The following is a 64,965-nucleotide window of genomic DNA, read 5'->3' as shown; positions in this document are numbered from 1 at the left end:
AGACAGGCATGCAGAGTTGGCTGCAGACACTGCAGGTCTGGGGGTTCTTGTCTCAGTGCTGCTTCCCTGAGGGTGAGATCCTGGGCTCCTCATTGGGGAGCTGCTCACGCAGACATCAGTCCTGCGCATGCGGGCACTTGGTGGGCATGTTCTCCTCCACAGGGACTGCCCTGGTGGGCACTGGAGGCCTTGCCTGTGGCCCTGGTGCAGCCCCGGCTTTGTGTTCACAACCGCTCTGATACCTTCTTGTGCACTCAGTGTTGTCTCTCTCCCTTTCAGACAACTACGTTGACAGCCAGACGAGATACGCAAATCGAGGAGGCCTCTTCAGGACATGGCTGCTGTGAGCTGGCCCTGGCCAGCAGCACCTGGCTTCGCTCTGGACATCTGCAGTGACCCCATTTCATGCCGCCACATGCTGACGTGTTCTGATGCCTGAACAAGATACCACATAAATTCTCAGCACTGGCTGATTTCTCCCACTGTGTTTAGTGTGCCCATGATGCCATGTCATGACTTGAACCCCTCTAGGTCCCAATTGTGTCCCCTTATCCTAGATACCTGCACCCCTTCTGTTTAGCCACTGTGCCCTCTGAGTCAGGTCTGCTGTCCTACTGTCTGTGACAGCCACTATGTCCTCTCCCAGCTGTCTCCTGTCCACCAGCTTCATGGACAGCATTAGTCTTGCACATGCGTGCACATGGCGGGCGTGATCTCCTCAACAGGGACTACCCTGGTGGGGGTTGGATGCCTTGGCCGTGGCCCTGGTACGGCCCCAACTTTGTGCTCACAACCTCTCTGATATCTTCTTGTGCACTCAGTACAGTCTCTCCCTTTCAGATGACTACGCTGACAGCCGGAGGAGATACGTGACGTGAGGAGGCCTCTTCAGGACACAGCTGCCATGAGCTGGCACTTGGCTTCGCTCCGGACATCTGCTGCAGCGACCCCATTCCACACCACTGCCTGCGTGTTCTGATGCCTGAATAAGATGGTCCTACAAGTGCTCACGCCCAGCTGATTCCTCGCAGAGTGCTTGGTCTCCACCACATCTTGAATGACTTTGGACACTTACCTCACTCACCCGCTCCCCCCCCACTTTTTCTTTTGCTATGGGCCACCACCCCTATGCCCTCGATTCACCAGTTTGCTTCCCCACTGTCTGTGACAGCCTCATGTCCTCACCCAGCCATCTCCCCTTCTCTCCAGCTTCATGGAAGGCGGCCTCCTGTCCTTCTCCTGCACTGGGACTGCCCCAGTGCAGGGCAGGCTGCGGGGCCTCAGAACAAAATCCTGTCCCAGGGAGATGCAGCCCCAGGAGGCGAGGAACTGCCCAGTAGGATGGGTGCTGCCAACCACAGTGTGCAGAGTCTTCAGTGACAGTGGCACAAGAGGTGCAGGTTGTTTGTGTCTGTGCCTGGGATGCTGTCCTGGGCTCTGTGGTCTGGTGAGGTGACAGTGCCCTTGCCTCCAGGGCGGCAGGAAGGGCGGTGGGGAAAGATGTCCAAGAATCAGGGTCCAGTACAGCCAGCAACCTGGCACTTGGGCACCAAATCTGTACTCTCTGGGGTCATGGGTGGATAGAGGGGGAGGGGTGCCCCTCCTTTAAAGTAGGGCTTCTAAGAGACTCTCTTCTTCCCCTCCAGCCCCTGCTTTGTACCCCATATTCAAATGGTTCCATGTAGATGTAGAGGCTTCTCCTTCTTAAACTTCTAGAAAAAAGATTAAAATGTTTTCCAAACCTTTTCCAAAACTTTTGAAATTGATGCACGTCCTTGTATGTGTAGCATAAGTGAGGGACAGAGGAAGTTCAACACCATTGTACTTTTGAAAAGAATGTGTTTATTCATTCGAAAGACAGAGTTACAGTGAGAGCACGAAGGAGAGACAGAGCTTCCATCCACTGGCTCACTCTCCAAATGGCTGCAAGTGTGGGAACAGGCCAGCCCAGAGCCAGGAGCCAGAAGCTTCTTCCAGGTTTCTGTCATGGGTTCAGGGGTCCGAGGCCTTGAGCCATCTTCCTCTGCCTTCCCAGGCACATTAGCAGAGAGCTAGACTGGAAATGAATTAACTGGGCCTGGAACTGGAGCCCCTATGGAATGTCAGCCTCCCAGGTGGTGCTTCACCAGCTACAGCACACCACAAGAGCCTGCCAGGATGATTCTATAGGGGAGGAGTTCTAGTGGATGCCTTTCTCTGCCCTGCCCTCTCCTGCACTGACAACACAGCTGAGAGCCTGGTGCAGTGCCTAGAGATGCAGCACAGTGGCTTGCAAGCAGGAATCCTGGGTCAGGTGCCTGAGACTCACTCATCCAAAGTCTAACAGTGGGGCTGGGCAAGGGATTCTTGGCAGAAGCGGATACCAGGCCCTTCACTTCTCCGCCCTAACCCCCAAGCCCTCACTGGACCCCATTCTCCATGTGCTCCAATGCCCAAACCCAAGGGCCTGAGGCACCTGGCAGTAGCTCTCAGGACCCAAGCCCAAGAGAAGCAGATGGATGAGGAGCGAGGCATGGCCTCTCCACATCCGTGTCCAGGTTCCCAGAGGGTGCCTGGATGCAGTCCCCAGGAAAGGAAACCCCAGGCTTCTGGGATGTCTCCTCCACACAGTGGGACCAGTCCTCAGGGACACCCAGGCTGAAATCGAACATTCTCTGATGAGCCCAGTGCTTGAAGGAATAAAGCTGTTGGAAAGGGGCAGGCAATGGGCTTTCCTGGACTGAAGTGTGCAGGTCTCAGCTCGTGGTCGCCTAGTACTTGAGGCTGGGGTCTGTGGTGGCTGCATCAGGCCGGGCACTTGGGTGCATACATCAGCAGAGCTTGTTCTGTGCTCAGCCGCCAGTACCCCAAGGACCATAGCACAGGCACCATGTTCCATATGACACCCAAACCCTGAGAAACCCTGAGCCAGGAGCACCCTCTGTCCTCTTGTGTGCCAGGCACTTGTCTGCCCTGCAGACAGGTGAGCTTGTGTGTGGGCCTGCGTTCCAGGAAGAAGCCACCAAGGACACTGGGGCTGCAGGGGCCTGTGCAGCCAAGCTGCCTCCTGGGGTGGGCACACGGGGCAGTGGGCCTCACCCCACCCTATGCAGCCATTGGGGCCCTGAGACCTGGAGTGTGGCACCTGGTGGCCACTAGCAGTCATGTGGCTGAGAGGTCAGCACCCACGTGGGAGACCCAGAAGAGCCTGACTCCTGGCTGTGGATCAGCGTGAGGAGGACAGCCAGTTTCAGAAAGAGTCAAATCTTCCCGAATCATTGCACATTGCCTCAGCTGCTGCCTACTTCAGGGGTTGGGAGTGGATGGATGGGACAGAACAGGAGAGTCTTACGGGGGCAGGGCCAAGCCTGCAGGTTCTTGCTCTCTTGGAGCCATTCCTCCCAGCAGATGCCAAAGTTTCTTCTGAATGTGGCAAAGCACTGGCCACTTCTGGGTGCCATTGCCACAGGTCACAGGCAGAATCCCTGTTCTCATCTCCCAGGCAGGATCCTCAGCTTGGAGAGAAGAGGCCGTGACAGCCCTGCCTCACCTCCTCTGAAGGTGACACAAAAGGAGACTGGGTGGGCTCCAGGGGCAGAGTGCAGGTTAGAGCTTGCCCATCTTGGTGGCCACCCCAACCTCCTGGGACTCCAAAGGACACACGTGTCCACCTCTGAGCGATGGCTGTTAAACACAGGTGTGTGATGCCTGCCTGTGGCCTGGTGCTTGTGGGAGCCACAGGCAGGACACTTGGTCTTCAGTGTGGTGATAATGGAGGCATCTTTCAAGGCTGGTTGCTCTTGGGAGGTTGCTGCTGTTCCCTCCCCATCTCTCTCTCAGCTTCCTTCTCTGTAGGTAAACACTGGGGCTGTGATGCCACCTGCCAGGAGACCCTCCCCTTAGTCAGGTTGATGTCTGCAGCAGGCCCTTGCGCCTCCAGAATTGTGAACGGAATGTATTTCTTTTCTGAGTTTGACACTGTCCCAAAGCAGGTTAAGTTGATGCTGCCTATACTTGCATCCCATATGGGTGCCAGCTCCACTGCTGGCTTCCCCACATCCTTCCAGCTCCCTAAAGTGCCCAGGAGAACAGCCCAAGGTGGCCCAAGGACTTGGGCCCCTGCACCCACAGGAGACACCTGGCTGAAGCTCCTGGCTCCCAGCTTCAGCCTGACTCAGCCCTGGCCATTGTGACCCTCTTCCTTTCTCTAACTCTACCTTATAAAAACTAAAATCTAAAGAAACAAACAAAAAACCCCACCCATTTTCTTTATAATGTACACAGCCTCAAATATTTCAGTATAGCAATGGAAAAACAGACTAAAACAAGAGCACTTCAAAAGTGTTAACCTAGCATGTGTGAATACAGCCATGCATAATGCATACCCACATAAACAACACAACTTGTAAATGTGAAGTAGGAGAAAAGTACTGAAATAAAGCATTTCCTAAAAGAAGGAAAGAAAAAAACAAACAAAAAAAGTTTGTGGAAAATTGAAGTGCATATAAACTTGCTTTGGTGTAAAAAATTTCTGAAATTCCTGCACAGGTTTTTTATAATTGGTATCTTCCAGGGACTTTGTGAGGCCCCTTGTACACATCTGTTGGAGCGGCCACATGCCAGGGGGAGTTGCCCTGTGTGTGTGGGGGGGGGGTGCAGGAGATCACCAACCCACGCCAGGAGCCTTGGGCTGGAAAGGGAACCCCACCTTTCAAGTCTGGCCCTTCAGCACTCCCACACCCTCAGCCTCCCTAGGATGGAGACGGGCCATAAGTATGGGATGAGTGGACTCAGCAGGCCTGGGGGGCTCCCATCTGGCATAATCCCAGAAAGGGGCTGTTTTCAGGACTGCCCAAGGTGGTTCCCTGGCATGAAGGCTTTCTGCTTTTGCAGTTGTCCTGTGGTTTCAGCCAGCAAGACCATCCATGGTAAAGTTGTGATTCTCCTAGTGCAGACCTGGACTCCCAGGCTCTGCAGAGCAGCACTCCACAAGTGTTGCCACTTCAAGAATGCCACATTTCAGAAAGCTCACGGAAAGTGGAATTTAAAAGACAAGTTATTTGGCACCCTAAGATGTTGAAACCAGAGCATGTATTCTCATTATAGGCAGTTTTCATGTAAGATGAATAAAATCCCCCCTTTTGCACAGCATTCCACATTCCAGGAACTATTTGTGGTGGCCCTGTGTAAGTCCCTCCCTGTGGGAGGGAACACCTGCAAGCTGGGTCCACTTCCCACTCGCCTCACTCCACCTGCTTTTCCCTTTGCTGATCCATGGTCTTTCCGTATCAAACACCTGACTGGGAGGAGGATGCCAGAGAGTCCCAGTGGAGATCAAGGAGCCTGAGACTGGTCTTGGGGCCCCTGCACATCAGCTGTCAGCTTGGCCTATGCCTCCTGGAGCATCTCTGTAGTCCACCGCCACCTGCCCACCTTCATTACTCCCTTGCAGCACAAGGCCGTGCCCCTTTGCCTTCCATGCTCTGAGCTCTTTGCAGGCTTATCTTGTGTTCTGAAATGAGCTCAGGGCCTTCCTCATTCACAGTGGCCCTGCCCATCTGTTGCCCCCTCAACCTCCTGCAATTCCAGACCCCAATAGCGCTAACCAAGGAGGGGGTCTCTCTCAGGGCAGGGATCTCATACGTGCTACCATGTACACCTGTGTAGCACCAACTGTGCATGTGAATGGATGCTGCCCCATGGGTGACCAATGACTCCACGGGCCATGGCCAGGTGGGAACCCCCTGCCAGAGCCTGGGGCTGGGGACTTACCTGAAACCACGGGTCAGCACACCAGTGGCCAGGGCACAGTTCCCAGTTGCAGCCCCAACAGCTCTTGGGCTGGTTGTGGTTGTGGTTGTATTGCATTGTTGTTGTGTGGTGTTATAGAGAGGCTGGATGCAGTGCATGGGGAACACCTACATGTTTGTGCAGCTGCAGCTGTAGTTGCACAGCTCCCATTTGGCAGTAACCCACCTGCCTGTGCAAAGCAGCCCAGTTCAGCGCTCCTCTGCCCATGCTCCACCTGCCAGGGCACAGCAGCCCAGCTCAGCACCCCTCTTCTGCCTGTGACTCACCTGCCAGGGCAGAGCAGTATAGTTCAGACCCCCTTGGCCACAACAGGCTGGGGTGCCACACCCTGTAGCCTTGATGAACGTAGAACGAAGAGATGGAGCACACCCCACTGCCAAAGCACAGTTGTCTTCTTGCGGCAAGGTGCCAGGAGCCCAGACACTCCCGGGGGGGGGGGTGATTCCCGAGCACATCCATGACCAGAAGATGTGGACTGGGGCAGTGGCGAGGGGACATTTGGGGGCTGGGGAGGAGTCATAGTTCCACGTGCACCTGCTCCATGGATCTCTCCATCTGGGTTGGATACCAGCCCCGGCCCTTGTAGGCAGCTAGCCACCTGCTCAAACCTTGTTTAGGTAAGTCAGGCACGAGTCCCTCAACCTCACTTCTGCTTTCAGAAGTGCCTCCCTGTTCATGGGCATAACCGGTCCGGGTGGCAGGCACAGAGTCCCGACTATCCTTTGGTTCCCACTGCTGCCCATTCTAGCAGGGTACACCAAGCCACCTGACAACCTGCAAAACCAGACCTGATGTGATGTCCTGGCTTGCTACGGGACCGCTGGCCCCTTGTGGAGTTGAGATTATTTGGGGGGGTCTCCTATTTTTCTGGGGAAGGATTCAGGAAGGTGTGAGGGAGTCCCACTCCCTGGGGTGGGGCTTAGGGAGATCACGATGTGCACAGGGAGCTAAGGAAACCTTGAAGCCCCAGCTAATGCTGTTCCTGGGGCTCAGCAAGAAGGGGCAGAACAGGGGGAGGGGGTCATGGCGTTTTAAGGTATGGCCTGTGACATTAACATGCCAAATGGGCACCAATGCATGCCCTGGCTGTCCACTTCCAATTCAGCTTCCCGTTTATGGCCTGGGAAAGCAACAAGGGTGGGCCATGTGTTTGGGCTCCTGAGCCACATGAGCAAGCAGGAAGAAGTCTCTGACTCCTGGCCCAACCCGGGCTGTTACAGGCATCTGGGAAGTTAACCAGCACATGAAAGATTTCTCTAACTTTTTTTTCTTTTTAGATTTATTTATTTTTAATGAAAATGTGGATTTACGGAGAAAAGGAAAGACAGATACAGAGATCAAAGACAAGACGTTAAGACAGAGGCAAAGATGTTCCATCTGCTGGTTCACAATGGCTAGAGCTGAGCAAATCTCAAGTCAGAAGCCTGGCACCTCATCTACCAATTGGTGTGGGAGAAGGGGCAAAGGTGGTGCCACAGAGCAAGCTTATGGGGTGGGGCAATTGTGTCAGCCTGGTCAGGGCCACTTGAGTCGACTCCCTAGTTATGCAGTCAGGGGCTAGGCAGTCAGCAGACAGTGTGCGGAGGAGAGCAGGGCCAGGGGAAGAGCAGTGATGCAGATAATTAGTGAAGGTGGTGGGGGCACGGGTATGTCCATCACACACACACACACACACCATCCTCCCCTCCCCTCCACCCCCGTACCTTTACAGAGGCCCTTGGGGGACAGACTGGAGATGAACCATTACATCATGGTCCATAGTCCATGATCAAATGGCTTTCTGGACACTTCTCTGAATATCCTCACACATTTATAGACAACTTTAAAGTGCTTTTTTAAAAAAAATAAGATATCCACATATTTTTTTTTAATACACAAATTATCAGGATACAACAGTGAAACCTCACCAAAGGACCATGCTGGACAAGAATCAGCACCTCCTGCTCCAGGTCTAACAACTGCTGCCTTTCCTTTCCACTCTTCTTACCTCACACACTGTCCGCAGGCACCATGTGCACAGGCTTGGACCAGGGGGTGATGCTAAGGTGACCTGGGGGAGCCCTTAGAGGGTGGGGCCTAGTGGGAGGGCTGAAGGCCCTCTGTAGTGCTTGTTGCAGAGTGGGTTCCAGGCACTGGCTTGGCTGCCTGGCTCCCCCTGCAGTCTTCCCTGGGCCATCTACTACCCTTGTGGGAGGCCAAACCATGGGACTGCCTGATCTTGGACTTGAGTTCCCTACAGCCACAAGCCAAGTAAAGCTCTTACTGCACCTGTCAAGTTGCTGCTGGGGAATGTCAACATCTGGTCAGCTCCCCTCCTTGACTGCAGGTGTCAGGAAGCATTCCAGGTGCATGCAAAAGGCTACCGGACTTCTACTTAATGAGCCTTATTATATCTATTTCCTAGACACACTGTATATATATATTTATTCATCTGTTGTTTTCTTGCCCTGATCGTGCAGCCCATTTGACAGCATGCAGAAATTTCCTTTGATGGAGTGTTTCCTCCTTTGTAGTAAACTAGAGCTGCTCACTTACACAAGGGCCCACGCCCCCTGGCTCCTTTGGAAACTCACTTGGAGCTGTCGGCACCTGTGCCGCCTGATATGAAACTCCCCAGATCCCAGAATGCAGCTCTTCTACTTTATCACCTCAGAGTACCAAGTGATCGACAGATTAGTCTTGCTCACTTAAAAAAAAAATAATCAATACAAATGGCTTCTTGACCTCATCGTTAAATAAAGACATGACATCCTTAAACAGGAGTCAGCCTCTCCACGCCTGTGTGGATACACTACAATTCACCTCTTCTCCTGTTGATGGAGTTACGTTTTCCCCTCATGTGGAGGAATTACTGCAATGCACAGCCCTGTGGTCTCTGGCACACACATGCTCTCACTTCTGGCAGGTGCATGTCTAGTTGCTGGAGGGGGCGGCAGTAGCTTTAGCTGACACAGCTAAGTTTTTCCAGAGGAGTTGCCTGACTTATTCCAACCCATGGAGAAGGAGAATTTCATTATCACACACTCGCCAAGTTGTGTCACTTCCATCTCTCTTACGTATTTTAATGTTTATCTGTTTACTTCCATCTACTTGAGGATCAGAATAAGAGAGGAAGAGAGAGAGAACCAAAGATTTTTCCATTTATTGGTTCACTCCCCAAATGCCTGCAACAAGCCAAGACTGAGCAAGACCAGGCAGCAGCAGAAACTCCCCCAGGGTCTTCTACGTGGGTGACAGGGCCCAGGGTCTTGGCTTCACCTGCTGCTTTCCCAGGCACATCAGCAGCAAGCTGGCTTGGAAACAGACCCATGGAAACTCAAAGCAGTGCCCTAACACAGGATGAGCATGTGCTACTGTTGCAAGGAATGGCTTCATCTCCTGCACCACAACACTGGCCCCAGTTTTTCAACTTTAATCCACGGTTTCCAAAGAACCAAATTTGGTTTTGCACCTAACCCTTCAGCCTTTATCATTTCAATGTCCTTCCTTGAGGGGGCTTAATTTGCTGCTCTTCGTCTAATTTCTTGGTAATGATGTGTCAGGAGTGATTTTTACTTTTCTTCATGAATGCACTCGAGGCTCTGAAGCTCCACCCGACCACTGGGCTGGCTGTCTCCACAACTTCTGCTCCGACACTGTCATCATCATTCAGATATTAATGTATTCCCATCCACACTGTGATTTCTAACTTGACCCATCGATTACTTATTGACTGTGTCATTTAGTTTCCAAACATTCAGTATTTCTTGTCTTCCTTTTCCAGTCACCTGAGGCTAGTCTCTGTGCAATGTTTTTCATTATTCATACTTTGCTGGGTTTTCCCTGTGGCCAGCACATGCTTGTTGGAGATTTCCATACAATCCTCAGTCCCTACTACTAGAATAGCCATTTCATCTGGGTCCCTTCAGTTAAACATGACAGCAAGATGGAAAACAAACAAACAAAGAAGAGTAAAAATTATACAAATAAGCGTATGGTCATATAAACTACTAAATGGAAACGGGCAAAGTGCAGAACACAGTAAACATTATGCTCTCACTTGTGTAGAAAATTACTGAAAATATTACATGCGCAGGAATTTGAATAAGTATTAATACTCTGCACACAAAGGGCATGGTATCATGGATTTCTCTCTCTCTCTCTCTTTTTTTCCTGAGGGGAATCAAATAATGAGGACTGCAGCAGAGTTACACAAGAAAGGAACAGAGTTTTGTCCATTTTATTAAACAAACTTAGGCCATAAAATACTTGTGACTTAAATTTCTTCTATATACTAAATGTATATAACCCAGTTAGCGTGAAGTGTTTGCTAGAAATCGTTCCTCACAGCTTCTTTTTAAAACCTTCAGTTATCTTCTTCTTTTTGCATTAGGATTATATCTGCAAGGAAAGAATTGGCATTAAAGAATGTTAAAGTAAGGGATCATCATTTACTTTGAAAGCTTAAGACACACACAATAGCCAACAGGATGGAAATGCCAATTTCATCCTTTATTAAAGGACTGGCAGTTCATTTTCATTTATGCCTTTGATGTTGCTTTTATGAATATATTGTAAACTGAAACAAATCATTAACAAAAAATGTTATAAAGCACTAAAATAATTAAAACAATAGTTTAAAAGTCACGGTATGTTTATACTTCTTTCAGTAGGGCTTGGAATGGATCCCACACACCTGCACTCAGAAATTAAAGCATACCATTTGCACAACAGAACAGAATGAACCCCAAATAGAATTATAACTGTAGAAAAGTTTCTGCTACAGCAATTAAACAAATATAATTGGGCAACCTGACAGTCGCATTTAATCCTGAAGAAATCAGTATTAAACCAGTATAAAAGGCATTCTCATCTAAAAAAAGTGGATTGTATTTCCAAAATTAGAGAATCAACCAAACTGACTGTGAAAAGTACATGACTTTCTTCTGTCTTTACGATTAGAGAAAAAAAAAATTAGGAAAATGCACCCTCACACTGTGTTTCTCTTCTGTTTAGTATTTGAGCGTCAACTAAGACTTGTTTGGCCTATTACATTTTCAACACTCATTACACTCCTCTAAAACCTCCCACAAACTTTGAAAACTCCAATCTATTTTTCTTTGTTTTTATCTATGTGCCAATTAAAGTTAATGTCTGTCATTTTGTCTTAATGCAAAGCCCCATTCATTCATAAGTCTACTGAAGAGTTGAAAATAAATCTCAGAAAGTGGTCAAGTTCAGCTAGCTCAGGAAGCATCCTTTTCCCTGCATGAGCCAATACGGATGTTAACTACTTTGTGTTACAGCACAACTGCATCGACCCAAATTTGAAAGCTATACCCAATAAGCCCAACTGAGAGGTGCTCAAATAGTACAAGGAAATAGGTATCCTAAAAATAAAACATTCCCGTAGTGAAGGGCCTATTTGTCCAAAAGGGCAGAACAACAAAAAGGAATCTATATAAATAACAATGCAAAGTTTAAGAAAGCTGAATTAAACCTTACCTAAAGAGATCATCAGCAAGCGATTCTTCCTTGGCGTGCTGAATTTGCACCTGTTGAAATGAACACACTTTCAAACATTTGCTCAGGGGTGAATATTAAGGACATGAATATCCAGGCTGACGCGTCACAGTGAGCTCTGGCCTCCCGACCATCTCCCCCTCCACAAATCATTTGTTTTCACTTCACACTGAGACTATCATTGCCCCAGTGCTTGAACAGAACAATTCTACCCGACCTGCCTTCTACAGGTGTCCCACACATATTATTAGTTTGTTGAGTTTTTAATTGATCTTTCCAGCAGAACCCTTCTACTACATGGAATTCCAGTGCACTGACACAAGACCACTCATGAGCCTGAGATGGGGGTGCTTCCCCAGCAGCAAATGGGCTCCTTCCGTTTAGTCCCAGCTGAGCATGCTGAAGTGGCTGCTGAACTACCCCAGCCAGGCAGTACTTTTCATGCTAAAGTCCTCAGGCTTCTAACACATTAAAACAGAAAAACCATGTGCTGAGGGCATTTCCTCAAACCCGCCTCTGATCCCTTCATTTGCCATCCAAAACCCTTCAGTGACTGAGTCTGACCCTTACAAGGTGCAAATCCCTGGAGAACCTGGCTTCCTGTCACCTTCCTAATCATATCCTGCATCTCCAGACCTGTTCTTGGGCCCATGTCTTCACATCACTTAGCTATGGATGTTCTGGCCATTTGGAGAATGAACCAGCAGATGGAAGAACATCCTTCTCTGTCTCTCCTTCTCTCTGTAACTCTGCCTTTCAAATAAAAATAACATAAAGCCTAAAAATTTGCAAAAGAAGTAGAAGTAGATAGCAATAAGACAGTTATGCCTTAAATGTAGAGACCAATAAATAAGAAAAATATTTTAAAAGCTTTCACAGAGACTCTCCTAAAATGAAGCTTCAGAACTATATTCAAAAATCAGAACACTTATACAGTACTCTAGGAAAAGAAGTGGAGAACATTCGACAATGGTATATATTCTGTTTCCTACTGACTTTCAAGCTGAAAAAGGGATACTTCAAACACGCAAGTCATCCAGAAAGTGGAAACATTGGACTATCAAAAGATAGAGCAGGGGAGCTGGACAGAGGCACAAACAATACCCTCTGTGTTTACAGCAGAGAGGCAACAAATGACACACTTTCTGTGATGTTGGCAGGGACACAGAAGAAAACCCAAGGGGAGGATGAACTCAGCACTAAAGGGAGAAAGAAACGTAAACTACAAAACACAGGACAGACCACAGCACTGTGTGTGTCTCGACTCTGGCACCTGATAAAAGAAGGAAATAAAATTTTACTTTAGGCTTCTGACTCCAAATACATACTGAGTGCTCCAAAAACAAGTATCACAAGAGACTGTAAAGTGGTCACGTATTGGTGAGCAAGACTGGCATATAGATGCAAACTTTATTTTTCTGGAGGAAATAAACTGAACCTACAATCCAAAGAAAACACACAGATAACATTCCAAGGAAAGTGATCACAATCAGAGCATACAAAATAGATACTCTGGAAAAAAGGGCAAAACAGATCAAGGATCAAGAAATACCAGGTACTGATCTCACAGGCAAAGGAAAGAGGAACTTAAAAGAATCAGCAGGAAACAAGAAAATTTACAGAAGAATGCAACAGACTCCCAGTGATCCAACAATACACTAGGCTGAATTAGAACTCAATGGACTGAGGACATACCAACCAGAACTGAAGAAAGAAGCTGTAAATGGGGAGATGATCCGAAGATATCGCCAAAAATAAAGTTCAGTGACATAAAGAAAGAAAACATGTAGAAAAGTGGTCAGGATGCATGGGAGAAAAAGGTGAGAAAATCTAACTGATGCCAAATTGGACTTTCAGATGAGAACAGATTAAATAAAAACTGGAGCCCTGGTGTTAGGAATGTTTTGTTCTTAACTTGGATGGTGGTTGTGAGCACAGAAACACCCACTGATCTGCAGCTATCGTGCACTTGTTGGTAGGCACACCATATTTTAATGGTTTCCAAAATGGGCACTACTCAAGAAAATTCCCTATGATAAATGATCAGGTATGTTTACTTACACACAGTTCCTGCTTTAGAAACAGCAGGCTATCTATCAAATTTATCACTGATAGATTTGTAATAACCTACAGAAGTCTACACACCCATACTTTTTTTGTGGCTGAAAACTTTTTCCTGTTTAGATCAGAATGTTAACTAACCCACTTGCTTATGTACCATTTTGTAAACTAATACCAATAAAGTAGAATTTTCTAATAGAAGTGATCCAGAAAGTACAGATTAATCTCAAGGCTTCAGATCTCACGTTTCTTGAATGATCTCAGGCCAGTTATCCTTGTTTCTGGTTCTAAGTAGTTGTTTTTAAGAGCTCAATCTTAAGAAACTTGCATCTGTAGTGTATCTCAGTTTGTGGGCTTCACTTGTACTAACCTCCATCTCCTGCCTTAGCCACTCTTCCAATTCCGCATTCTTTCGAGCATTATGAGCTATTAGATCTGATCCTCCAATGATGTGTGGCAGTTTTCCTGCTCCGGGAAACGTGACCTGTTAATCAGTCAAAGTAATACGGTTTTTAACACTTAACTAACAAATACAATGATCAATTCATACTCTAAATGACCTTTTAACTATTTACAAATGAACAGTTTGCACTAAAAACATTCTGTGTGCAAATGCATTTTTCAAAGCACAACAACCACCATATTACTGATTTAGATAGAACTCAAATTCATTTTAATTAGAGGCAATTCAGTACCATTTCCAAATAAATTTGGTTTGAATACCATTTGTAGCTTAAAAATAATTTTTAGCATATCAATATTTCTCATGATTTTTATATATTCAAACTACTTTCTAAATATTTAACTACTTACACTGTTTTATACTTATTTACATACCAATAGCAAACACCACATTTTTCCCTGGTAACTTAATCAATAATAAAATCTCGTCCCTTTTGAGTTTCTATTCACAAGCCACAGCTGTGAGTTGGGAAAGAGCAAGTGCACCACTAAAAAGGCGTCATATGAGAGGGATCTCGTCTAAGCAGAAGAGATTGCTCCTGTCGGACGGAGTTCAGACCCCTCTAGATAGCATCATAGCAGGTACAAATCAACCTGAGAAATGACAACAGTACACGCTCACATCACAGACAAAGAGCTACACTATGTCAGTTACGGCAGACACTGAAATAATTACTGTCCTCTGATCAAATGCAGAGGGCAAAGGCCACCAGTTAGTGTTAGGTCTGGATCAAGAAACAAATCCCCAGAACAGATAATAAACTCGCACTGATTGAACCAGTGATATCCCATTAGTTGCGCTAATCAAGTTTATGTAATGTCAGTTCCTTAATAAGCAGGAATTCAGATCTGATGCAACATTCAGTGTCCATGGAGTAATGTGGGTCAATGATACACTTACATTATTGACACTGGTTCCAAACAGTTTTAATATATAAGCTAGATACGTAGTCAGGTGATATGATCTACACCATGGTATCGCACAATGATGAAACTGTCTCCTCAGAATGTATCTCAGTGTTGTTAAGGGATACATGACTGGGTTTCTATTTGGTTTTATAAAGGCATGTAATAATAGAATGCCTGCAGCCTTCATTACTGGTTGTGCTCAGCTTTTAAGTAGAAGAAACTGCATCCATTTTGAACATAAACTGCTTTCATTACCATTTAATCTTAACAATATTTCTAAAAACATTTCAAACACTGCCCTCTTGTGATACACTTAAAGAAAGAACTACCTTTTTGAATTTCTTGAAATTCTTCAGTTGACCATAATCAATATTTACATCCGACAGATTTCTGGAAGTGGAGATAACCACCAATGATCTAAATTCAGTCAGTAACAGCTTCTTTGGAAACTCCTCGCCATCTTCCCGAAGTTCATCATCGTTCTTAAATGGAGTCATAAGGGATGGAAAAGGAGAAATAAAATTACTTGTTATTTAGCAACTTACGGCAAAAACTTAGAACGTCTGAGGAGACACAAGTTTGCTTTTGGTGCCTGCACTTTGTATTTGGAACCAAATCATATCTTCCTCAAATCCCCAAAATTATTAATTCAAATGCTTTATAACTTTGGAAACATTTCAACACATTGGCCTGTAATAGGAGAATACAAATCATATGGGATTTTAAATTTAGTATCCTATCCTAATAAATAAACAGCTCACCTTCGTGCATATGTTCTCAATACAAAACCTCAGCACTGTCTGCTTCTCATTAGAACGGCTCACACAGATGATTACATATTCTACATGTTCCACAGGTCATCTACCATACTTAGGCATTCATGGATTCTCAGCACTTTTTTATTTTTAATTTCTTTAATACCTCAAAATAATCAATTTTTGTTTTCAGACGTTATCTCATTCACTCACAAGCCATTTCTTTCTCCAGATGAAGAGTTCTAAAATCAGCCTCAGGATTCCTTCAGACATCCTTCACTTGCTAACAGTGACCTCTGATTCATGACATTTGCTATTAGCTACCTAGTCAGTCACACAGCACCACTGTTGCAGCTGCTCCTGAAGCTGCTAAACTGGAAACAATAACAGGGGAAAGTGCTAACAGGTCTAAATTACAGGCAGTCAGGAAGGAAAGGAAAACCAGAACAGACAGCAAGCAGGGGTTCCTGAGACAGGCAGAGCACTGTCAGGGACTCTTTCTAAAAAGCAGTAGCCTAATAGCTCCACAGTTCACAAATATCTCACATCTCCCACCTGCCCTCCAGGTTTCACCTTCATTATTTAAGAACTTGATTTTTATGAGTCTGAAAATGTCTTGCTCCTGGTCATGTACCTACTGATGTCACAGGAGGCAAGGAATGACTCCATACTGTCACAGTTAACAACAGCATTCATTTCCAGAGGAGGCACAAGGAAGAACAGGATCAGAATTGCAGAAAGAGAAACAATTAATCCTAAGAATGTACAATGAAGGAAACAGATGACAGTTGCTCCCTACACGTCAGATCTCGTACAAATAAAATAGAACACATAAAAATTTCCTCACGCAAGCTTCTTCTTTGATGGACACTTCTTTGACTGACCACAGTGATTCTTGCTTGAGATTAAACTTCTTCCCAATTTCACTTTCTTGCTAAAGGAATAAAATTCATAAAATATTGTTCATAGGAGTTACCAAAAATATACATATTTACTTAACTTGAAAGGCAGAGTTACAGAGAAAGAAGCAGAAAAAGATCTTCCTTCTGCTGGTTCACTCACCCAATGGACACAACAACTAGGATTGGGCCAGGCCAAACCCAGGTTCCAGGAGCCAGGAGCTCCATGAGGGTCTCCCAGATGGCTGACAGCAGAAGATGGCCCAAGACCTTGAGCTACTTGCCTCCCACCTGGAGTCCTAGAACTTCCTGGCTTCACCTGCCAGTCCTGGAGGCTGTGACCACCTGAAGAGTGAACTAGCACATGCAAGCTTTCCTTGTCTCTGCCTCTCTGTAGCCCTGACTTTCAAATCAATCAATCAATCTTAAACACAAGCCACTGTCCACTGGGCAAGCCAAACAGACTTTGTTCAGGCCTATAGTAAGTTCTACAAGCACACTGAGTTCCCCTAAAATCATTTGCCATTGTATCACTGCCCCCTTCTTCTCCCCTTCCCTGAGGAAAAGTGGGACCTATGTTTCTGCATAACTGGGATTGTGGTAAACACTTGTGTGGCCTTGCCCCATGATGTGAATCTTTCCCCTTCTTTAAATGCCTTTCCTCCTACTTCATTCTGTCACTTTATTCCAGGAAAGGTTCATAGGGCAGAGGGAAATTGTTCCTTCATTCCTATAGTGGGAATACCAATAAACTGTCACTGTACTTCCCTTTGTCTTCCACATTTCCTAATTCTCGCAAATGACTTGTATAATCAAAAGAAAAACACCTTAATTCCGTTTAGATATGTTACATTGGGATCTTAACTCATATTTACAATTATAAAGTCACATTAACTGTTCAAGATACTTGTCTGCAATGAAAGTGGAGAGTGTCCTGTATAGAATCACAGTATCTTTCATGCTGAGATGTCCAGATCATGTTCTAGGCAAAACCATATTACATAAAGAGTTTCCTAAACTTTCAGTAATACTACAATCCCTTTAGATACAGTGCACGACATATCATTTTATATAAAGTTTTCAATGTTACAGCAATAAATATTCACATCACTTTTGAAAAGGAGATTGGAAAGTGCATGTTTAGGAACTAAAGAAAATTAATGCTTCACTCACCAATTATTACGAGTAAATATGTGTCTTCAATCTTACTAGGCATGACTACTTTAATATACATCCAGTTGCTATCACCTTCAGAATATTTTAACTTGATTTAGACACAATGATAACATACATTCAATATATGAACCTTCTCCTACCTTCCTCTTCTCTACATCCTCCAACCTTCTAATTCTCCTAGGGTTTTATTTTTTTTTAATAATAACATTTATCTAGTTATTTGAAACACAGTTACTGACAGAGAAGGAGAGAGATATCTTCCATCCATCGGCTCGCTTTCCAGGTAGCTGCATTGCCTAGAACTAAGCCAGGCTGAAACCAGGAGCTTCACCCAAGTCTCACACAGGTGGCAGGGGTCCAAACGTTTGGACCATTCCCACTGCTTTTCCCTGGCCATTGGCAGGGAGCTGGATCAGAAGAGGAGCAGCAAAGACAAACCAGTTCCTATATGGGATGCAGACATGGCACGCAGTGGCTTAACCCACCACACCATAATACCAGCCTTTAACTTTTTATTTTGTAACTTAGAGAATCACATAATTATCAACGTGGATTCTCAGAATGTAAGCTTGGGGATGACCTATACTTTTTCTCATGTGTCATGTAAGTCTATCACCAGGTCAGAGATCTTACTCAAGGCCTATGAAAAAATAACATCTCAGATTGCCTTTCTTATTTGCATGTTCAGTCTCCAGTATAACTAACTAAATGAACGAATGACATTCTGGGAAAGCTGACAGAAGAGATCAAAATCCACAGGGCATCAACATAAGTCCCAGTATCTGTGAGACCCAGTACAGTTAGTGTCCGCCCATGTTCAATGGATATTTACTACTGCACTGTAGGCTGATTGTAAATATAATGATGGTATCTCCCAAGTAATAGCTATTATGACAGGGTAGTGGAAAATGATATAATTTTAAATGAGAAGGAAAACTTTGGACTAGGCGGATATAATGAGGGGAGGAAGAACTAGACCACAGACGCAGTGGGTGCTACTAAGAAGAATGTTACCATTGCAGGAGGCAATTGCCTAGATTGTCTTGGACCTAGACAAGTGTTCTACTGTTGGGAGAAAAGCAGCCAATAGCAGGTGGGCATTCTTGGCCTGGATAATGCCAATCCAGTGTTATGTAAATCAGTGTGCCAGCATAGCTGCTTATTTTATCTTATTGATTTAAAAGATTTGCAGCAAATGCCATGCAGTGGGGGGCAGGGGACAGACACTAGGCTGGGAAGCCCCCTGCACACACTGGCCCTCGGGCTTACTGTGTGCTGCTCAATGGCAGGGGTGCTGCAGACTACCTGAGGAAGGGGGTCAGGGGCCTGTTGCAGTGGGGAGCTCTGAGAGCATGCCTGACAGATGAGGAGTGACCTCATAAGACTTGGAGCTGATAAACCTTGCAAATTTTCTCAACCTCATGCAACGAAGCCGACACAACCCAGAACTAACACAACCACTCAAGTTATCAGCCTTGCAACATTCTTCCCCACATCGGGGTCTCTAATTCTCATCAAATGACTGGCCCCCATCCCTAGGTGCTGATGTAGTTTGACAGCAAGGAGTGACTGCCTTTCTTTCCCACTGTGGACACATGAGAAAAAAACAAAAAAGAACTGATACATTTGTCCCACCCTCCTCCCTCCCCACCCTAACTGGAGGCCCACATGCTCTACATTTCCCTCAATTTTGTAAATAACACTGAAAATAAAATAAAAGTTCAAACAGAATAGAAATAACTGAAAAAGGATAAAATCATTGCAGGAATAGCACTAAGTTTTCCATTTTAACTCACAGTAAATCTATGGACATACTAGAATCTGTATTAAGTCCCAAAGTAGAAAGAACAGTTCTAGGGGCTGGCATTGTGCTAACGTGGTTTAAGCTGCACATTGTGTTACCAGTACACCATACCTGAGGGCCAGTTCAAATTCTCCTGCTCCACTCCTGTTCCAGCTTCCTGCTGACACGCCCGCCTAGGAAGGGAGCAGCTTAAGTACTTAGTTCCCTGTCACCAATATGGAAGACCAGGATGTAACTCCTGGCTCCAGGATTTGGCCGTAACTGCTATTGCCATTTGTCAAGTGAGCTGGCAGCTGGAAGGTATCTCTCTCAACAGCCCTCTCTGTTACTCTTTCAAACAAATACATACATTTTAGAAAAAAAAAAAAAAAGGAAAGCACAGAATAGTTCTACCATCAACATAGTTTAGAAGCTACCTTTTGGAAATCCAGCTCAGGCTGGATTCAACATGTCACCACGGGGAGACCTGCATGGAATTCCTATTGCTGAGATTGAGCTTGCCAAGTCCAGGTTGTCATGGCCACCTGGCTGCAATCTCTCTCTCTCCCCACATCCTTCCCTTCTTGTCACACCGCCTTTCAAATAAATAATTCAGTACACAAATTTTAAAAGACACTTACAGATCCTTTGTCTCTTTCTAGTGCTGTTTCATCATTGCGAGTGCTGCCTGTTTCCAGATCCATCTTGGTCCTTTTTCTCATATTGACATTGTCCTCTTGTTTATGAACATTCACTTGCATTTCCAACTCTGGTTTTGCGTTCTTGAATAACTCTTCCAAGACTTCATCTTCTATGGCCTGATCATCCATTTCTTTTCTCTTTTTAGTTATTAGCTTTTCCGGGCAAAGAGACTGATGAGCAGAATTTTTCACATCAGATTTGAAATTGTTCACTAGAATCAAGTTATCTGTTTCTTTGTCAAGAGGCTCATTCTGAGATAGATGCTGCTGTGTGTTTTCCCATATTAAGACTGGGGCAGGTTGGGTTTGTTCTAGAAGAGAACAAGACATTTCTGTTCGTGCTGACTTGGATGAAGACATTTCTTGATCTTCTCCATCTCTTTCCCTTAGATTTCAACAAAGAAAAGACACAAACAGATCATGAGTACAGTTAAGTAATTTTTCAGTTAGGTAAGATTTACAGTTCCCTCCATCTAATTCACAATGTATTCTTGATTTTCATAATTAATACTATCACTGGAAACCAACCACAGACATTTGAAAGCATTTCATATTTATACACATTCTACAGTTGTGATAGGACTAATGGACCTTGTGGCTCAAGCAATATGGAAATCCATATTTTCTCTGCTGAAGCAGAACTGATTAATCACTGCTGAGAAAAAGGTAAAAACAACAACAAAAAAAGTCTAAAAATACTCTGCTGCCAGGAGACAGCAGCTGATGTGTAATGTAGGGAATTGTGGGCAGTGAACATTATCCAAAGGATAAAACTTGACAGGTTAACTCACTTTAAGTTAACAAATCAGAGTAACTAAATCTTCAAGATGCTACTGACGTTCAGTGCATTTACTGTGTGACCGGATCACGAAAACACAAAGACCTAGGTCCCTGCTCTCACATGCTTACTGGATTAGTGCTGAACTGGACCCGTGAAGGTGATGTTTAACACTGATTTAATATAAGGCTGTATGACGGGCAGAATGACTAAGAGAATTTTATAGTAACTTAGGTGATCAGAATTCAAACCAGGGAGCCGCAGCTCAGACAGGAAGGGAAGGACTGAAAAGATACTGAGAAGCAGCAGCAACACATTTATCTTGAGAGGCACAGAAGAGTTAACCACAAGGGAAATGATCACAAACAACAGCCAAAAGAACCCAAAAAAACCAGAACGACCCCCCAAAATCAGAATGCTTAAAAAACATACAAAAATGTGTGAAGAAACTCTCTCAGGGCCAAATCGGACAGATCTAAGAACCTGGATAGGCCACTATTGTGAAAAACAAATGAAGACTACAATAAAGAGAAAGATTTAACTGTTAAGCACTAGGCAACTGTGTCCAAGGATGTCCCTTATAGATGATGCATTGCTGGTTAAGAGACAAGCCCTACAAAATGGCAGAAATATCAAGGATCTGTTTTAGAAAATATTCATTGATCGAAAGGCAAACACACTTCATGCCAGAGTGATATAGACAGATCTCTTTCATACATTAGTTAATTCCCCAAATGGCTGTGCAGGCCCAAGTCAGAACCCTGCAATGCCATGCAGCTCTTCCACGTGGGTGGCTCGAGACCAAGTACTAGGGACCTACACTAGCAGGTAGCTGGACTGAGGGCAATACAACCAGGACTATGACAGAACTCTTGATTATCGCAAGCATCAACTGAATGCACTCTGCACAACAACGCTAGTCCAGCAATAATCATCTTGAGCAGCTTCATGGTGACTTTAGAAACAAAAGGGAAGGGGCCAGCATAATGGCTCAAGTGGCTAATTCTCTGCTTGCAGCGCTGTCATCCTGTATGGGCACCGGTTCATGTCACTGCTGCTCCACTTCTCATCCAGCTCCCTTCTTGTGGTTTGCAAAGGTGGTGGAAGATGGCCTGCATCCTTGGGACTGTGCAACCCCACATGGGAGACACAGAGGAAGCTCCTGAGCTTGCCTTCAGATCAGTTCAGTCCCAGGCACTGCAGCCATTGGGGAATGAATCAGCAGACAGAGGATCTTTCTCTGTCTTTCCCTCTCTCTGCAAATTTGCCTTTTCCAAGAAAAATAAGCAAAATCTTAAAAAAAAATCCACAAAAAGTAATTTCATCTAGGAGAATTATTATCCACAAGCACACGCAGAGGCAAAATAGGACTAAAGAAAATGCCAACTATATAATAATAGAAAAACAAGATTTTCTAGAGACACAGGAAAGTCATCTAAACATTTACCTTTTTTTAGGAAATGGTTGAAAGTAGTTTTTGATGGAGTTAGTCTGCTGCTGAGAAGCCCATTTTCTACCTTTATGGTCACCTGCAAACTTTGTTGGTGAACCTTGAGAGTCTGACATTTGCTTCCTTTCCAGAGTATTTGATACTTGATTATGAGAACCTGTTTGGGGAGATTCCTTTACAATGGATCTTTCCTGTGCAAGTGTTACAGACTTTTGTTCCAATCTGCACATCTGGATTTCTTTTGGCCTTTCACTCAAATCCATACTGTAGCAAAAGGAAAAAAATGCAAGTAGGTAATCAAGTTTACAGCAAATTTATCTACAAATAAGGATGTTGGAGAGGTCTAAAGTGATGTAACTTTAGGAGCAAAGTCCTGACAGACACTATTTCACTGGACTGATGTTACCGTCCAAGGGAGCAGCTAGGGTCAGACAAGCCCCAGGAGGAAGAGTTTCATCCTCACAAGCATGTATTTTCAGGCATGCTCTAACAGATAAACAGCCTACACAAGGAAAATCTACCTTGTCTCTTATTATAGACCAAATGAAGCAATAACCGAAGATAAATGCTTATTTTCTTTCTAAAATTATTTCTAAGTAAATGTGCCATAATAAAAAAAATTGAGAAAAATCTGTCATTCCAATATCACTTGTAAAGAACTATTTATATCACAATAGATGGGTTGATGTTGATATTCCAGCCAGATGGCATCTCTAGAACAGAACAGAACTCCATAACTGGCAGAAAATAGTTTAAAGACAGTTTTACAGCATATGGTTGGATAATGCCAATGCTATTATTTTCACACACACACATTCACCCATAGCACAACAGGTAAACTTGTCATTCAGCATCCAAAATAGTGTCTCTGTTTAAAAAGTTAAATCTGACCTCAATATAAATGTAAGTATAGCAATAACTAAATACAGTCCAATATATGAGTAGGGATAGCTCAAATACTTAACACGAACACTTCATTGAGGAGTATTTAAAATAAAATAAATTATCTTGAATAAAAAGTATAACAGAGCAAGCTAATCTAATGCATTCCAAAGAAAGTCATCTCAAAAAAATAAAACCCCCAAATGCTTAACAAACATAAAAGCACTAAATAAGCTATCTTTATAGAGAAATATTTCAATTGTAAGTAATTCTGTCAATGGGAGCATCTCCTTTTAAGAAATCGAGGTAGTTCTATGGGATCCCTGGATCCTTGTCCCTTCCCTCTCCTCCCACTTCTTCCCTTTCCCCTCCCATTTCCTCTCCTTCTCTGTCCCCTCCCCTCTCCATCCCTCCCTTCCCTTCTTCTCTGCTCTCCCCTCTACACCCCTCCTTTACTCTCCCCTCCTTTCCTCTAACCTCCCTACCTCTCCCCTCCTCTCCCACTGCACAGAAGAATGACAACCATCCTGGATGGGATGGCGTGGGCAGCACAGACTTCATCATGCTGAGAATGGCACAACATTTGAAGCTTACAAAATGCTTTTCTGCAATGTTCCACTTAACCATTTTTGATCATAGTTGACTACAGATAATAGAAGCTCCAAAAAGAAAACTATGGATAAAGGAAAACTACCATTGTTTCAAACTTATATCACAAGTGACAAAGCTGTGTAATTCTTTCTAGTCTACAAGACACAGCTGAAGGAAATGAAAAAAAGAAATTCACCATAAGCCAAGCATCTATAGTGCTGGCTTCCATGCCACAAAGGCAAAACTGAGTAGATGCAACAGAAAAGCCCAAGGGCTAAAATACTTAGTTGCTGGTCCCTTACAGAAAATTGATGACTTCTATTCTGTCACCTTCCCTGCCATCCTACTTTCCCATGCTTCATCTCCTAAGACATGATGTGATAAAGGCACTGACTATTTCTTCATCATACTAATCTATCATTAATCTAGTGGCAGCACATTGGCAAAAGCTTGTTAACACAGATGCCTTACCACGTATCTACTTGCTCTGACTCTGTGTCAACGACATACGTTGTAGTGTTCACTGGGAGACTTGGCCTTAGTTTTTCATCAACCAATAAGGCTTGTGAAAGGCTTGGCCCTGGAGTCGTTGTCTTTGCTCCTGTAAATCACACAAGTGAACAAGTAGAAACAAAACAAAGGAAAAACAATCACAAGGGCTAGAACCAAGAGAGACATTTAGTCTCTGCATTTCCACAACTACCACACTGGACCAAAGCACCAGCCTCTTTTTCACCTTGAGCTTTTCACTTGTACCCACCCTTCCACTACAGACTTTAGGAATCCATTCTCCACACAAATCCAGGCTAATCCTTCTTGTCTACCTGGACACTCTGTAACACAGACATATAATCTGCCTTCTCCCTCGTTCAGGATGCACTTCAGTGAAGCCCTCCACGCCTGCCTCACTACAAGAGCTTGTCCTCAATCACTTTCTCTTCACCTTGCTTTACTCCTCTCTTTCTTTGTACTTGGCCCTATCTGAACTGAGGCAGTAGACTGATGTTTACTTTGGAATCCTGAGCTTTAGGATATAAAATTCATTAAAAGAGGCCTGCATTACTTTATTCACCAAGGTGTCTTCAACACCAGAACAGAGCTTAGTACCTGATAGCCACGAATATTTACTAAGTTAATAAAAGTATGCATGTATAAACAAATGTTTTCAAGACTGCAAATGCAATCGGTCTTAGAAAGCATAACAGTACATAGCACATACACAGACTATGACTAAATGATAAAGTTGCTAAACCACAGAATAATGTTTTAATTACCTAAACTGGGCTGGTGCTGAGGATCACAATAATTCTCTGTAGTCATGAAAATAACTGCCAATCCAATTTCTGCTTCAGGAATAGGTCGAAGACCCTGTCTAGCAGGACAAAATATTAAGATTACATCATGCAAAATCAATCTTATGTTTCTCCCTGAAACCATAATTTTTTGGTGTGAACAGAATTTCAAACACAGACCTAGCTTCCATTAATAACACTGCAGCAGTATATTACATTAGACAAGTCTATCGTACTTTATGAAGTCAGGTAACTATCTGTAAAATGAAAAAAAAAAGTCAGAAAAAGATACAGATCTTTATAGTCATAAATTTCTATAATTTTTACAGCGAGCAGAAAATAGCAATTCCAAGATGAAAAAATAAGATAGTATTATAAATTACTCTATGATGACAATGATACAAGAAAAAGGGAAAAAAAAAAGAAGTAGAAAGGACTACATACAAGCTATAGCTATACATGTGCTACTTCTGCACTTCAAATAAACTTCGACAATCGAATGTATTAAAGTATCCCCTTTTGGGGGGCGGGTTATTTATTTTTATTGGAAAGGCAGATTATCTTCTGTCCTCTGGTTCATTCCCTAAATTGCCACAATAGCCGGAGCTGAGCACATCAAAACCCAGGAGCTTCTTTCAGGTCTCCCATATGGGTACACAGTCCACAAATTGGGCCATCTTCCATTGCTTTTCCAGGACATTAGCCCGGAGCTGGACGGGAAGTGGACACCAACTGGCATCTACAGGGGATCCTGGAGCTTGTAAGGGGAGGATTAGCCACATGAGCCACTGCCCTGGGCCCTGAAGTATCTTCTTAAAGGAATCTCGTAGTATACCAATTTGCTGCTATTTTACACTGTGAATGACTGATTTTATAAAACAAAGATAATTATGAACTGAACTTTAAAAAGGGTTTAAGTACAGGTATAATCCTAAAAATTTTATACTCAAACATTTTGAAGACATTACAACCAGCTGATCACAAATACCTATATATCTTTTAGGCAACTTAAAACTAGTATTTAAATGCCCTGTTAAGTTTTTTAAAACTATAAATTATAATATGCAATTTGTTCTGAAGAGTCAGTACCTGAAATATTGCGGGAAGACAAAAGAAGCATCTTTCATATTATTAAAATTGTTGAATATTTATCTGAGAGGCAGACACAGAGTTTGCAAGCTTTGACCCACTAGCTCATTTAAATAGGCACAATGACTGGGGCTGGGCCAGTTGCAAGCTCAGTAACTGAGGAAGCAATCCAGCTCTCCCATGGCTTTGGCAGCGGCCCAGTTACTGGACACTGTTGCTTCCCAAGATCTGTACTGTTGGGAAGCTAGAGTCGGGAGGCAAAATAAGGAACTGTATCCAGGTACTCTGATGTGGGAGAGTGGCATCTTCATTAAAGCATTCAGCTAAATGCCTGCCCCACTGCTTCTGAAATCAATAAAGAGAGTAATGTGGTCACCATTACTACATTTATTCAACACTGCTCTCACAGCTCCAAATAGAACAAAACAAACAAAAAGAGAGAGAAAAAAAAAACAGATCAGAGGCTCAGGGATTAGGAAAGAGAGCAGACGTGTTATTATCTGTAGGTACAATTTATAGAAAACAGGAATAAATGACTAAGGGTTAAATGGGAGTCTAAGGAGGTGGCTGCACAGAGGATGAATATCTAAATGTCAGCACTTTACAAACATCAACAGCAAATAACCAGAAAGTACCATCAGGGAGACAGTATCATGCATCTGCATAGTACCATAGGGTGCCTACTATCTACAAATGAATCTAACAAAAATATTAAAATGTCCACACAGCAAACACAAAATTATAGTGATTTATAAGGGTCTTTAAAAGGCCTAAGCGAATGGTTAGGGACATCATATCCACAGATACTAATCAACACCTAATTCTACTTCGTGCACATACATTCAGTGGAATTCCAAGAGAAGTCCAACACAGCTTTTGATACTGTGATTCTAAACGTACATGGAAAATTGAGAAGCAAATAATAGCTGGGATGCGTCTGAAGAAGTGGAGAAAAAGTCTCCCAGCAGAGAGGAATTCACTGAAGTGACAACAATTATGACAAAGTGGTAAATGTGGCATGACACATTCATCAGTGGAATAAAACAAAGGTAAAAGCATAGCTGCACATGTAGGAACTTTGTTATGCAACAGAAAAAAAAAACAACCATGAAAAGCAAAATAAGACTAGTAAAAAGTCAATAAAACATGAGCATTTTCTGACCTACAAAAATATTTCTTAAACATAAACAAAATCACTGACTACAAAAGTTGTCAATTTCACTACAATAAACTTAAGGGCTTTTTATTTATCATCACATTAAAACATGTGCTCCAAAGTTACAAGTTACAAAAAATTAACAGATTTTGCAATACTCCTAAGTAAAGAAACAAACAAAAATGAATTAATAAAAAGTTTCTATAAATGTAAAAAGAACACAGAAACATGCAAATACTAAGATGGCCTGTGGGCTCAGCACGATGGCTCAGTGGCTAAATCCTTGCCGTGCAAGCGCCAATATCACATACAGGCGCTGGTTCATGTCCTGGCTGTTCCACTTCCCAGCCAGCTCCCTGCTTGTGGCCTGGGAAAGCAGTCCAGGATGGCCCAAAGCCTTGGGACCCTGCACCCATGTGGGAGACCAGGAAGAAGCTCCTTTCTCCTGGTATTGGATCACCTCAGTTCTGGCCGTTGTGGCCACTTGCTGTGTAAAGCAGTGGAGATAAGATCTTTCTTTCTGTGTCGGTCAGGTTGCCTCTGTAAATCTGCCTTTCCAGTAAAAAAAAAATAAATAAATACATGAATCTCAACCAAAAAAAAAAAAAAAGGCCTGGTATTTGTACCAGACATTTATTCTCCAAACATTTATTTACAAATTAACCTTTACATGAAATGTTTCTAAAAGTCTATTTTTTTAAACAAACACTGTAAAGAATGCAAATATTCTTTGATAGTTCAAGATGTAACCAACAGTTAAGATTTTTTTCTTTTTTGAATGTGAGAATGAGGGCAACGGAGAGTCCACAGCCAAGTCTGTGCCAGGCCAAAGCTAGGAGTCAGGAACTCCATTCTGGTCTCCCATATGGGTAGTAGCTGCCCAAGTACTTGGTACATCTTCTGGTGCCTTCTTAAGTGCCTTAGCAGGACGCAGGATCTGAAATGGAGCAGCCAGGACTGGAACAAGCCCTCTTATAAGGCATACTGCAGTGCTGCAAGTATGGTTACTTAACCTGCAGTGCCACAACACCAACCATCTTTTTCAAACTCTTGAGACTTCTCTGCCTATCCCAGAGTCCTTCACCCTTATCCTGGCCCCAAAACAAATAACAAGTGCAAAGACTATAGAAGCAAATATCATCGTATGACCAAGGCTGTCAGTCCAACCTTGTACTCCACTGAGGGTTTCTTCCCAGCATTTATGTATGCGGAAAGCAACATGCACTGCTGAAGAGCCTGGACTAGAGAACTAGGCACCTGGATCCCTATTCTGGTTATTCTGGGACTCAAATTGGCACTCATATGGGATGCTTACACCACAGCCTAGTACATCATGGTGACGGCCCCTGAAATTTATTTTCTATTTAGCAAACCCACATGAGGAAAAAGCAAAGTAATCGACATCGTCAGAAGGACTCTGGGAACAGGACAACTGAATCTCTAAGAAAGCTGGTGATGAATTTCTCGGGCATATCTGCACTCAAGGTCCCAACTATGTATCTTCTTAGGTGAGTATAAATTTAGTCAACAGACTAGCAAACCTGGTATTTCCATTGTGAGAAGTTGGTGTGATGGAGGGGGTGAACAATTCACTAGAGAGAGTGAGCAGAGCTAGGGTAACTGAACTCACCCTGCAAGGAGGCAGGAGACAGGCAGGTCCCCATGGAGTGGCTGACAACTGTGGCCACACAGATAGTGACCTGAGGGGTGCACCTGCAGTGCAGTCCCTTATTCCTTATGCTGACTGCCACCACATGCTCGGAAGGGAGCAGTGGGTGGAACACCTCAGGCTGTCTGTTCCAATATTGACCAATTAAAGAAGCATACTTGTAGCTACAATTGGATCCTCAGCTGGGATGAGCTTTCTCTGGTCCACCACATTTTTCTGGTAGGAGATTAGCGATTTTGCCCTGTGCTGGGGAATCTGTATTGTCCGTCATCCTAGAGGACTCCACCGAGTGCTCCAGGAACACCCTCCACAATTTCACAAATCCTTTTAAGCTTCAATAACACTGAGACTGTGGATCCAGTGGCACGGTGGCTAGGTCTGAGCTGCTTCACTTCCAATCCAGCTCCCTGCTGATGTGCCTATGAATGCAGGGGAGGATGGCCCCAGTGCTTGGGCGTTTGTACCCACGGGGAAGAAGCTCCAGGTTCCTGCTTTTGGATCAGTCCAGCTGCAGTCACTGCAGCCACGTGGGAAGATCTCTTTCTGTCTCCCCCTTTTCCCTTCTATGACCCAACCTTTCATATAAATAAATCTTAAAATAAAAATAATAATATTGCTAAGATTGTTAACCAATAAAAAGCTGATGGCAGAATGGCAGAAACCCTTGACTGAACGTATCTATTGACTCTATCAGCACTACAAATACTAAAGTATCTGACCTTTATTTTTTTTTCTTGTCTCCTCAAAATTACATTATAAAGGAAGAAAAAATTTTATATGACTTTTAATATGTAGTTATGAAAGGATGAATACATTTCAGCTTTAAGCAACTTCAGAAAGAAATTATCTTGAATTTTAACCTTAACTATATCATATTCAGCAAAAAAGCTTAATATGACTTTATTCAATCAGACAGGCTAAATACAAATTCTATTATTGTAAAAAAAAAAAAAGAGGCGGAAAACATGCTGATAAAACTGTTCCTAGCAAACCAAGTCACACTCAATTTTCAAGTAAACCACATGGCATAACTATCACAAGAATTCTTGTATCTAGGAAGCGTCTTCAAAAGTTCATAGAAACTGGGCCCGGCGCGGTGGCACAAGTGGTTAAAGGTCCTCGCCTTGCACGCCCGGGATCCCATAGGGGCACCGGTTCTAATCCCGGCAGCCCCGCTTCCCTTCCAGCTCCCTGCCTGTGGCCTGGGAAAGCAGTCGAGGACGGCCCAAAGCTTTGGGACCCTGCACCCGCGTGGGAGACCCGGAAGAGGCTCCTGGCTTCGGATCGGCATAGTATCGGCCGTTGTGCTCACTTGGGGAGTGAATCATCAGACAGAAGATCTTCCTCTCTGTCTCTCCTCTCTGTATATCCGCTTTCCAATAAAAAAATAATAAAAATAAATCTTTAAAAAAAAAAGTTCATAGAAACTGTGTTATGAAAACACTACCTATGAATTTTCAAGTGTTTTTCCCAAATGAATGTCTTTTAAGGTCATTTTCTCCCAGGCTTCTCAAGTAAGCTAGTACTTTTACATTACTAAATGAAGTGTAATCAAAATGTCACATAAAACTTCCCATTTGCATTTTAATTTAAAATAATAGTGCTGTACCTCTGAAGCATCTCCATAATTGAGTGAATCCATTTTTTCTGAGAGTCAGGAATTACCATTTGTGTACTGGTTATTGCTATATCAATAACACACGTTCCAGGAGCTGAAAAGAAGCTATCCTCTTCTTCATTTTCTTCTGTTATCAACTTAGCTTCTCCACCTCCAAAGACAACTGCTGAACTTAGTTTCTTATACTAAAAATGGAAAGAAACATGTTTTGTTAGCCAAAGTGTCCTGAGATAACTTTTGCTATGTAAAAATAGAATTTGGAAAATAAAACGGAATTGGAATTTAAACAGAATTGGTTCTACTCCTAGAATAGATCATTTGAGATTTCATTTTGGGCAGAATCCTTACTCAGAAGTTCTCCATGCAGCCCTGGAACCATTACCTTGTCCACAGTAACATCATCGTCATCATCAGACTTACTCTGTCGGCTTACCCGCATGACTTTCTGCAGTAACAAAGTGTTAGGACCCTTGTTTGGCACAGAGAAGACACTCTATGGATGCTTACTGACTGAATAAGCTAGGACAAAGTTTCCTGTCCTCTGCGTTTACATATTTATATAAACCAGCTCAGTTACCAGATATTAAGAAGTATAATTATATACATGATCACCTGGCAGACGCTGGTGCCTGCACTTCACAATTCTGTACAAAAATTCTCAAATCAAATACCTTATCAGTGTGAGAACAATAGCACGTGTTGATTTATGGTCTTCTTTAGGAAAGTATAATTTCTAACATTACCTGCTTGGCATTTAAAAATACAAATGTTTTTCCTTTGAAGATCTCTTTTCTTTCCTGCCGTCCCGACAGATCAATATTATTATTTCCAATGGCTGGTTCATCAATAGGTGGGTAAAAACTGTAAAAGTTTGTAAAGCATATTGTAGTTACACACTACTTTTAAATTGATTTAAATTTCTGATACCAGAAAAGCATAATTTCCATAAAATCACAACAAGTTCTTTTTAAGGTAAGATTTTGTTTTAATTTGGTACAAAATGACCAAAAGCCACCCATGTGCCTTTTCAGGAACTATAGTGAGAGGTACTGCACAGCACAGCAGGACTGGCTTTCAGTTCCTCAGAATAACCAAGGTAGACAATCATAATCAGACACATGGGAAACACACATGACTCAAACAGTTAATGTGAATTGCAAAAGGGTGGAGAGAAAAAAGATCAAATTTTATCAGTAGCTCATGTTTACTGGGGAGCCACTCTGTGTTACTAAGGCTCACATTTAGTTCTGTGAACACTACCATAATATTGTTTCAGAGCATTTTAGAAAAGTTCACAATAGTTTAAAACTTTCTCTAGAGTAAAGAACGTATTTTTCTGCTCTTTAATAAGATGCTATAATATTTTTTAAACGTCTGGGGAGATGAGAAGAAAGCAAGGAGGAAGTAAAACTGAACAGATAATTCTTAAAATCTCATTAGGCCATTCTTTGAATTCCCTAAGAGATTTTGTTACAGTTGATGCAGCTTGTCTCTTTAGCTCTCGGTAAAACCCAACATAAGGATGACTACAGGGAACAAGACAGGAAGAGGCAATTCACAACATTTAAGGGTTAACTCTCTTCAGAGAGCAACATCGAACAGGACAATCTTGCAATCTTAATGGTGATCAAAGGAGGTAGAACTGATTTCCCTGCTTCCTCCTTCCAGCTGCCATCTCGCTCCGCCTCCATTTCTCCTTGGCCACACAGAATATGATACATCTGCTAAAGTAAAGCTGAGTCTTGACAGAAAAGTGGAAAATTTATGACAACTTGAAGAATACTTAGTAGCATTTCTCCAATCCATCACAACAAATGCTCTAAGTGTATCCTGAAATGATTTCTGCAAGCCAAAATCTCGGGGGACTGGGTGACAATATAAAATTCGAGCTACCATGTTAACTCTCCTGTGTCTAAGCTACTTTTAAAATGACATAGTTCGGGCCCGGCACGGTGGCGCAAGTGGTTAAAGGTCCTCGCCTTGCACGCCCAGGATCCCATATGGGCACCGGTTCTAATCCCGGCAGCCCCGCTTCCCTTCCAGCTCCCTGCCTGTGGCCTGGGAAAGCAGTCGAGGACGGCCCAAAGCTTTGGGAACCTGCACCCGCACGGGAGACCCGGAAGAGGCTCCTGGCTTCGGATGGGCATAGTATCGGTCCGTTGCGCTCACTTGGGGAGTGAATCATCGGACGGAAGATCTTCCTCTCTGTCTCTCCTCTCTGTATATCTGCCTTTCCAATGAAAAAATATTAAAAATAAATCTTAAAAAAAATAAAATGACATAGTTCACTTTTAGCAGATTACTGTACCTAAGAAAAGAGTTAGCTGTAATTTCGTTCAAAGAATTTAAGATTCTACACTGAACTAGGATCGTAAAAATAAGCATAGAATTTCCCTTCAGCTTTTCCTAACAATACTATGAGAGTACTAACTATTTCTGAGTCTAGAATATTTGGTTCTTCCACTAAATACGATGAGGGCAGAAATCTAATAGTTTAAAAAAAAAAGATTTAATTATTTGATCGGATAGAGTTCCAGAGAAGGAACTCTGGGAGGGAAGAGAGAGCCAAGCCAGAGCACTATCTTCCATCTGTTGGCTCACTGCTTTCACTTCCCAAATGGCCTCAACAGCCAACGTGAACCAGGGTGAAGGCAGGAGCAAGGAGCTTCTTCAGGTCTCCCACATGGATGGAAGGGTCCCAAGCAGTTGGGTCATCTGCTGCTGCTTTTCCCAGGACATTAACAGGGAACTGGATCTAAAGGGGGTAAGTCAAGACACGAACTGGTATCCATATGCCATGCTGTCAGCACAGCAGGCGACAGCTGAGACTGCTGCACAACAACCTGAGTCCCTGTAAATTTTTTTGGCTTATTCAATCCTCAAGTGTATCTTCTGCCTGGTTTATGGTAGACATTCAACAGACATAAATATAAATTATAACTTTGATACATATACAAAGTATAAACATCTCTCAACTTGTGGACTACAAATTTAGGTATTAAAATTCTGGGATTAAAACAATGTACTGGGCCCAGCAGCGTGGCCTAGCGGCTAAAGGCCTTGCCTTGAACACGCTGGCATCCTATATGGGCATCGGTTCTAATCCCGGCAGCTCCACTTCCCATCCAGCTCCCTGCTTGTGGCTTGGGAAAAGCAGTCGAGGATGGCCCAAAACTTTGGGATCCTGCACCCATGTGGGAGACCTGGAGGAAGTTCTTGGCTCCTGGCATTGGATTGGCACAGCACCAGCCATTGCGCTCACTGGGGGAATGAATCATTGGATGCAAAGATCTTCCTCTCTGTTTCTCCTCCTCTCTGTATATCTGGCTTTGTAATAAAAATACATAATAAATATTTTTTTACAAACCCACAATGTACCTTGGTTTACTTTAAACACTGTGTAATTTGAAACTCACCACTAGGTACAATCTACCTTGACAAAAACACAGATATAGGGAAGAACTACCCTGAGCAAAGAACACCGATGCATTAGTGGGTAGCTGGAGAGAAAGCCGTACTTGACCTGGCACACAGACTGCGATCTCAGCTTCACCCCTGTGCTCCAACTCCAGGACAAACACAGATGATTAATAACACAGTGAGAAAAAGCGTGCCATGTTCTGAACTTCAGATTCCTGGATGAGGCTTTCATTTCTCAGTGTACTGATGAGAACAGAGATTAGTGAGAACCATACAACTAATTAAAGTCACTATTTCTGAAGTAATGTTTTCAAGAAGTTTCAAAGCATTTCTGGTGCTCCAGTGATCAGACAGCTAGTAAGAAAACTAGAAAACACAAATATAATCTGATAGAAATATAGATTAGAGGCAGGCTGCTTCAATAGAAGGCTACCACAAATACAAAGTAGCATAAAAATATTTGAAAATATACTTGGCCTGATTGTATAAAATGTTAAGAGCCATAAGTAAAATAATGTTTTCATAGTAACTGGCACACATTATCCACATATTTATGTAAAGATAATCAAGAAATACTTTTTACCATTTACATCATATACTTGTACATAAATGTTTATCTCATCTTCAATAAATATCTTCTAAACCACAATAATTCATTTTGCTTTTGTCTTTTAAGATTTTTCAAACACACTGAGCACGGATTTCTCCAAACACACTGAATACAGTGAAATCAGTATCCCCAGCAACAACTACTCCCCCAGGACCTGCACAGCTCCCTGTTTCATCAGTGTGCTGGGAGCATGTTCCTGCTTTCTCGAACCACTTACTACACTGCTTCTTTACATGATCTCTAAAAGCTTAGCCCAAGGGGCAGCTACAACTTGCAGGTGTGCGGCACAATGCTTTGCCTTGGATTTTAACTGATTATATATGCTGTTCTCTACTAGTACAAACTTGCTAAATGTTCATGTACTGACTGTTTCAGATTGGTGTGTTTATTAGGCCTAAAACCTAATGGCAAGCTAGTGAGGTCAAATTTGTTCCAGTTTCACACTTGCAGGCAATAGACAGACTGCTGGCTCAGAGACAAAGCAGGCAGCATAAGCATCACTGTTTGTAGGTCACGTCCCTGATCAAGGACCGTGGCAGGATAGTCAGTATCTTGTGTGGATTGTGCTACCAGGGAGAGAACACTGACCTTGGGCCCGCCCGTTTCGTAACAAGCAGCCAAAAAGCCTGCTGTTTGAGAACAGGCTCGTGTAAAAGGCCTTCAGAGCACTGCATTTTTGGCACACCACACAAGCTGTGTAAGAATACAGGGTACTTGGGCCCGGTGCAGTGGCGCAAGTGTTTAGGGTCCTCGCCTTGCACGCCCGGGATCCCATATCCCATAGGCATTGAAGGCTAGTTCAATCCAAGCAACCTACTATCCAGCCCCCACACACACACTTGCAGATGCCTTTCTGTCTAGCCACCCCTGTCCCTGCCCTGGTTTTCATGCTCTCCAGTGGGAGTGGTTACCCACAAGGGAGGTGCCCACTATCTTCCTACTAGGCCAAGCCAACTTCCGGATTGTGCACTCTCCAGGTGGTTCTGGCACTTAACTTAACAGAATTGGACTCCTGTGCCAGCCTCTGCCATCTGATAATGTGGCAAAGCCCAACTAACCCTCACCCACTCTAATTTTTGCTTGCACCAGTCAGAACAGTCAGCCCAATATGGCCCTTCCCCAATCTAGCTCACATGAGGCCCACAGGTGTTGTAGCCCTGCCTAGTCTGGTCTGCCCCCATCCCAACTCATGCTCTCCAGTGGGAGTGGTTGTCCAGCAGAGGAGCCCACATTCCCCTGGCGGCTTTACCTCCTCTCCCCTTCCCCCCGCCCCACCCCGGTTCTCAAGTGTGCTATTTGGGCACTGCAACCACATCTGGTATGGCTCACCTCACCTTGGCATTCCTTAATGTGCACTGGTATGTGTTGTGACCGAAACTGGCCTGACCCACACTCTATGCTGGTGCTCAGATTCGCCAGCAGTTGATGTGAATGGGTTCAGCCTGGTCTGCCCCCAACCTATGCCATATGCATGATGTAAAGATTTATTTCATCTTTATTACAAAGTCAGATATACAGAGCAGGAGGAGAAACAGAGAGGAAGATCTTCCATCTGATAATTCACTCCCCAAGAGACTGCACCAGATGAAGCTAAGCCGATCCAAAGCTTGGACCCAGGAACTTCCTCCAAGGTCTCCCACGTGGGTGCAGGATCCTGAGACTTTGGGCCATCCTCCACTATTTCCCAGGCCATAAGCAAGGAGCTGGATAAGAAGCAGGGCTGCCAGGATTAGAATCAGCACCTATATGGGATCCCAGCGTTTGCAAGGCGAGAACTTTAGCTGCTAGACCACCACACCTGGCCCAAGATAAAAATAAATATTAAAAAAAAAAAGCCTACTACTGCCTGTCTGCCTTCCTTCTTTACTTTTCTCCCTCCCTCCTTTCTCTCTTTTCCCTTCAAGGTCACCAGCACTGGATAGTCTTTGGCCAGATCTTCAAATATCCACAAGGTAACATGGGCAGTGATTCTAGGCTGTTGTGCCGCCTCTGTGTGTATGCTTTACCCTGATCCTCTTCTGGCCACTCTGGAGGAGGTCAGCACCTCATTGGGCCACCAGGGCAGAAAATGAAAGGCCACGTGGATGGGGCCAGCAGAAAAGCAAAGAGCAAGCTACAAAGGAGACTCAGCATCTCAGACAACGTCCACAGAAGCCTGCTGACAGTGGCTCTCTAAGGTTCTGTCACCTGCCTACTTCTGCATTTCCCCTGGTGACCATGTCCACACTCAGGACCTCAAAGGATGTGTATGAGGCTGAAGGTGATATTAAAAGAGGATGGGGAGGCCCGGCACAATGGCTCAGTGGATAAATCCTTGCCTTGAAAGCACTGGGATCTCATACGACTAAATCCTTGCGGTGCATGCCCTGGGATCCCATTTGACTGCCAGTTTGTGTCCTGGCTGCTCCACATCCCATCCAGCTCACTGCCTGTGGCCTGCACAAGCCTTGGAGGATTGCCCAACGTCTTGGGATCTGCACCCACATTGGAGTCTTGGAAGAAGCTTCTGGCTCCTGGCTTCAGGTCGACTCAACTCTGGCCATTGCGGCCACTTGCACATTGAACCAGGGGAATGAAAATCTTTCTCTCTGTCCTACTCTCTATAAATCTGCCTTTCCAATAAAATAAATAAATTTTACGAAGTAGAAGGACAAAAATCACAAACTACCACTACTACCCAGTACTTCATACCCATCGTGATATAGCATAACACATAACCATGTGTTTATGGTGATGCTGATATTAACAAATCTATATCTGTCAGTCCTATAAAACATAGCTCATACATATGTATGCAATAAGACATGCTTATGAACATGAACCACTACGTTACTGCTCTAACAATAAAATGAGTGGGCCCGGTGCAATGGCTCAGAGATTAAATCTTTGTCTTGTAAGCACTGGCATCCCACATGGGTGCTGATTTGTGTTCCAGCCGTTCCACTTCCCATCCAGCTCCATGCTTATGGCCTGGGAAATCAGCAGAGGAAGGCCCAAAACCTTGGGATCCTGTGCCCATCTGGGAGACCCAAAAGAAGCTCCCGGCTCCTGGTTTCAGATCAGCTCAGTTTTGGCTGTTGCAGCCATTTGGGAAGTGAACCAGCGGATGGAAGATCTTTGGCTCTGTCTCTCTTTCTCGTCATAAACCTGATCTGTCTTTCCAATAAGAATAAATAAATCCTTACAAAATAAAAACATTAGTAACACTGCAACATGCTGATAAAAAATGCTTTTGAAATTCTTAACTTGCTTAACACTCCTAAACTTAAGGCCATTTGAAATAGCCAGTCATTCTATAGAATCAATGTAAGCTTGTAATCATACAATCTGGCCACACTGAAGGCTTTTGGGCAGCAGGTTAGGGGTCTAACAGGTTGCAGGCAGTCGCACCCATGGCAGGAAATGTGGGGTGATCCAACCAACAGCCTTTGGTGTCACCAAGAACCCCAGGCTTTCGGGACTGGTTGGTCCCAGGCAAGGCAGGATCCCCAATCTCAGGGAGCACAGAGTGGGCTGTGTGTCCTAGCGCTGAAACACACAGTGCATGCTGTGCTGCCTGCCCTGAATCCAGTGCAGAGGAGAGGAGCATGTCCAGGTGCACTCGAATGAGTCGGCCTGCTCCTACAAACCAGCTGAGGTCCTCAGATGCCACCTCAAAGACAGAAAAGGCCAGAAACTTCTCAGAGTTAGTGACAGTAATCTATGGACACAGCCAACAGAATCAGCTAAGTTTTCTATGGCTCCTGAGATGTAGCCATTAGGTGAGATGCAGAGAGCTTTCTGAACCTTCACACCTAATCAGTTCGAAGCAGCTATAGAAGATGAGACAAATGTATATCCTCCAGCAGCCCTTAAGAAAAGGGGTTGGAAATCTCTTAGTGGGAGAGTGAAACAGGACACATAAGTAGCAAGCTTAGCATCACCAACTGGAAGTCAAAGCCCCCCTACCTTATGCAATGTGGTCTATCTACTTGTCAATCAGATGGCCCCTTCCTCAGGAGGCACTCCCCTCACCTGGGACTTGGGGTGGTATTAGGTACTACCCCTCTTTCCAGACTCAAAAGAAGCCAGTCAATGGCAAGCAGCACTTTCTCTTCCCTACCCAAGATAACAAGATTAAAGCAGAAAATCTCTTTACAACCCTTCCTCTCTCTGGCCACTCTAGCACTAAGTGAGTGTCTGTGATGGCCTTATCTTTTAAGTAAACCTTACCAAGAAAAAAAATACAATCTATTTTGTCACATACCCTATAATTCACTGACTTGTATATTTTGAGTAAACAAGCTCTTCTCCTATGTAACTGACTAAAGACATTTACCATTTTGTAATGCTCAGCATTTTGATCATACAATTTGGAATAAATAATAACAAATACTTTCCCTTGTAACCCTAATTCTTACTGCTTTAAAGCATCACTAACAATATCCATAAACAGATCTCCAAGTCTAGTGGCTCACAAATCTGGCACATATCATCCACATTTTGCTGCAATTACCAATAATCAACATTTCTTTTAACAGGCAAGTAGGATGAGAGCAAGCCATGTGCTCAGGTTTTATAGATGGAATTACTAATCTAGAGCTACTACACTGTGTCAGTGATCTCATTTTGAAATGAGGTAACAAAAGCAGTGCCCAGTGCCGTCAACATTTAGGTCCAAATATGTGGTTCTCCAAGAGGGTTGCTGCAGCCCCACTACCAAGGGTACCTCACCCATGACCCCGACACTGGCACATGAGCAATGCTGACCTATTTACCATGCTACAACAGTTTTTTGTTATATATTAGCAGTTAACATCTGTTTCACAGAGCTAAGAAATAACCAATTAAGAATTTGGGGTACTCTTTCTTTACATACTAACTGAAAAAATCTCATTAACATGGAACACACACACACAAGAAAAACGTGGAACACAGCAACTATCACATCTAGAATTCCAGAGAGTTAACCGAAAGTCAATGCGCTCATCTTTTCTGTCATATGTTGTTAATTAGAAACACATAATATACCTTTCTATTTGTGGAGGCTGTTTCTTGGACTGAACTGCTTGGAGAAATTCAGTAAAATACTCTGGCTTTACAATGGGGCATCCACAAATGAGTGCACAAATCGTCTAAAAGAAAGAAAATATATGTGGATATATATATATATAGTCATTATAATAGCTTCTTCTAAAGAAAACATTCAAGTTATAAACTACAAACATGCCTTTCTAATAATTGTTTTCTTTCCTTTTCTTAAGTTGATAAATGAAGTCACAATCTGTAAAATAGAATTTCATATTTGCTCAGTTTTATACCACAAACCAGAACTACTCAATTATCAGAAGCCAATGACACAGTAGTCCTTTGGGATAGGCAGAATAACACAAAGACTTTAAAAATGCATTCCAATTTGAAAAACATTACAAGTACACGTTCAGGCTGAAGAAATCTAACCCATCCTGCAGAGGCAATACACATTAAGAGATAAATGGAAATTTCTTTGGAGCCTTACTGCTTTCAGAAGGAGTAAGAGTATAGAATAAAGCCTCTTCAACACAGTAAGTCAAGGAGCAACTGGTTAGGCTCAGTGGAAGCTGATGCACACATAAAGAGAGAACGAAACTGTGAACTAACGTGAATCAAGCTATCAGCCTCAAGTAACACACATCCACAAACTCATAAAGAACTAGAAAATACTACTGTGGGCAATTAAAATAAGAGCTGGCATATTCTAGGAAATAATCCAACTATACAGTTTATACATATGTTTTCAATAATGCAGGCGTTAGGAGCGACCAGATTGAGGGTATCTCTAAAGACTGGAATCTGACAGATCCCAACTTCCTATGTGAATGAGATCATCCAAATCCAACATAGAGTATTTAAGTTCAATCAATACAGGACTGAATAAAACTGCAACACGTGCGATTCTGGGCTAAGCACGTAAGTGCTCCGAGTCGCAATTTGCTCTTCAAAATATAAAAGCTGAACTAAATACTCCTCAGGTTTCCCTCTGGTTCTAACATTCAATAATCTAAACAAAACAAAAGTAAAAAGCAAAACAAAACAAAACAAAACCCTATAAGCCTAACTATGCATTGAGAACGCTGAGCAAAAACTAATGATCAGGGTTTATTTTGATGTTTATTTTGCAAAAAGCGATCAGAAACACCAAAGAAGAAACGCTGCACACTCCATGGTGGTGTCTCTAATGGTGGTCATTAGCATGTCAGGTACTAGAAGTGTCCAGCTCTGAGGACTTGGCAAAATCTCCCAAGACAATCAAAGCATCTTTGACCTTATTTCAGGCTTCTAAACCCATGTATCATTACCTATTCCATTTGAGTAACTTAATATCTTAAGGGGGTTATGCTGAGCTAACATTTAAATATGTCCTCATGCATATTTTGGTTTTACAAATGTTTTATGAATCTATTACCTGTGAATTTATCAACATGAGTATTTTTTCAGTAAGTCTTGCTGCAGAAGCAAAAAAATCAATGTCCTAAATTTTCCAAGAGGGAACTATCTTTGTTCAGGGTAACTTCACCATGGTACAAATTTAACTTCAGGTTCAATCTGGGCAACAAGCCTTTCTCTTTGACAGCTATTTCATGCACATATATGTCCACACATAAGAGCCATTTATGCATAAATTAGAATATAACACTAATATTTAATTAATTATAACAAAAGGCTTATGCATCTTCAAACACAGGAACCAAAGTATTTGTGCTTTTCAGCCTAAAACAATCCCACATATCTTTTGCACAGTCAGCCTGTCTGACGAATCACATCTTAAATGCCATTCTTCAATTACTTTTGGATATATCAAATCTGATGAAAATACAAAACCTGAAAATATACCAAAATACATCACTGCTTTAATGACTAGTCAGCATCTTTGGAAGGTACATATCCATACATCTCAGGGCTTTAAAGATACAGCAAAGAAATCTTTGTGTGATTACAGCTTAACTGAGGGAGCATGAGACCATGAGACAATGTCAGAGACTGGAGGAAGACAATCTGACAGAAGAGACACATGGTGCTAACTCTGTGCTGTGGGTGAGTTCACTCAAGGTCCCAGAACTTGTTTTAATATGGGAACACAGTTCAACTTACTTTAATGGTGACTTTCACTGACATCATGACAAGGTGAGTACATTCTTTTGTCCAGCTGTTCACAGTGAGTCCTCCAAGTTGCAACACAGCTTGATTTAGAGCAGTTTTCCCAGACACATCTAAACAAGAAGAACAGGCAACCAAAGGCTCATACTCTACCCTGTGAATGACAATAAAGTTACGTTATCACAGTTACAAAGACTTTACAACTTTACAATACTTTACAACTTTAAACTTACAACATATTATTCATTTAATTTTGACACATTATAAATTTGTAACTTAGGAAATTCTTACCTCCTAAGTCTTGTATTCCCAAAGAAGAAAAAGACATGGCCAACATCAACATTACATTTTAACTTATGGAGCATCAAACAAACGAGGCTCCTATCACAACTCACAGGGACTAACACAAACTTTTACTCACCTGTCACCCCCCACCTGTGATCCACAAAATATACCAACCACACAGAGTTCACTACTGTGCTAAACGGGAAGTCAATTATACTGTCACCTTATAATCCTTATCTTTGCTTTAAAATTCAATTGTTGTGAAATAAAATTGTCCACTTTAATCTAATTTAAAACGTGTGGAGCCAGTGCCATTGGTTTGGTACACTAAGCTTCCACCAGGATTCCACATGGGCAACAGTTCATACCCCAGCTTCCCAAACGTGGATCCAGCTCCCTGCTTGTGGCCTGAGAAGGCAATCAAGGACAGCCCAAAGTTGTGGGACTCCTCAGCCATGTGGGAGACTCAGAAGAGGCTCCTGGTTCCTGGCTTCAGATTGGCCCACCTCTGGCTCTTGTGGCAACTTGGGAGTGAATTAGTAAAGGCAGGATCTCTCAGTCTCTCCTTCTCTCTGTTCATCTGCCTTTCATGTAAAAGTAAATCTTTAACAACAAAAATTAAATAAACAAATCCATACCTGAATTTACTTTCAAACACTCCAAAGGTGACTCTATCCCCTGTCTTCAAAGTTTGGGGAAGGTGATTTTGCATTTTTGCCTCATTAACAAAGGTACCATATTTAGAAGTATCTTTGATTGTCAATACAGGGATTTCATCAGTTTGACTCTGAAAATTAGAGAAGTAATTACGAGTCTTTTACAGCTCAAGCACATACAATCCAGGGGGAAATGATTCACAGGAGACATTTGATAACTTTTGAAAAGGGTAAAATAATAAACAGCTGCATATCCTGCCACCACAGGGAATGACAGCTACTGTTCTGGCTGCCTTCAAAGGACTAATTAGCAATTAACATAAATATCTCCCTTTAAGAAAATCTCTGAATTTCAGAATTATAACTCTTAGAACACACATTTTTCTTTATTTCTGTAAATCAGTTGGGACTTTCCCAACCCTTCCATTTCACACACTTGAGAATTTTATGATTGGCAGCAGTTTGCTTCATGCATAACATGACAGCTTCAGTCCTAAGTTTTCGTTTTGTTTTGTTTACATTATCAAAAGCACATGGTAAACACTGGGCGAGTAAAAACAAGGCATAAAGCCTAGAGGTTCTGACTTTTGGTAATAATTTTATTTTCTCTATTGCAACTTCTATAATAATGCTTTTCTACAACACAAATAGACACAAAACCTAAATGCCAGTAAACTAATCCATCACTGCATTTGCATTTGTCACTTTCTTGTTCAAACTAACTGCTTATCACTCTCATCACCCTGGTTCTGGTGAAAGCTAACAAATACCTCCAAGCCACAAAAGAGCTGTGGATCAGAAGAACAGTGTTTCCCAGGAAAACCGTCATTCCCACTGCGGAGACTCCCTTTACACACCCAGACTTTGTGTCCATCAGTCACATACTCTCTTTAAGAGCGAGCATCATGAATGTATCACAGCTAAGCCCAATAACTCTCACCACGGAACAGTCAATGTTGTTAAGTAAACAAATACAAATACAACCTACTTTCTCCAAGTTTCTAAGTCACTGAAACAAAAGCATAAAATGCTCAAACAGCTCTCTCTCTCTGTCACATCAAGGCAATATACTGTGATTTCAACTCTCACTGCAAGCTAGCAAAATACAATCAGGAACATACCAAGTTGGTCACAGCAAAATTAGCGGTTAACACTGCATGATTTCGACTGATTGACTGATCATCTTCAATTAGAATAGCACAGTTTTTCCTTCCAACGACGTACTCAGTGCCAGTCAAAAGTCTGTATGGTTCTAAGAGGAATAAAATCATGAGACACAAACACACATACATAAATGTGTACATTATATAGGATAAAATTCATGATGTGTCAAGAAAACACTTTGCTATTTCAATGTTAATCAGTTTTACATAAATTAAACTCCCATTTTCTATTAAACACTTATTGAGGAATATCAAAAGATCACCTACATTAATGCAAGGGCATACCATTTCTCTCAAGGAATAACAACAGTGAAAGGAATTAATACTTTCCCAAAGTATACATTTACTAAAATCCCAAGTAAAGTCCCAATATGAACTTGACTGGAGCTTCCATCCATTAGTTCACTCCCCAAATGGCCACAACAACGGAGCTGTGCCGATCTGAGACCAGGAGACAGGAGCTTCTTCCAGGTCTCTCATATTGAGTGCAGGGTCCCAAGGCTTTGGGTCATCCTGGACTGCTTTCCCAGGCCACAAGCAGGGAGCTGGATGGGCAGTGGAGCAGCTGGGATAAGGACCAGTGCCCATATGGGATGGCAGTGCTAACAGTAGAGGATTAGCCAGTTGAGCCATCACACCAGCCCCTATTCTTTGTTTGTAAATTTTTACCTTACTTTACTTATTTGGAGGACAGGGATACGCGTTCTGACTCACTGCCCAAATATCCAGGGTATCTGAGCCCTGGACTCAAACTAGGTCTGCCCACAGGTGGCAGTAACTCAACTCTGAGCTGTGGCCAAGGGTGCACTTTAGCCAACAGCTGGAGACAGGCTGAACAGGACTCCCAGGCTAGCCCTGCTACACAGTGCCAAATGTCTGCCCTGAGCAGTGCTATCCCTGTAACAGATGGCTAAGTCTCAGCCTGTCACTTACTCAGACCAGGTCCTGAGGGCAAATGCCTTCTCACTGCACACTCAGACCAGGCCAACCGTGAGCTGCAACTAACCAATCCCGCCGTTTCTGGAAGTCACCTCCTACCATCTGCTGGACTGTTGGGTACTGCTCTCTCAACCTCCACTGGCTCGGGCCACACCTTGATTCATGAAGCCTTTCCTCAGGTATGCTGTGCCAAACTCAATTTGTCTCAGGTCTGTCTTCTTTTCACACATCCACAGAAACTCTGAGAGCCACAAGACAAACTGAAATCTTTATGGGCTGGCCTTGCACTGGTGCAAGTTCATAGGGATGCCTATGTTGGTGTTTACAAAAGTCCTTCAGAGGCCAGATCATATTAATTCTCAGTTTGCATGCTGGCTTCGCATGTGGGCACTGGTTCAACCCCAAGCTGCTCCACTTCCCATCCAGCTCCCTGCTTTTGGCTGGGAAAGCAGTGGAGCATGACCCAAGTTTCCTGCACCCCTATATACACATGGGAGACAAGACGAAGCTTCTGGCTCCCAGCTTTGCACTGGTCCAGCTCTGGCCATGGAGGCCATCCCGAGAATGGAAGACTTCTCTGTCTTTCCTGCTCTCATTCAAGTGAAATAAAGAAATCACCTTCTTCTTTTTTTTTGTTTAAACTTCTTAAATAACCAGTCAACACTGCCTCTTGGGAGACCCTTTTTTTCCCAATCACAATGTGAACACCCTGAGCATACAGGCAATCATGGGTTTACTGGCTTACCCTTTTATCAGCCAATAAGGACCACAAACACCAGGCAGGCAACTAGCAACTTCCACTAGGGAAGTGCAGACACACAAGAAAGGGGCGGGGTGAAGTGGCCTGGCTTTTGCTGCAGCTCCCCTGGGACACCAGCATCCCAGGTTTGTGCAGGGGGTCCAGCCCAGCACCGCCAAGGCGCACTCTGACAGACAGCAACTGAGGCCCTTGCATCCCGGGGTTCCTGGCTTGGGCCTGACCAGCCCCAGTGTTGGACACATCTAGGGCAGTGAATTCGGAGATGCAAGATTCTGGTCTCTCTTTCAAAAAGAAAAAGTCTGGGCTGTCCCCTCTTGCTGACAGCACGGAAACGCGTCTGAAACAACAGACAGCTTCTCCGTGCACCTGTTTCTCCTCAGCCACCTCAGCCAGGGCTCAGCGAAGGGCCAGCCGCCCCACCGCCCATGCCCACTGCACAGCGCCGGGGTCCCACGGCCACTGCACAGCGCGGGACAGGGCCGGGCGTCCACCCGCCCAACCCCGGGGCCGAGGACAGCCGGCCTTCCCCGCCACGGCGCAGCCGGGACCACCACGCGCGTGCCAGACCCCCGGTTTCCTTCCCGTTCCGCCGTGCCCCGGAAGGTAAGGGGACCCGACCGGAAGCGACCCTCCCCGACTTCCTTCCCCGCGTTGGCGCTCCTCCGAACCCGGGCCCTCTGTCCCTCTCTGTCCTTACCTCGGGCTGGGCCCGCGGCCGGGAGGAGCTTCCACATGGGCCCTGCTGCCGGCCGACGCGACCGGCGCCAGCCCGCCTGCCAGCCGCCCGAGCTGCGGGGCGAGCGCTCCCGGGCCGCGCGAGCCTCTGTGCTGCCGGCGGGATGCAGCGGGCGTGCGGCCAGGGCGCGGGGCCGCCACCTGCTGGGGAGCCAGGAACAGCGCTGTCTACAAGTTCACCAGGTACTTGTTGGCAAGAATTGCAGAGTCCCCTAAGAAAAAGCTCTGAGAAAAACTTTGCAGTGTTATTTGCTATACGTTTAATAAAATTAATGCAAAATCAATCAAGGAGAAAAGATGTGTTTTAGCCAAGTACTTTTGGAGACCATTGGAATGTGATTCCAGTTGACTGCTGTCCAGTTTTGGTTTATGTCAACTCTTAAGAGTTAAGTCCAGCATGAAATTGTCTCCTACTAGACAAAATAATTGTGGTAAATAACTGACAAATTTGAAAAAAGGAAAAGAAACTGGATGCCTATATTGTCGTAGTGCCACTTTGGTAGAGTCTAACTTAGTGGGTTGCCTGGCAGAAGCCTGTTCAGAAGGCATTTTTTGGTATTGCCTTTTGTGCATTTTATTATGAAAATGCTGCAGTCATATTTAGTGAAAAAAGATCTGAATTATTGCTTATAATAGAAATAAAAGCAAGCATTGGTTGCTTAAACTGGTTTCTCATGTCCAACCAGAAAAAGAGAACTTTAGTTAAGGTAAGATAAGTAAATGCACACACATACACCATATATACTTTTTTGAGGGGGAGGGGTAGCTAAAAGGAAATCAATTGTATGTAATACTTTAATAAATTCCTAAAATATTTGACAACTGACATTTTCATTTTGGAAATTCAACTAAATCTAAAAGCATTGTAAAGTTACTATGGTTAAAAACGAATAAGAAATTTAAATTATCTTTGTTTCTCTGGTTTTTTTTATAACATGTAGAGCTGCTATTTTACTACTTGGGGAATGGGAAGTGAAAATTGGACCCTGGAGGGTTTCTACACGCTTTCATCACTTCTCTTTTAGAGAATATTAAAACATCCAGTGTTAACTGGAGTAAAACAATTACTAAGTACCATCAGAAAGGAAAGCCTTGAGTTTGTTAGCATTGTGACCTCCTGGAAGGAGAGATGTTGAGGGTGTTGAAAACAGTGCTTTTCCATGTGTCTGGTCTCTGATCCAAGTTATACGCGCAAACAGAAGCTATGAGCTTTCAGGGCACACACTACTTTAAATGTATAATGCAACTTGCTGCCAGAACCAGATGTGTTGAAGAAAGAAAACAAAACCACCTCCTTCCTATTGCCACCTTTCCATAGCTATTAAAGTCAAGTTTACTGTTCTGTTTTAACAAGTTTGTATTTTATTTTGCATAGCCGCACATCTGCTTATTTAAAAAATATACTTACACTTTGGTAGTAATGGTTCAGTACAAGTGAGTATTACAGCTTAATGCCTCTGTGTTCTAATTCTAAGTGTTCTTTTATTCCAGGTCTTATACAGCAGATAAGACATCTGTAAGGTCATTTTTTGAAATATATTATAAAATAATAAAAAAGCTAACATAATTAAAAAAAAAAGAATTGCAGAGAGAGCAGGAGAGACAGACAAATCTTTCAGCTGCCCTGTGGTTCCCGAATGGCTCAAAGATCAGGGCTGGACCAGGCCCAAGTCAGGAACTTCATCAGGTTCTGCCTTGAGGGTGGTAGGGGCCCAAGCACTGGGGCCATCTTCCAGCTGCTTTGGAAAGATTTTTTTGTTTAATCAACAACTTGAGGACGTTGTTGATTAATGCATTAAGATACCCCATGCATTTGGATTTCCTTGGTTGCAATGATTCATTTGTGTGGATCCCTAAGGAGAGTGTTAGCAGTGAGGATGATGGTTTCATGCCAAAGTAACTCCTTGAGATTTTCTTTATCAAATTCAAGTCAACTTATCCTAACTTCTCCATTGCATATTATGCTCTCATCTAATCATACATGAAGTATGGGTAGTCTGCCACTATGTCAATTTTTTCCTGTTTCAGGTTGGTTTAAGGTCTCCTAATGTATCATCATCTAACTGCAAGTCTCATCTTTTCTTCAAGCCAGGACACCTCCGACTACTTGAGAACACACGTGTGATGGTGTAATTTCTGCTTTTCTGAAAGAACTCGGAGGAGACCTGATAGAGGAGCTTGGGGAACATCTCTGTCAGGACACAGTCCCTGCAGGTAAGCACAAGAATCAGGGCAGGGAGCAGCCCAGCCCAGGCCCAATTACAGTACCCACCAGTATACCTGTAGCTCAGATATGGGGGCAGGCCAGGCTGGACCAGTTCTTGGCAACCACTGGCAGAGCTGAGAACCAGGACAGGGTGCAGGACAGGCCTAGTCGGACTGTAACAGCAGCCAGTTCACATTTAGGATTGTGACTGAGGGCTGGCTAGGCTAGGCTAGGCTGCAGTACCCACCAGCATGAGCTGGAATTAGGCACACAACATGCCAGGCCAGGCTGCAGCATCAGCTGACAAATGCCAAGATTAGGCAGACCATGCCATATCGGGCTGCAGCACCCGCCAGTGCATGTGAGACCAGGGAGATGTGGGTTAGCGTGATAGGGTGGCAGCAGGGGTTCCTACTGGTGGGAGTGAGAATTGGGACTGAGGGCAGACCAGGCCAGACCAATACCCATAGGGCTGCATGTGAGCTGGGAAAGGCAGCAAGGCTGGGTGACTATAAACACTGTGCATGCATGAGTCAGAAGAAGTGCAGGCTGCCCGGGCTTTGCCACAGCGTCAGGGCTGGCAAATGCTGGGACTAGGGGCAACTCCTGTCAAGCTAGACTGCAGAACCACCAGGAGAGTGCAAGATCTCCCAGTAGGGAAACTGTGGGCTCCTCTCTAATGAGCTGTGACTCCCACAGGTAAGCATGAAAAGCAGGGCTGTGAGTGGGACTGTCTGGCCAAGCAGTGGCATCTACTGGGATGAGTGTGGGCTGATAACAGTGTTTGTTGGGTTGAACTAGGCTAAAACGCCCATTGATGTATACAAGAGTTGAATGGGATGTGTGTCAGACAGGACCAGTCTGCTGCACATAGTGAGAAGTACATTGATGGTGATTTTGGGGGGTCGCTCTGACTAGGCTACAGTTCCTGCTGGTATGTTTGAGGATCAAATGTGTAGTGGGCTGTGTTGGGCTGGATGAAGCATCCATTGGTTTGTGTAAGAGATGGGCTTGACACAGAACTGACCCAGCACAGGCTAATGTGTTGTCAGACTAAGCCAGACCCTGTACTGGCAAGCACACACAGAGTCAGGTCTGGGTTCAGCAGAGACGAAGTCTCTGTGGGATTCACCCAACTGAACCACTGCACTCCGAATTCCAACCGTGTGTTGAATCCTAGGACCAGTGGACTGACTGTGGAGTGCAAGTATCAGAAGTGGGCCTCTACAATAGCTAAGGCAGAGCAGTGGATGGCATACCCAGGTGCACATGGAGGATATGCCAGTCCACTGGGAAGTGCAGTGGACATCTGCTACCACAGCAGAGGAAGGAGGGTAAAACAAACTGTACAACTAGCCCAGCCAAGTGTTGACAGCATATATCTGGGCAAATGGATACTCTCAGGTGGACTGTGTCAGCCAATGGTCCTTGGATGGATTTCCTCATCCTTGAAGCAATAAAACTAACAGCATTTCAGAACTATTAAAGTTACTTGAGCAGAACCTGCAGAGCATGCTTCCCATTGGGACCCTGGTATGATATTGGGTGGCCATTCCCCACCCCAGGTACTGAGGCAGTTGGAAGGCTGAGTGCAGCTTCTCTTCTCATCCCCTCCCTTGCTCCCAGATACAGGAGGAGAAAAGGAAACTTGCAAACAATGATCTCACCCACTTTCCCCTAACCCTCAATCCTTCCCACCCCCAATCAACCCTGTAAACATCACCATAAAAAAAACTGCGATTTAGGGAGCTAGCACTTCACATAGTGGCTAACATAGTGAACTCCTTCCAACATCAGAGTGCTTGCTTGCTGGCTTCATCTCTTGAGTCAGACTTGCTGCCAGTGCAGACCCTGGGACAGAGGGATGCTACTTAGGTTTTTCTTTCCTTCCATTCTTTCTTCGTTTCTCTCTCTCTCCTTCTTTCTTTCTTTCTTTCTTTGGCATTGTTTTCATTTTGTTGTTGGATATCTTCAGGTTTTTCTTTAGTGTTTTTTTTAATTTTCATTGCTAATCTCTTTTAATCCTTATTTGTGCCAGGGTGTATATGTATGTATTTTTTGTATGTATTTTTGAAAGAAATTATTTTACTTGGAAAGGTAGAGTTACATAGAGTTTCCATTCCAAATGGCTGCAGTGGCCAGAGCTGGGCCATTGTGAGGTTGGGAGCTAGGAACTCCTTCCTCTTGTCTCCCACATGGGTGCAGGTTCCCAAGGACTTGGGCCATTCTCCACTGCTTTCTCAATCTCTGGGTTGGGAAGTGAAGCAGCCAGGACATGAGCCAGTGCCCATATGGGATGCCAGTGCTGCAGCAGAGGATCAGCCTGCTTCACTGCTCCTGCCCCTGTGTGTGTTTTTGTAGCTACTGTGACTGGGATTGTTCTCATCAAGTTCTTTCTCAGCCAAGAAAGAGCCTGTTGGCCTATCAAAATATTCCTGCAGTAATTCAAAACAGTTTGACAAGAACTGGTATTAGTTGTTTCTTGGAGGTTTGGGAGAAGTCATTAGTGAAGGCATTTGGTCCTGAGCTATTGCATTACCAGTTATTTGTTCAAGTGTTCTCTGTCTTTGTGACTCAATTTTGGTAAATTACATGTTCCTATAGATTTCAAAGTTTCTTTCAAATTTCCTGATTTGTGGGTATATGTTCATAATAGTTCTGACTGATTCTATTTCTGTAGCAACCATTGTTTTCTCTTTTGTGTCTCATTGAAGTGACTTTTTAAAAAAAGATTAATTGTATGTATTTGAAATGAAGAGTGACAGAGAGAGTGGCCAAGATGAAGAGATTTTCCATCCCATCTACTTGTTAACTCTCCCAGTGGCTGTAAAAGCTGAGCCTGGCCAGACCTAAGACAGGAGCCAGTCTTTTTTAATGTCTTGAGATTTGTTTATTTTTCTACTGTATGATCAGTCCTGTTGTTCTATGTGCTGATGAAAAGGATGTGCATTCTACAAGTGTGAGGTGGGATAGTGTACAAGTGTGTTGGGTCTGTTGTAGGGAAGGAGTTAATTAGCACTCCTTAAGCTGAGCAGTAACAGGAAATGGGGTTGTGGCTAAAAGCACCTGGACTAATGGGACTCATTGGCATGCTATTGTCTGGCTAAAGAACTTGGGGGAAAGAATATAAAAGGAGGAAAAAGGGAGGCTTTGGAGAGACTTCCACCATGACTGGTCTGTTGGTGCTTCATCCTCAGACCCTCTCCCTGTCCAAATTACTGGCTCTGCTGACAGGAGCAGGCTCCACTTGGTCCTTGTGTGTATTGAGTTTGTTATTTCTTGGTTGACTTTTTTGTCTTGTTGATTTGTTCATAGATGAAAGTGGAGTTTGAATTAACCTGGTATTATTACAACTTAAGTCTCCTTTTAGATAGACTAAATTTCTGTTTATGAAATGGTGCTCTAGCATTAGGGGTGTATGTACTTGCAGTGGTTATATTGTCTGTTAAATTGATTTCATTATCATTGTGTAGGATCATGGTCTCGTTAACCATTTTTGTTATAAAGTTTACTTTGTTTATGATAAGCATGGTTAATCCCTGCTCATTTTCAATTTCTATTTACCTGGAGTATCTTTTTTGCCTTTTTTCTTTTTTTTCAGATTTATTTATTTTTAGTCCAGGGGAAGTGGTAAGGCAGTTAAGTCCTTGCCTTGGACATGCTGGGATCCCATATTGGCACTGGTTCTGATCACAGCAGCCCCACTTGTCATCCAGCTTCCTGCTGGTGGCCTGGGAAAACAGTTGAGTACAGCCCAGAGCATTGGGACCCTGCACCCTCATAAGAGACCTGGAGAAAGTTCTTGGTTCCTGGCTTTGGATTTGCACAGCACTGGCGGTTGTGATCACCTGGGGAGTGAATCATTGGATGGAAAATCTTCTCTTTCTCTTCTTTTCTCTGTATATCTGACTTTGCAACAAAAAGAGCAAATTAAAAAAATCTTTTTGTTTGCTTTTTATTGGAAAGTCAGATTCACAAAGAGAAGAAGGGACAAAGATCTTCCATCTGTTAGTTCATTCTCCAAGTGGCCACAGTTGGCTATCTTCAACTGCAGGGAGCTGGATGGGAAGTAGAGCAGCAAGGATATGAAGTGGCATTCATATAGGATCCTGGTGCATTCAAGGCGGGTACTTTAGCCAATAGGTTCCCATGCCAGGCTTATTATGGTTTTGCATTCTTTCACTTATACTTTGCATTTTTGCAGACAAATTTTGTTTGTTGTGGGCAGCCTTGTGCATATTATTGTGTTCTTTTATTATTATTTTTAAATTGATTCATCTAATCTGTGTTTCTCAGAATTTAGTCCATTTACATTCAGTGTTACGGTTACTGGTCCTGTTTTATTTCAGTTTTTTATTTCTTCAGATATTTGTTGAATGTTTCTAGTAGAATTCAAAGTTTTACAATGAAAGTAGGATTTTTTTGCTTTGGTGTATAATTCTTTCTTTCTTTCTTTATGTTTCTTTCTCTCATTGTCTCTCTCACTGTCTCTCTTTCTCTCACTATCTCTCACTCTCTCACTTTCTTTTCTTGTTTTGTTTTCTCCCTGTACCTGGGTCAATTGGGAAGGAAGGGAGGAGGGCCACTTCCAGCAGCCCAACTGCATCAGCACCCTGGAGATGCAGTACGGCCACTTGATGTCATCCCAGGGTCCCTGATGTTCCAAGGGTACTGCTCAAGTGATTTTGACACTTCTGACATGTTGTTGACTTCATTGCTCCAAGGTTGAGGAAATCCTTCCAAGGTCCACTGGCTGAAATAGTTCACCTTAGAGACTCAATTTGCTTGGATACTTGCTGTCAACGCTTGGCCAGGGTAGGTGTCCATTTTATTCTGTCTTCTATCATCTGCAATGGTACCAGACGTCCCCTGGGGGTTTCAGTTAGCTGTCATGTCTATCATGTGCTTCTAGGCATGTCATCCACTGCACTGACATTAGCAAGTGAGGAGGCCCAGTTCTAACACATGCATTCCACGGTCAGACCACAGATACTGTGATTTTCCCTGTGCTTGGTGTTTTGAGTGTAGTGTTCCAGTCTGGGAGTATGGGGAGGAAGCCCCCAAAGAAACCTTATCTGTGGTAAGCCCAGACCTGAGTCTTGTGTGTCAGCCAGTGCGGAGTCTGGCTCAGTTGTTCACCCACCTCAGCACCGCCCCCAACCCCCCTGGTGGTTGCAGTTTCTGAGTCAATTCTGTCCGCAGCCCATCTCTTACACAAATCAATGGATACTGTGGCCCAGCCCATCCCTGTGCACCACACACTTGGCCCTGATGTAAATCAGTGGGAACTGTAGCCTAGTCAGAGCAACCCCTAATAACCGCACCAGGCCCACCCCCAAACCTAGTTCCTGTGCTTGCCAGCATGTGCAGCAGACTGTCTAGTCTATCCCGCATCCCATTTGACTTTTGTACACATGAGTGCGAGCTGCAGCCTAGTTCACTTGACCGGTACCATGTCCCATCCATAGTTATGCTGATGGGTGCAACCACCTGTCCAGCAAGGCCTGCCTCAGCCCTGGTTCTTATGTTCACTGGTGGGAGCTGTACCCCAATAGAGGGATATCCAAGTGTCCCAATTAGGCCTGCTTCCAACCCCAGATCTTACACTTTACAGGTGGTTCTGTAGTGTAGTCTCACAGGATTTGTTCCCATTCCCAGCATGCCAACTGATGCTGCAGCAAAGCCTGAGCAACCTGCACTTACTCTGGCTCATGCATGCCCCAGTGGATCTAGCCAGTTGACCCAGTCTGACTCCTGCTAACGCAGCTCAATGCAGGCCAACAAGTGTTGTAGCCCTGCCACACGGTGCAAAAGCCTCAAGCTAGGAATGTGCATTTCAGTTTCTCCTCTCGAGCAGCACACCTTCTATTCTGGCTTCCAAGAACTCCCACAGGCAGAATCACAGGATACACAGACTCAGAGTTGAAACTCATTAAATAGGGGGATGGTGCTGGGGCTTGGCAAGTTAGGCACAATCTGTTAGCTGGCTTCTCTTATGGGCACAAGTTGCTGCAAGTTTCTCCACTTCAGATGCACGTCCCTGCTAATGTGTGTGTTAAAACCTTCGAAGGTGACCCGAATGCTTGGGCTCCTGTACCCACGTGGGAGACTCTAAAGAAGCTTCTGGCTCTTTGGTTTTGGACCTGCCCTTCTCTGACCATTGCAACCATTTAGAGAACGAACCAGCAAATAGAAGAGTTCTCTGTCTTTCCTTACCTCTCTCTGTAAACTGTGCTATTTAAATACATAAGGTTTTGGAAATTACTAAACAATGAAGGAAATATGTCAGAATAGACTGAGCAGCAGGCAGCTGGGAAAGTGAGAGCTTAAGAATTTCAGTGTGTATAATATTGCATGTTTAGTAAATCTGATAATGGGGCTTTAGAAAATCAGTTAGTTGACAATTTATTTTTTTGACAGAGTGACAAAGGAAGACAGTGAAATAGTGAAATCTTACACTGGTCCACCTGGCACAATTGGCAGGGCTGGGCCAGAACAAAGCTAGGAGCCTGAAGCTCCATCTGGGCCTCCCACATGAGTGCCAGGGGCCCAGGTACTTGGGCTCCTTACAAAAGCTTTAAGCAGTCTTCCCAGGCACACCAGCGGGAGCTGGGTCACAGGCAGAGCAGCGGGGACCCAAAGCAGCGCTCTGATAAAGCATGCTACCACTACAGGCAGGGACTTAACTTGCTGTGCCACAACATTGGCTCCCAGTTCTTGAAAGCTAAAGTAGAGGCCCAGTGTTGTGGCGTTGCTGGTCAAGTCCCTGCCCGCAACATGCCATATGGATGCTGGTTTGTGTCCCAGTGCTCCACTTGCAATCTAGCTTCCTACTAATGACCTGGGAAAAGCTGTGCATGATGACCCAAGTGTTTGGGCTCTGGCCACCCTTGTGGGAGACCTGATGAAGCTTCTGGCTGTTAAAAAACGTTATGGGCTGGCAGGGTGGCATAGCAAACTAATACTCTGCCTGTGGCACTGGCGTCAGATATGGACACCAGCTCAGGTCCCAGCTGCTCCATTTCTAGTCCAGCTCCCTGCTGATGGCCTGGGAAAGCAGCAGAGGATTCAGCTGTGAGGAGTGAACCACTGGATGGAAGTTCTGTCTCTCTTTCTCTTTCTAACTGTAATATTTTCTTTTTTTCTTCTTTTTTAAAGATTGTTTTAAATTTTTCGTGGAAAAGCATATTTACAAAGAGGAGAGAGAGGAAGAGAGGAAAATTTTCCATTTATTGGTTAACTCCCCATATGGCTGTAATGGCCAAACCGGAGGTGATTCTAAACCAGGAGCCAGGAGCCTCTTCTAGGTCTCCCATGTGGGTGCAGGGTCTCCCACGTGGGTGCAGGTTGCCAAGGTTTTGGGCCATCCTTGACTGCTTTCCCAGGCCACAAGCATGGAGCTGGATGTGAAGTGGGGCTGCCGGGATTAGAATTGTCTCCCAGATGGGCTCCCAGCTCTTGCAAGGTGAGGATTTAGCCATCGAGCCATCACAGTGGGCTCAGGCACGTTGCCTTGTTTTGTCTTTTCTTTAGAAAATACCATGTTCCTTCCTTTTTTTCTGCCTTCCTGACTGCCTTCCTTCTTTCCTTCTTCTTTTCCTTCCTTCCTTTCTTCATTTTGCTTAGGACAGTGTGACAGGTGACCTTGTCGCTGGCGACCAGATGAGCCCTGCAGACTGGGACGTTTGTACCAGCCCTTAGACTGCCATGGCAACTGGCCTGGCTAGGAATGTGCCTAGAGCCCAGGGCCTTTGCCACATGGGTATGGTTCAGGAGTGTTGCTGCCCTTTGTCCCCTCCGAGTCCCAGAAGTGAGTCAGTTGTACCTTCCAGGAATCCCTGCCATGATCTGCTTTATTCTTGGTCCCACTGATGGTTTTGGTACAGTTGGGAGCTCCTGCCTTCCTGTTCAGTTGGCTTCTGATGCCACAGGATCTCTGACCTCAGGGACCAGATATTTGGGATGTGCCCTGACCTCAGTGTACACAGCTGCATGTGGGACACTGCCTTAGCAGGCTCTTCTGCAAGAGAGAGGAACTTTCTCAGGAACACACAAAAAATAAGCCAGGCTACTCCAGTGAACCAGGACCTTAAATACCTCTCCTAAAAGCAAAAAGAATCCAGCAACTTCGCAGAGTAATGAGGACCATGCTGGGGTCACAGCCATTGGCACTGACCAGAAATTCTCTGACTCCTGAGATAGACCCATTAGATGACACAGAGATTTCCAAACCCAGACCAGGCAAGGCTCATGTCCATAACCAGCAGGAAGTAATTGCAGAAGATGTGATGAATCTTTTTTTTCTTTTTAAATTTTATTTTGGCAATCTTTACATTGTTGATTAGGGTAAAAAGTTACAAGGGCTAAAGGGAATATTGAGGAGAAGCCCCACCCAGTCTCCCACCCACCCCAGGTCCCAGAAGTGGGGCATATTTCGAGATCCTTTCTCAAGTGGTCCCAGTAGTGCACCAGTTATGCATTGCTGCCAGTCTTGCCACTCCAGACACGATGAGGCTGTTGAATAATCTACTGATTGACATAGCCCATCATAGAGTCTCCCTTCATCCAGTGTTTCGCTGCCAATATGTAGCTGTGGTGGTTGATTGACCTGTTGTATCTTCCGTCTTATTCTTGGTTAAGGTTCTGAGTCCACCATTTTAGTTGAGGGGATCCCCAAAGAAACTTTGAGGTGTTCCCAGACCAGATTCCTATATGTACTAGCAAGTAGAGGACCTGGCACAGTCCACCTCCCCGATCAGCTGGTGGTTGTAATTGCTGGGCTGGTTCAGTCTTCAGCCCTGACTTCCACTGGAACCAATGGGTCTGCCCCATATCCCATTTGGCTCTCATAAATGTCGAAGGGTATTGGAGCTTAGTTCCATCCAACCAGCTCAACTGTCCAGCCCTCACGGATGTTGTTGAGTGCCTCTCTGTCTAGCCACCCCAGCCCCTGTCCTAGTTATTTTGTGCCCTCCCATGGGAGTGGTAACCCAAGAGGGAGGAGCCCACTATTTCCTTCCCAGGTCACTCTCACTCCCGGATTATGCTCTCTCCAGGTGGCCCTGTGGTTTGATTTGACAGTATTAGCCCCTAGTGCCAGCTTCTGCTCTGGTTAAGCCCTGACAGTTCTCGCCCCCTCTAGTTTTGTTAGCACTAGTAGGAATAGTCCGTCCATCCTGGCTCTTCCCTGATCTGGTCCACATGAGGCGCACAGGTGCTGCAGCCCTGCCTAGTCTGGTCTATCCCCATCCCAGCTCATGCTCTCCAGTGGGAGTAGCTATCCAGCAAGGGAACCACCCCTTATTCCCCTGCGGGTCTGCCCCTCCCTTCCTTTTCTCATGTGTGCTGGTTGGGTGCTGTGGTCACATCCAGCACAGGCAGCCTCACCTTGCCACTCTAAGTTGTGTACTGCTTTTGTCACGACCGAACCTGGCTCGACCCACACTCTGCTCCGGCATTCGGGTTTGCCAGTGGATGATACGAGCTGTTTCAGCCTGGTCTGCCCCTAACCCATGCCAAGTGTATGCCAGTAGGAAGCTTTCCATGACCTCTTCTGGGCTGTTTCCTTCCATGCTTCTTGGGTTTATTTATGGGATCCATGTCCTGTCAGAGGAATTACTCAGGCTCCTCCCTCAGATCCCCTCCTAATGCAGGTTTCGCGCTTACCAATGGGTCCATGGGCCAGCACTATGCAGTTCACCTCCTGTCCTAGCAGGAGCAGTGGCTTTTCTTAACTGGCCTTCAACCCATTCTGGTTCTTGCTGTTGGATGTTTCAGCCCAGCCACGGCTCGTCCATACCCACATATAGCACTTACATGGCTCAGTTGGGGTTGAAACCCAGCCTAGTCCGTCCCACATCTACCCTGGTCCTCCAGAACACCAGAAGGTGTTGCAGTCTGACCTGGCCCAGTGCGTCAAGTCCCAGTCCACACTTGTGCCAAGGGAGGCTACAACTGTATCCCGACCAGAACGCAGCCCCATTCCAGCCTGTGCGCCTCATCCTTCAGCAATCCTTAAGATTAAGGTCAGAACTATCTGAGGGAGGATGAAATGGAATAGGCAGGTAACTGCTTAGGCTCACAAGTTGAAACTACACACACCTGCACACCTCCTCTACACTATGTCATCCTATCCACCTGCCTGTCCATCAGATGATCCCTTCACCACAGGTACTTCCCCTCACTGCACTTGGAGGTGGTATCAGGTAACCACTACCTGTTCCAGGTTCCTAGGAAGCCAGGCAATGAGGAGGGGCACTCTCTGTCTTCCCATGGACACAGGATGGAAATTTTCTACCAGCTGTGAGAATTATAATCAAACCAGAATATGATAGGACGACAGACCAATCACACTGGTACTTCTGAGATCCAGATCACACCCCAGCATTCTGCATCAAAAACCAGGCTAATGTGCTATAGCACTCTGCTCCTGGCTCGGGGAGGCAATGGAGGGTGGCCCAAGTGCATGGCCCCCTGCCACCCTCATGGGAGAACCATATGAAGCTCCTTGCCCCTGACTTAATCCTGGCTGAGTCCTGACTATGATGGCCATGTGTGCCGTGAACCAGCAGAGGGAACAAATCTCTCCCTACTCTCTCTCTGACTTGCAAGTAAGTAAATAAGAAAAGAACCAACTAATCCTGAAACTTATATAGAAATACAAAAAACAAGGAATCATCTAATTAGTGTTGATAAAAATCAAAGTTGGAGGATTTATACAGTCTGATGTAAAGATTGACTAAAAACGGCCAGCACCATGGCAAAGTAGGCTAAGCCTCTGCAGCGGTGGCATCCCATATGAGCACCAGTTCATGTCCCGGCTGCTTCACTTTCCACCCGGCTCCCTGCCTATGATGTGTGAAAGTGGCTACCTGGTTCCCTGCACTACATGGGAAACCCAGAAGAGGCTCCTAGCTCCCGGCTTTGGAGCAGCTCAGTCCCAGCCATTAGAGCCATTTGGGGAATGAATCAGCACATCGAAGGTCTGTTTCTCTCTGTGACTCTGATCTTCAAATGAAAATAAGTATAAATCCTTGGGCACAGAATGATGGTTCAGTGGCTAAATCCTCGCCCCACACACATTGGATTCCACATGGATGCCAGTTCGTGTCCTGGCTCCTCCACTTTCCATTAAATCCCTGCTTATGCCCTGGGAAAGCAGTAGAGGATGGCTCAAAGCCTTAGGATGTCCAGAGGAAGGTCCTGGCTCCTGGCTTTGGGTTGGCTTAGCTCTAGCCATTGCAACCATGCAGGGAGGGAACGAGCAGATGGAAAATCTTTCTCTTTTTTAAAGATTTGTTTTTATTATGTTTTTTATTGGAAAGGCGGATATACAGAGAGGAGAGACAGAGAGGAAGATCTTCCGTCCCATGATTTACTCCCTAAGTGAGCACAACGGCCGCTGCTATGCCAGTCCGAAGCCAGGAGCCTCTTCCGGGTCTCCCACGCGGGTGCAGGGTCCCAAAGCTTTGGGCCATCCTCGACTGCTTTCCTGGGCCACAGGCAGGGAGCTGGAAGGGGGGCGGGGCTGCAGGGATAGAACCTGCGCCGATATGGGATCCCGGGCATGCAAGGCGAGGACCTTAACCACTTGCACCACCGCGCCGAGCCCTGTCTCCACACTTTCTAAACAATGGCGTCTACAGCGCCACGAGTATCTCTGTGCCATTGTTGTCTGTGTGGGGTCACTGGGTCAGGGAGCATGGACATTCGGGGGTTCTGTTGCCTCTCCAAGGCCTCGCCAGCAGGCACCATCCCTGAGCCCTGGGTGTAAGAGCTGCAGTCAAAGGGCTTGCTTTCCTGTTTTTCCCAACACAGCCCTCTGAGAGCCGCTGGCTGAAGTTTCTGCACAAGGACTCCCCGGAACTGGAGCTGGGAGGAGGAGTGTGTTTCCATGGGCAGTCCTCATCTGACATGGAGGAGTCAGACCCTCCCTTCAGTCAGGAGCTGCCCAGAAAAAGGTGCCAGGCTGTACCCAGTGCCCTCCAGGAGGCTCAGGTGGGGACTGATGAGACAGGCGCTGCTTGCTGACACAGGGATGCTGGCTGAACTCTGTGAGCAGCTCAGACGGTGACCTCAAGGGGTAGGGGCTTAGGGGTGTTGACCGGGGCAGGAGGTTTACACTGGCGAAGCAGATACTGCAGACTGCACAGGAGCTCAGCTCTCTGCAGACACCGCCTGAGGTGCCATGGGAGGTAGGTGGACCAGCCATGGGGCAGAGCTGCCTGGTAAGCACAGGACAGCCCATCTGCCATTGGGCTGCAGCTGAGTGGCTGCTTGGAGGCTCCCTACCTCCTGTGGCCAGCCAGGTTGCCAGGGAGGCTGCGGGGCACTGTGCTGGCAGGACTGGACTATCCACAGCACTTTCCTGGCTAGTAGGATGGGCCCGGCTCGGTGGCGCAGTGGTTAAGGTCCTCGCCTTGCACACCCAGGATCCCGTATGGGCGCCGGTTCTATCCCGGCAGCCCCGCTTCCCTTCTAGCCACGGTGCCTCCAGAGAGCTGGGTTGGGTAGCTGTGTGTCCACCCTGAGGTCCAGACAGCTTGCCTGCCATGCATTTCCTACCCAAGACAGTGTGGCCTTGCTCAGGAGCCACAGCAGGGGTCAGGGGGTCCTGGCCAGGCTAGGTCCCAACGTGTGGCCTTAAACAAGCCAGGTTACCTGGGCCGCTGCACACACGGCCACAGCAGACCCCTCCTGGCTCTCCTGAGACTCCATCCTTTGGTCTCAACACCATCCCTCCAATTGGATACATAAAGGGGCTCCCTGCCCATGGTGCCCCAAAAGATAGCCCGGCACCTTCCATGTGCAGAGCCTAATGTGAGGGAGGGCCTGAGGCCTGAGGGGAGATCCTTGACTTGCCAGGGTACCTGCTGGGGCACACTCTATCCTCCTGGAGGGTCTGCCATAACTATGAGTGGTCTCCATGTCTGACCCCTTCCCCACACAGATGTCTGGACAATGTGGTCAATGAGCAGAGTACTTCCCCACCAGTGCCACACCTCCATGCCTTGCTGACCAGTGGAGACGAGCCTCCCACACAGACAGACATCTTTGACCTCCTCAAAGCCTCCTATGAGGTCAGCACTCAGTGGGGAGGTGCGGGGGGTGACAGCCCTGCACCCCGTGGCTGTGCATTGTCTCACCTAATCATCCCCACCTGCCTGCAGAAATTCAGCATCCTGCGGGCCAGCGACACTGAGCAGATGCGGTTTAAACAGGCTGAAAGTGATCCAGTCGTTGGAGGACACAGCCAAGAGGAGTGTGGTATGTGGGCGTGGGGGGCTCCCACTCAGGCCTGTCTGTGGGGCAGGATGCACACTCCCCTGCTGCCTCACCACCAGTGTCAACATTAGGATATGTGGAACCAGGCAGGGGCATGGCGGGGAGAGGACATGGTCGTTTTATTCTGCTCCCAGATGGGCCAGTGGGAAGCCTGTCTGAAGCCCCGTTCCCCCAAAGCATAGCACCCTCTGTCTCCCACATGTCCCCTCCCCTCGCCCCGAGCATCCCACAGCTGCCCTCTGAGCACCTGCGTGCCGTGCCTCTGCCTCCGGCCTTCATCCTCCACATCCCTGGATGGGTGCAGGTGCCCCTGCCACAGGATCTACTTGTGGTCTCTTGACTGCCAACCTCGTTCCCACTTCCCCAGTGCCCCCCACAAACCTTTCATTCACTCTGAGGTCACAAGTGACAGAAACGGATGGCTCCAGCTGACTGAGAGCAGCTGGCTGTTGGTTTCAGGACCCCTTCCCAAGAGCTGGCACCTGGGTCACAGCAGAGGTCCAGACAGGAGGAACTAAACAATGTCCCATGTCCCCCACTCTCAGCCCACTAGGGCACAGACCTCAGGGAGCTTGCACTGAGTGGCAGGCTGGGTGGTAAGAGGCCAGCAGGGCAAGGCCCTGCCCTCAGTGGGATGGCCGACTTGCCACACTGAGGGGCAGCTCGTGCCTTTGCCCTGGTCCCTGTGACAATCTGTCTCCTGCTGCAACAGGCACTTGAGAGTCCCTCAGCCCAGCCTGTCTCTTTCTTCTAGGTCCGAGCCATACCTGGGGACATTGGCTTCTCCATTGAAGAGCTGGAAGACCTTTACATGGTGTTTAAGGTGAGAGCCGAGAACAGGGACGGGACCTGTAACTGTGACCTTGTCTTCCAAGAGCATCCTCAGCACAGAGGTTCCTGCCGGAAGAGAAGGGGTTTGGAAGCATCCGTGCATGCACTTGCTGTGAAGTCTTAAGTGGTAGAAGTTAAGCCTTGTTGGAGTTTAGGCAGAACACTCCCTTAGAAAGCACAAGGCAGCTTACAGCAGAAGTTCATGGGCTCAAGGAACTGCAGAGTTGAGGGAGACAGTGTCAGGCCTGGCTGGATCCAGGGACTCAGATGCAGTGTTGTACACTCTCTCACCCTCTGACGTTCTCTGAACTGCGCTTCCTGCAGAGTCCGTGGCTGTCTGCAGCTCCAGGGACACGCTATCCCCTCAGTAGCCCCAGGACAAGGGAACCTTTCTTCCAAATGATCAGATTGACTCAAGTTAGGTACTGGATTCAAGTTAGGTTGGCGTTGACTGTTAGGCAAAAAAGAAAAAAAATTAAGATTTATACTCTAGTGGCTAAATTGTATGCACACATTCTCACATTGTATGCACTGGGATCCTATGTGGGTGCTGGTTTATATCCTGACTGATCCACTTCCCTTCCAGCTCCCTGCTTCTGGCTTGGGAAAAGCAGTCAAGGATGGCCCAAGGCCTTGGGACCCTGCAGCCACATGGGAGACATGGAAGAGGCTCCTGGCTCCTGCCTTCAGATCAGCTTACCTCCAGCCAGGGAACCAATGGATGGAAGATCTTCTTCTCTCTGTTCTTCTCTCTGGTAAATCTGCCTTTCTATTTTAAAGATATACACATCTTAAAACTATGTTCTACAACAAAAGTGAGTGCCTCCAGGGGCCTGACCCTGCCTTGGCCTTTTCCCATGGCATCCCTGGCCAGTCTATCCTTCCCTCCCTTGTGGGGCTGGGGCAGCTGGCCTCAGGGAAGGCTGAGCTGGCCTGGCGATAACTCTGAGGAAGCCTGGGACTGGCTCCTGGGCCCTCTGCAGCTGTGAGGAGGTCCTGTCCCAGCCCCCTGGAGCCTGCACCGTCCTGGGGAGCCCCTCTCATCATGCCCTCCTCCTGCCTTCTCCCACAGGCGGGATGTACCACGGGGACATGACTGAAAAGCTCAAGGTGCTCTACAAGCTGCACCTTCCCCCAGGTGAGCACGTGCCCCCACACCCCTGGATTGTATGAGGCACTGATTGCACTTTAACCTGAAAGACACTGGGTGTTTACAAACTCACCTAAGAATCAGAAAGGACTTGATGACACATCTGGCGACCACTCTGTGCCGTGACGTCATGTGGCAGGCCCAAAGGGGAAACAAATAGTGTGTGTGTCGAAGGACCCACAGGTCCTGCTGACCGTGAAGGCTTAGCTCACAGACCCGGAGGGCCTTGGCTTCCAGTAACAGGCCAAAGCAGCAGGTGTGCTTCCTGTTACACACGGACCCTGGGCAACCTGGGAAGCTTTAAGCTTGTGCTTTGTACTTCTGGGTGCAGAACCCTGACCTCAGACCCCACAGCACCCCAGGCCCCTGCACTGTCACCCACGCTCACTGAGGCAGTTGAGGGCTGGGCTACTTCTGTCCTCGCCTGTCTTCTGGCAGCAGGCCTGGGAGACCAGGGCAGCTTGTTCCTCCCCAGGTTCATGTTCACACGTGAACCGCACAGTGTGGTCCTCCTCCAGCGGATGTGCTGAGCACAGGGTTCATGTCTGTCAAGTTTCTTCCCTCCTGGTGTAGCTGTCATAGGTGTGATCCCACGCAGGTGACCTTTTCCCAACGAAACCACAGGATTCATCAGTTCTCAGGCTTGTCCATCACACCGCATTGCTGTTTGCATATGGGGGAGACTTGTAGTCCTCTGGAAAAAGAAAACAAAAAAAAAAACGGAGTGGGATACAGCTACTGCTGCTTTCAGTGATCAAGTGGGGAAATGCCCAGGCCCTCCTTGACGTGGTACCGGAGGGCAGAGCCCAGGGTCAGGCCAAAGCAGGAGGCTCCGTGCAGGGAACCAGAACCTGGGGCTGCTCCCGCACAAGCACAGGCTGGACCTCGGCAGAGGTGGGCTGCAGTCCCAGCTGGAGAAGAATGTGCTCCATGTTGTTATTTCCTGGTTGGCAGAGGCACTACCACAGGAAGATCGGGAAGGAAGCAGAAGCGAGGATACCCAAGAAAAGCGAGCAGGTACAGGCCATTCTCCCCTGACGGCCAGTCAGGGTCTCAGGGCTGAGGTCTGGGGTTTCATGTGGGCTGTGTCCATCTCCCGTCACTTCTGCAAAGCTCCCCCACTGCCTGGCCCCCAGTTGACAGGCATGCCCTGAAGGTCAGTGACCTTGGCTGGAGGCCCTGCTGTCCCCTGTGGTGCCTGGTGTCCCCTGTGAAGTTCTCACCTCCTCAGGCCAACCTCTCACAGC

The 64,965-nt window shown here is 45.3% G+C and overlaps 1 protein-coding gene across 4 annotated transcripts; it reads right to left on the bottom strand.

The window, feature by feature from the left end:
* Positions 1–10,022: 10,022 nt before the first annotated feature.
* Positions 10,023–46,358, bottom strand: LOC121167089 (nibrin-like). Of its 4 annotated transcripts, none has more exons than XM_040996471.1 (17): positions 46,210–46,358; positions 44,845–44,847; positions 43,772–43,902; positions 42,633–42,781; positions 41,704–41,863; positions 39,604–39,707; positions 31,307–31,424; positions 30,555–30,748; positions 25,014–25,111; positions 24,214–24,340; positions 22,264–22,530; positions 19,979–20,423; positions 16,327–16,413; positions 15,054–15,206; positions 13,724–13,837; positions 11,275–11,324; positions 10,023–10,170 (listed from the first exon to the last, which is right to left on the bottom strand). In XM_040996471.1, exons 1-17 carry the CDS (start codon positions 46,244–46,246, stop codon positions 10,140–10,142), a joined length of 2,268 nt encoding a protein of 755 aa, XP_040852405.1. In that variant the 5' UTR covers positions 46,247–46,358; the 3' UTR covers positions 10,023–10,139. The 4 variants fall into 4 exon arrangements, with proteins under 4 accessions (XP_040852405.1, XP_040852404.1, XP_040852406.1 ...); XM_040996470.1 differs by having other exon boundaries at positions 10,024–10,170; positions 24,211–24,340; positions 46,210–46,355; XM_040996472.1 differs by lacking the exon at positions 16,327–16,413 and having other exon boundaries at positions 10,024–10,170; positions 24,211–24,340; positions 46,210–46,355.
* Between the last annotated feature and the right edge of the window lie 18,607 nt (positions 46,359–64,965).

The sequence above is a fragment of the Ochotona curzoniae genome, unplaced genomic scaffold, assembly GCF_017591425.1.
Source record: "Ochotona curzoniae isolate NIBS_2020 unplaced genomic scaffold, NIBS_Ocur_1.0 patch319, whole genome shotgun sequence".
Lineage (NCBI taxonomy): Eukaryota > Metazoa > Chordata > Mammalia > Lagomorpha > Ochotonidae > Ochotona > Ochotona curzoniae.
Note: the sequence above shows the minus strand (reverse complement) of the source record. Positions and strands in the feature narration are given on the sequence as shown.

Bases quoted from the DNA above. Each gene is read 5' to 3' on its own strand.
- LOC121167089 (XM_040996470.1), bottom strand. From the start codon at position 46,246: ATGTGGAAGCTCCTCCCGGCCGCGGGCCCAGCCCGAG. The intron at 42,782-43,771 runs GTATGTTCCTGA...TCTAATTTTCAG, and splicing joins ATTTTGCTGTGACCAACTTG to AGTCAAACTGATGAAATCCC. The intron at 15,207-16,326 runs GTGAGGAAATTT...ACTCCATTTAAG, and splicing joins CCATCAAAGAAGAAGCTTGC to AACGATGATGAACTTCGGGA.